The sequence below is a fragment of the Salarias fasciatus genome, chromosome 15 (assembly GCF_902148845.1).
Source record: "Salarias fasciatus chromosome 15, fSalaFa1.1, whole genome shotgun sequence".
Classification (NCBI taxonomy): Eukaryota; Metazoa; Chordata; class Actinopteri; order Blenniiformes; family Blenniidae; genus Salarias; species Salarias fasciatus.
This window is the reverse complement of record NC_043759.1, coordinates 19,068,553-19,139,988: the sequence shown is the minus strand read 5'-3', so window position 1 is coordinate 19,139,988 and position 71,436 is coordinate 19,068,553. Positions and strand designations below refer to the sequence as shown.

General features: G+C 44.0%; 2 protein-coding genes across 13 annotated transcripts in view; one reads left to right on the top strand and one right to left on the bottom strand.

Annotated features, from left to right (window-relative positions):
* Positions 1-20,045: 20,045 nt before the first annotated feature.
* Positions 20,046-61,627, bottom strand: epb41l2 (erythrocyte membrane protein band 4.1 like 2). 10 transcript variants are annotated; one of them, XM_030109691.1, is made up of 24 exons: positions 61,431-61,627; positions 49,002-49,243; positions 48,722-48,907; positions 47,814-48,068; positions 45,232-45,336; positions 45,062-45,104; positions 41,399-41,474; positions 39,369-39,465; positions 39,155-39,279; positions 38,929-39,016; positions 36,744-36,896; positions 36,519-36,616; positions 35,998-36,170; positions 35,110-35,186; positions 31,479-31,529; positions 31,263-31,295; positions 28,814-28,981; positions 27,015-27,083; positions 26,024-26,629; positions 24,744-24,872; positions 24,399-24,494; positions 24,107-24,187; positions 22,853-22,967; positions 20,046-22,663 (listed from the first exon to the last, which is right to left on the bottom strand). In XM_030109691.1, the coding sequence occupies exons 2-23, from the start codon at positions 49,224-49,226 to the stop codon at positions 22,863-22,865; spliced, it is 3,039 nt and encodes a 1,012-aa protein (XP_029965551.1). In that variant the 5' UTR covers positions 49,227-49,243; positions 61,431-61,627; the 3' UTR covers positions 20,046-22,663; positions 22,853-22,862. The 10 variants fall into 10 exon arrangements, with proteins under 10 accessions (XP_029965551.1, XP_029965548.1, XP_029965549.1 ...); XM_030109688.1 differs by lacking the exons at positions 31,263-31,295; positions 31,479-31,529 and adding exons at positions 27,966-28,193; positions 30,597-30,656; XM_030109689.1 differs by lacking the exons at positions 31,263-31,295; positions 31,479-31,529; positions 61,431-61,627 and adding exons at positions 27,966-28,193; positions 30,597-30,656; positions 52,021-52,051 and having other exon boundaries at positions 49,002-49,240.
* Positions 61,628-69,772: 8,145 nt separating this feature from the next.
* LOC115401765 (inositol-trisphosphate 3-kinase B) overlaps positions 69,773-71,436 on the top strand; it is a 22,190-nt gene continuing 20,526 nt past the window's right edge. For 2 of the 3 annotated variants that reach the window (XM_030110080.1, XM_030110079.1), the window contains exon 1: positions 69,775-70,285. The gene's annotated coding sequence lies outside the window, so the exon portion shown is untranslated. Of the gene's footprint in view, positions 70,286-71,436 lie in introns of all 3 variants that reach the window. The other variant, XM_030110081.1, reaches the window with a different exon arrangement.

Here is a 71,436-nt window from a genome sequence, read left to right as displayed (position 1 = left end):
TAAATGTTCCCCAAAAATCCACCCAATGTTGTGAAAGCCATTTAATTTTTAATCATCTGACTCGCCACGGTTTTGGGAATCGCCGGCTCTGATGTCCATTCCCTCAGCTTGTGAGTATATAGAGTCACACTGCAGCATTGTGGGACTGATGTTTTCTTTGCTATATATCAGTGGTATAAAGCACATTACGGCAAAATGCTGCAGGTCCAGCTGTGTCCATCTGTCAATACTGTACCAGACTTTCTTCAGGTGAATTTACTATTTTTATTAACCTTTCATATAACGTGACACTTGGAATAGAACGAGTTCATTTTAAAAACATCCTGACCTTTATTTCAAACATCTCTGATCATAACCTAGTTTCTCTTGTGTGAACACTGCCGCCTGTCGTGTTTTTCAGCTGATGCATTATTAATTTCTGTGCTAAAGCCAGCGTGCCACATTATTGAGAACTGAAGGTTATTGTGTTAGGCTGCAGCCGACGGGGGAGCGTCACAATGAATTCTGTTAAAAACAAAGTTACAATACTAGGCATGATGCATTTTTACATTTTTATATTAATATATGAGACAAATTGCGACAGCTTTTGGCTTTCTATTTTCTGCTTCTGTGAACTTCTACAAGGTTTCTATTACATGTGAAGAAGTTAACGTTTATGTCAACCCAAGCAGCCTCATATGCTGTTTTTCCATTTTTACACCGTCTCTACACCCCGTTCTCTGTTGCACTGGAGACACAACTCCATTTCCACGGGTATAATAATGCATTTTTGATCTGAAGTCACAGAGCTATGAATTATACACACAACAGCCTACACAGGACTTAAAAGCTTGCGTTGTGCGTTTGTGTGTGTGTGTGTGTGTGTGCATGCAGGATGAGTGTGTGTGTGTGTGTGTGTGTTGGGAAACTGACACGCAGACACAGCAGGCTGAAGCCTTTGATTCTGACATCTGAAGGACGGAGTGTAAAGCATCCTGTTGGCCTGGCTGAGCGACATGCAGGCACCAAGTTGAGGTTCGAACCGCAGCGTGACTCCCAGGACGCAATCCTTCACTTTCAGCTGAACAATAACAAAACAATCACCTTTATCCACTTTCCTTGAGAGGAAACAAGGTAATGTATTTACATTTCTATTAAAGAAAAAAAGTCTTTCAGATTAATCGCTTTTTATAATAAATTGAAATACTCATTTAAGAGATTAAGGTAAAAGCCGTCCTCATGAAACGGTGTTGCCGTTTAATCCCCTCAGCAGCCGCTTGTTCTGCTCTGTTTCCCTCACTGCCTCATGAGTGGAAAACTAATAACTGGAAACTGCAGGAACATGCAACACGACGGCGGTGATGAGCAGCTGGAATGGCGGACGCAGCAGCAGCCATGAGCGAAGCGCTCGCAGGAAATTGAAATGCGAGTCTTGTTAAAGCACTTGACCCAAACAGAGGGAGGTTTTCCACATGACACTCGACATGAAACACAAATAGTGGATCAGGGAAGGCAATAAAAAACTGTGATATTGTTTTCTGGGTGGCAGCGAAGAACCAGAGTGAAATAAATAAATACATTTCATAAAGTGAAAACCACATATTACGGTACATAGATTCATCACACATAGAAGGAATATTTCAAGCTTTTATGTCTTAAAATTTGGATGATTGTGACGCACAGATAATGAAAGCCCAAAATTCACTGTTTCGCCTTTCATTATCAGCTATTTAAAGACAGATGCAACTTAAGTCAGCATTTTATTTATTTAGTTTTTTGCCCACTAAACGTTTTGAGCATTTGAAATGAGAGCATTTGTCCGTTCATCCATCACTTCATCCACCTTTCTGGTTACTGATCCCATCTTAACGTATCGGAACATCTCATCCTGGACGGTTCACAAACAGAGAGACGGATTACTGGGCTCCTCTTCACTGCTCAGACCTGCTTGATTGTTTTATCACGTAACCACATACACTCACCGGTTGGACCCCCTTTTGCCTTCAGGACTGCCTTAACGCTTCGTGCAGATTTGTCGGCTGCACATCCACGATGCGAATCTCCCGTTCCACCACATCCCAGAGGTGCTCTATTGGATGGAGATCTGGTGACTGTGGAGGCCATTTGAGTACAGTGAACTCATTGTCATGTTTAAGAAACCAGTCTGAGATGATTCTAGCTTTACGACATGGCACGTTTTCCTGCTGGAAGTAGCCAGAAGATGGATACACTGTGGTCATAAAGGGATGGGCATGGTCAGCAACAATTCTCAGGTGGGTTGTGGCGTTGCAACGATGCTCAATTGGCACTAAGGGGCCCAAAGAGTACCAGGAAAGTATCCCCCACACTTTACACCACCACCAGCAGCCTGAACTGTTGATTCAAGGCAGGATGGACCCATGCGTTCATGTTGTTGACGCCAAATTCTGACCCTACCATCCGAATGTCGCAGCAGAAATCGAGACTCATCAGACCAGGCAACGTTTTTCCAATCTTCTATTGTCCAGTTTCGGTGAGCCTGTGTGAATCGTAGCCTCAGTTTCCTGTTCCAAGCTGACAGGAGTGGCGCCTGGTGTGGTCTTCTGCTGCTGGAGCCCATCTGCCTCAAGGTTCGACGTGTTGTGCGTTCAGAGATGTTCTTCTGCTGACCTTGGTTGTAACAAGTGGTTATTTGATTACTGTTGTCTTTCTATCAGCTCGAACCAGTCTGGCCATTCTCCTCTGACCTCTGGCATCAACGAGGCATTTTTGCCCAAAGAATTTCAGCTCACTGGATATTTTCTCTTTTTCAGTCCATTCTCTGTAAACCCTAGAGATGGTTGGTTGTGAAAATCCCAGTAGATCAGCAGTTTCAGAAATACTCAGACCAGCCTGTCTGACACCATCAACCATGCCACGTTCAAAGTCACTTAAATCATCTTTCTTCCTCATTCTGATGCTCGGTTTGAACTGCAGCAGATCGTCTTGACCATGTCTACATGCCTAAATGCATTGAGTTGCTGCCGTGTGATTGGCTGATTTGAAATTTGCCTGAACGAGCAGTTGGACAGGTGTACCTAATAAAGTGGCCGGTGAGCGTATAATGACTGGTTTGTCGGTCAAATGTAAAAATATTCAAAACCTTGAAAATCCCAATGTCATTTGTAAGACATCACCATGTAAAGATTTAATTCTTATACCTTCTCAGGAACAACTGAGTCACTTCTTAGCTGTGCTGCTGTCTTAATGATGCTCTCAGCTTCCATTCTTTATGCATATTTAAGTCCTCAGGACACATCGTTACCTTTTTGTGTCTTTCTCTCCCACAGTTTTGATTTCTGCTCTTCTTTCCACCTCGCTGTACCTTCCTTCAGGTATCTTCAGCTTGAAACTTCCACTTTGATCTGCGGCGGCTGCCCCAGCCAGTCGGTGGAATGTCGATCGTTTGTTGTTCTCTGTGATTTTCTTCTCTCTTGTTAAAATCCCCTGAACAGAACGAGCCCAGGCAGATGGCTGCCTTGTCTGATTGCGGTCCTGAAGGACGTTTCCTCCTGTTACAAAGCGATCTTCAGCTCTCCCTCCCTGATGCTCGAGCTCCATGAGAAACCTGTTTTCTTCTGCGTTTTGTTTAACATTCGTCCCCACTGTGTTGATTGAAGATTCAAGCATCACTTCACACATTGCAGTGGTTAAAATAAAAGACATATCTCTGAAAAAAAAAAAAAGCATAATAAAGTATAAAAAAACAATGCATGTTAATAAGGTAAATTAAATATGTCACCGTCTCTGAAAGTTCAATGCTTTCCGAGGCTTTTCCCTGCATGGATTTTCTTTACATTAATGTTGTTCTTTATATTTTTTCTCCCTTCTTCATCCACTTTATCTTCCCACTCCACCTGCTCCTGTTTGCATTCATCTCCCCTTCTCGCTCTCTTCCCACCCAAAATCCACTCCTCTGTAAATCCTCTCCAAAATTAGTAAGAAATGCAACAGAGGATTCGCCACACTGTGATCCACGGCTTCATCCTCCATTTTATTCTTAAAGGGACAAAGTCATTAACGGGGGACAAGGTACCTTTTGTTAGTTTGATTTCCTGTTAAATTGACATCATCAGATTCCAATAAACAGGTCGTTTTCTCGTTTTTTCGTTTTTGGGCAAAAACGAAAAAACGAGATTTCAACTCGTTTTCTCGTTTTTCCGTTCTGACTGACAAAACGGATTTTCCACTGTTTTTTTCATTTTTGACAGATAGGCGGGGCTTAACACTTCTCGCTCCTGATTGGCTCATGTTTGCACCGTGCTCTTCAGAGTAAAGGTCTGTCTTAAAACGATGTATGACTGTCTGACTGACGCTCCAGCCTCCTGTCAGTACTGCAAATATCATAGCCGTTGCATTAGTGTTAAACACACAAGCTCACTCTGTGCTGTACTGCTCTTTTGTCCTGATTGTTAGACGCTAAACTGCATTTTTTTTACACCCGACTTCAGGAAAGTTGTTAAAAAAAAATGACCAGCAGGAGTCGCCCTGCGTGGATCTCCTCATCACTCCGTGTTCCGTGATCAATATCTTAATCAATAGAAATGTGGATAGATACACGATAAATAAATAAAAAAAAGATTATTGTTATATTTTTATTTTCATGTTTCACCACATAAATATCATTAAACTAGTACAAAATCTGTCTCCAATATATATTTCAAACAGAACTTCTAGTAGAATACTTCATTTCCACAGATATGAACATGAAACTGGAGCCATCAGAATCACAATATTCGTTTTTGTGGTTGTACAGTGTACAATGAGATTGGAGAATTTCTTCTTACCAGTGCAGGCACAACAAATATTACAGAACTACATTTCCCTTGTTCCGGACTATAATAATAATATCTGGGATGAGTCAGTATTAATCCTCTTAATGTGCTTGGGAATGGTCAGAATCCATTCTGATGGTCGTCTCATGTCAGCAGTGTGAACCCATGCTCTCAGATTGTTGTCATACTGGTGGTGTGTAGGGTGGTGGTATGGATTTATGTAGATGGAGTCTTTCTAAAGTGAAAGACTCAATCACAAACTCTCCCCCTACCAATTTGCATGTGTTTATTTATCTTTTGCATATTTCTAATCACATGAACATTCAATAAATTAATAAATTCTATCTTTTATCTCACTCCTTTGGAGTGTCAGTTGCCTGCAAAAAGAGTTTAAGCTCTAACAGGAGTTATGGAGTTTGTCTAAATGTAGAAATTGCCATGTGCAAAGTCTGAAACTTTGATATATAACTAATAAGGATATTTCCAGTAGTGACAACAAAGACAGGAAGCTGCAGTGGTTGTTTGACATTGAGGAGCACGACCAGTCTAAAGTTTGGACACACTTTCTCGTCCAATTTTTTTTCTTTTCTTAATTTTCATGACTGTCTACATGATAGGAGTTCAGTGTAGGTATCAAAGCTTTGAATGAATACACATGGAGTGTGAAATAAGACAAAGCATGTTTTATATTTTCCTTTTCTCAAAGTTTGCACCATTTGCTTTGTTGACAGCACTGCAAACAACCGACCTTTTCTTAATTTCGACTTGGTTAAAAGAGACAATTTGACCTGGTGAGGATTTGAGGAGCTGCTCATCCAGGCTGGGTTCATGGTTGGTTTTGGTCTTTGGCCACATGGGGTCTCTGATTTATTAATTTCTAAGCAAAAATACTGTTAATCTGGGTTAACATGATTGTATATTCTAAAACCTCTATGGCATATATCAGTAAAACTGGCCTGCTGGCTGTCCCCTCCCCTCCCTCATATCGACTGTACCTGGTGCCTCAGCAGAACTCAGGACCTCATCAAGGACAGATTACATCCAGTTATCAGCTTGTTGACCTGTTGCCCTTTGAGAGGCTTTACAGATGCATTAAAGTGAAGACTCTTTCCAAGAGCCACCGCCATCCTCTCCCATGAAACAACTGCTCAACAATATAATGCAGCTGTGTCTCTGCTGCTGTTCACTAAGTCATATCCACTCAATTCCTGCAATACAGTAACACTAAAGTGTACAATTCACCTTTTTACATTGTTATTCAAAATTCTTTCACATTTAAAAAAAGAATATTAATCCTTTGTGACATTTATGTTGTAGATTTTTTACATTTGTAATATTTGCTGTGCCTGCAAGGAGAAATTCTCCAATCTCATTGTACACTGTGACAACAAAGAGACCATTCTGACTGTAATGGCTCCAGTTTCAGAGTTCATGTCATATGTGGAAATGAATTATGATGCTTCTCTGTCAGAAGTACTGTTTGAAATATGTATGGAAGCGAGCTGTTGTCCTGGTTTTATGATATTTACATGGTAAAAACATGAAATATGACAATAAACTGTGTTACTCCACTGATCACAAATGAAGGCTACAGTCCAGTGAGGCTGGATTAATTAGAAATAACCACAGGAGATCTTTTTATTTTTCAGCATATCAGCATGTCTATTGATTATTAAGATATCAAGTTTATAAATTCGGTGTGATGAGGCGATCAATACAGGGCGACCCCTGCTGGTCATTTTTTTAAACTACTTTCATGAAGTCGTGAATCGAAAAAAATTCAGTTTTTTTTTGTCCGACAATGGGGTATTTTCACAGCTTCACTACTTCCTGAAAATAACTGTGCACATTCATTTCCTGTCTTGCATTATTGGCCAAACTGATTAATCCAGGTGTGTCTGGTTTAGACTGCTGCAACAAGACACACCTGGATTAATCATTTTGGCCAATAATGCAAGACAGGAAATGAATGTGCACAGTTAATTTCAGGAAGTAGTGGAGCTGTGAAAATACCCCAACCAAAGAGCAGTGAAGCACAGAGTAATCATGTGTGTGTAGTAGTAGCATTACTGCTATGAGATATTTACAGTCCTGACAGGAGGCTGGACCCTCCTCCAGCAGACAGACATTTACCGCTGTGTTGAGAAGACTTTTACTTTGACGAGAGCGGCCTAAGCCCCGCCCACCTGTCTAAAAGGGAATAATGGGTGGAAAATTCGTTTTGTCAGTCAGAACGGAAAAACGAGAAAACGAGTTGAATTGTCGTTTTTTCCTTTTTGGGCAAAAACGAAAAAACGAGAAAATGACCCGTTTATTGGTATCTGATGATGTCAATTTGACAGGAAATCAAACTAACAAAAGGTACCTTGTCCAACGGGATACCTGCTCGTCTCTTTGTTTTTATGAGAAACCAAATGAAAAACGACAACTCTGGATTTATCTGTTGTCTGTGTGTGTGTGAGTGTGTGTGTGTGTGTTTTGGCTGGGAGTGAGCTCCTCGAGCTCCTCTTTCAGTTGAATACCTTCATCGTTCTTCACGCACACTGTAGCTGTGTGGTGCAAAGCCACACACTCATGACACACACAATTTTCTAAAGAGCAGCAGACTTGGAAACCCGCCTGGTTTGAACTGATTTACAGATACCAGAGAGATGAGAGGAGGAGGAAAGTGCGCTCTGTAACCCCCAGGAAGGATGATTTAGATGCACAAAAAATACTGTATGTTTTCATAAAAGAGAGCGCGCGTGTGTGTGTGTGTGTGTGTGTGTGTGTGTGCGCGCGTGTGTGTGTGTGTGTGTGTGTGAGTGGGTGTTTCTGTATGTGTGTTAAATGGTTGACATTTCTTTATTTGCTGGCATTCAGCACGTCGCAGGCTTCACTAAAGTATCACTTGGGACGCTGTTTGCTTCAATTTATTCTCAACAAGTATGATTTAATTCCAGTGCTCTCCATCGAAACGGCTCCGGCACCAACGTGAAATCAATAACAACACGGTCACATCTGCCTCTCTTCCAAATACGGTCCAGCGGGTCTCTTCCAACAGGTTCTCATGACTTATGAACTGTTTCACTGCATAAATGTCACTTCAAATGAAGACTGAGCCCAGTTGTTGGTCTGTTTTCTTCTTCTTCACTCCATAATGTCTGGGAATACACCCCCATGTGGTGGAAAACTGAATTTTAGAATTTATACTCTCAATGTGTGAATTTTATTCCCAGTCTTGTCTGAGGTTGATTTAAATCTTGCTCCACTTCATGTGTAAACTCAACACTGGACCCAGCGATCAGCTGTTTACCTCACACCAGTGAAACCCATCGTTACTGAAACGGGAGTAATTTAGTTATTTTCCCGACTCATTCACACTGTCGCTCTGGGCGCGTCGATCGTAGCGGGTCGCCCGGAGCGCCGCTGTGCGTAAATACACCCTCTTCAGAGCTGCTGCTCGGCTGTGTTCCCTCATTGTTGGCATAATCCCTGTTATTGTCGCAGCACCTGACAACGCAACTTTCACAGCGCTGTGCGGTCAACATCAAACGGCGGCCGTGCGCGCGAGGGCGGCGAGATGTGGACGAGAAGGGAAAAGAGGCGGCATCGGCAGGAAATAATCCCATTTTTATCTTCCTCTTCTTCAGCCTTTCTGTCTGTCAGCCTCCTCGGCTCAGCCCACACACACCCGTCCCTTCTGTCCCGTATCTCCTCCTCTGCTCTCACCTCCCCAGCTCCTCCCTTTTGTCTGAGGTTAAATGACCCCACTCAGTAGAAGAGCATCATCGGGGGGATGAGATAACCTTTTAGTCCCTGCTTTTAATCTCTCTCTCTCTCTCTGACACACACCCTCTGTTTGTCTGTTTGCTTCCTTCCTTCCATCCATCTCTCTCTCTCTTTCTCTGTGGCAGACTGGAATTTCAAACAACTGATCTCACAGAATTCAATTACAAGCCAGCTCTCCGATTAATGTTCATGAATATTCCATAAAAATGTGAAGTAAAAGGCTTCGTCTCCTTCACCTCACCTCATAAAGTGGCGTTTGGTCACGACGGTCCTGGTAAACGCTTGCGTCAGATAAACGTGAGTTACTGCGATCACCGCCCGCCGCTCTCTGGGCGGCAGTAGGGCGCCGCGGTCGTGCAGCTGGACGGCTGCTTCAGCTCCTCGGTGTGGGGGAAAAAATGTCGCGTGAGCAAAAACTCCAAGTCGCCCCCGCTCCCCTGTGGACGGATGAACTCATTAATGCCGCGCGCCGTGCTCCTGCGACTTCATATACGAGTGTGCATGATTAAATATTGAACTTAATGAACGTCAAGGCTGGAAGGCTGGAGTCAGACGGTAAGGGTGGGGGGAAGGTGTTTTAAACACAAGGCAACTCAAGAATAAAAGTAAGAGAGAGAAACAACAGGAAAAAAGACAAACTGCTTGTATTCTCGATAGAGTGAGGAAGACTGATTGGTATTCATGTGTTTCTGAATGTCCGAGGAAAACTCTCCTGCAGGTGAGTGACGGCAACAAAACATGACCAGCGAGCAAAGTTTGGACAGAGTTGTTGGGTCAGCATTGACCGTTCTGATTCTCCTGGATTTCTCCTGCAACTCTGGTGTGGTGGAGTCAGAATTTGGGCAAATACAACAAGAAAGTACTGTGGCTGCTGTAATGGTAAAGCAATGCTCTTGGTAAACCTGGAACTCCTTTTAACCAAATGAGAGTATCTTCAAATCAAACGCTATTTTCAGCGTCATGATTTAAAGCTTGATGAATATCAAACCAGTTCCTGAAGCTCAGTGAGTTCAAAAAACACATATAAAGAACATTAAAACCACAGAGACACTGCGAGGGGTTGAAATTCAAAACACCATCAATGAAAACACAAACAAAATAATATAAAATAAACATGAAGCCAACAAGAATCAAGAGGCTACAAGGGCTCTTGACCACACCAGCAATAAAAGAGAAATATGAATATACAGTAAACGCTGCCTTCATGGTCATGATCGTGACCAACATTAAATGGTTTTAAACATTAAATGCTGGATACACAGTTCTAACATTTCACAAATCCTAAATTTAATCACAAAATGCTGCAGCGTTTCTCCAAGGAATCCTTCTCTTTATTATAAAAGCAGCAACTAACCAGAGAAATATGGAAATTTCTCAAATGTTTATCCTATAAAAATGCACATCTCATCCGTAACTCTGCCGTGTTTCCACAGCTGGACGGTCTTCCTGTTCGTCTCCACCGTGGCTGTAATTAATCACCAGGATTACAGTAGCAGATCTGTGTCTGGGAACCGAGGATTAAAGGATGAAACCTGTTATGAAATTTTAAGTTGATCCCTGCTATGAAACATACACATGTGGCACACAAACACACACACAAACACACAAACACACACACAGAGCAGATGAGGATGTTTGCTGTATTCATGTTTGAGTGTGTAAATGGAATAAAGGATGCTACTGTCCAGTCTTATGTAACCATCCTGATGCTAAATCATCACCATGGTCACAGGAATTAGCTGGAACAAAGCAACTCTCTCTCTCTCTCTCTCTCTCTGTCAGCCTCTCTCTACCTTTGTTTTCATTATCCTCACCTTTGTTCTCGCTGCACTTTTTAAATGAGCTACACTGAAACGGAGTGTGCCGGTACGTCTGCCCTCCCCTCCAGACTTCTTTCCTGCCTTCCCACCCCCCCTCCCCCACTCCCCATCCCCTCGGGCGTCTTTCTCCACATCCCTTTCTTCCTCCAGCTCACATCCGCCCGCCCACCCTGTTCTCCGTCCTCTCTCACTGTCCGCTCTCCTCAGCCCTCTCTCTCCATCCCCCCCTCGAACAGCCTAATTAACAGATTAATTATTTCTAAGAGTTTCTGCCTCTTCTCTTTCCCTGGACCATCGCTGTCGGTTTCTCTCCCCGACTGATAATGCGATAAATCAAATTAACGGGACATAAAAATGCCAAATATTTTTCCTGCATGTATTTTTCTCCCGTCACTGTTTCCCTCTCCCTCTGTCTCACACCTCCACCCACCTTCCCCTCTTGTTTTTTTTTTTTTTTTTTTTTTTTTTGCCTCTGCAGCAGCTCTAATCTCTCTGAACTTTATCACTTTCTCCTTCAGCTGTCATTAAATTAAATTAGGATGATATGCAAAAAGTTGTTTTGCTGTTTGTTTTTCTTTTTCCGAAGCTCCTTCCACTGCAGTCTAATAATCACCATTAAATTCATTTCGATTTATGAAGAATAACTGTGTGAGGAGAGTGTTTTTTCCCCCTCTGCACTCTTCATCATCTCCCATCTTTGTCCATTTGCTGCAGACTTTCCTCAATTTTCTTTTCCTTTTCGCTCTTTCAATCCAGAAATTCGGCTCGGCTCTGCCGCTTCGTTGTTTGTGCTGCACAGAAAACAGGCCTCAGAAATGACCAGAGGCAGAAAAGAGAAACAAACTGTTCTGTGTGGCCTGAAATTTTGAGAAAATGCACACTCACCTGACTGGCAACTGAACTGAGAGGATGAAGCAGAACGGGCCAGCGGAATCCAACACAACCAGCTTCGTCACATGTTCTACCTTTGCAGGGATTACAATGTTCTTTTTTATTATTATGATTATTATAAAAACTGTGCTGAGTCAGCAGTGCAATTATGACCGAGGCTGTGGTGGGTGGAAGTGTCGGGCTGGACTGCAAATCATGAAAAGGTGTTTCGACTATTCGGCCCCCCCCCCCCCCCCCCCCCCCCCCCCCCCCCCCCCCCCCCCGTGTGATTGGAAAGGATGTGAACAGCATCAGAAAAATCACACAGCTGAGCGCATCCAGGTCCAAATCAACACTAATCATTACTGACATAATAACAGACTCATAGCTGGAATAATAACTCTCTATAAATGTAGAATTATCCAGTGAGTTACTGGATTGCAATGTAACACTAGAGACCTACAACTGCAACAATCTGAAAAGTGTTGCAACAACTGAAAGATATTCAAAAAGTTCTCCATATTCATACATATCCAATTTGTTCATTTATCGATCTTTTATCTTTGATTGTGTAAATACTATCTCTCACTGATACATTAATGCCATTCTTTTTTTAATGAAAAGTCATAACTTCAGATAAATCAAATAGTGCAAAAGGATGGTTGGTAAAATGACAAGCACATTTTGGTGATAAAAACAAAGTAGAGACAAGATTCAAATCAAAACAGAGTCTTCAAGGGAAAATGCTAAACTAAAACGTTCCCACGAAGGAATCAAAGATTAAACAAAACAAAGAGCTGCTGAAAAAGGTGTCGAGAAACACAACAGATACATTTCTTCAGTTTTACACAGGTGGTGTGGGAGCATTTTCGAAAAGTTCGACTTTTCTGAGCCATTTTCAAACGTTTTCTAAAGATACTCTCAACTCAAAGTGAAGGCCGAGGCTGATTATCTTCCTGTATAACGCTGAAGAAAAAAATGTGATTAAGAAGATATGATCAGTGGGATATTATTGGTCACAACAGAAGTTAAAAGCGCCCGTCTTACAGAGAAAATGAATAACTTCAACTAAGAAAAGACTGATGATACATTAAAGCCGATGTGTGTTTCCTGTAAGTAGCCTCAGTTTTAAAAATAGACGTCAGAGGCAGGATTAATGCCGCGTGCACAGCAATCCACCCCATAAACTGCATCCTCTAATTCCATTAAACAACGGAATCGATGATCCTGATAACATACTGTATATCAGCGTGGCGCCTCCTGCATGGCAGTGTGTGACCTTGACACACCGCTGTGCACGCTCACAGGAAAGCACGGAAAATAGTGCATGTGTGTCGCCGAGCCTCACGAACCAGAAAATCATGTCACAACTGCATCAGATAACACATCGAAAACAATTAAATAATACGAATTCTTCATGATAAACACAGGTACCTTCTGCACAGGGTGTGATTCTTGAATTTTTCATTCAGAATATCGAGGTAAATCCTGTGTTTACCAACAAATCAATACCATGCGGCAGCAGTTTTCCTCTGGGAGTCCACTGCAACACCAGCATGGATCCATCTTAAGCCCCCGAGGCTGAAATACCAGCAGCGACACTGCTGGTATTTCAAACCCGTGGAGTTACAGCCGGCGCCTCCTCCTCCTCCTCCTCTGTGTGCGTCAATTCTCATCAGTATGTTGGTGAACACACGATCCAGCAGCACGTCTCTGATTGTAGGTAAATGCCACAACTCTTACATAACACCAAGAGCTCCGAATCTGGCTGACACGAAGTCCTGGTAACTATGGCGATGAGCATGACGGGCGACCCCCGATGTAACTTATGCTAAAGAGGCCACGAGGTTGCCATGACAACTGTGAGGAAACAAGATAAGAGAAGAAGAAAGTTGATTCCCTCTATTTAACGATTGCTTCCATTTAATGGCAAACACACCATTAAAATATCGCGATCATCATAATGTGTCAAAGGAAGGACTCAACGTGCGGGTTTTCTTCTCCCAGTCCTGTTCCATCAGCGTCACCCCGCGCTCCGGGCCACCCCCCCCCCCAGCATGTGTGCTCCCTCGCTTTCTCACACACACAGCGGGGCTGTAGTGACAGCCTGGCTGGAGCTTGTTGGAGAAAATTCACATGAATGCTGATGAGCGGCGATATCTGAACATTTCATCCTGCCGTGAGAAGAGCCCGCTGCTTCCTGTCCTCCCAGAATCAGAACGACTCATTCCTTTCTTTGCTTAGGAATTCATGGAGCATGTTGTCAACCAGCTGGGAAGTGATCGAGCTCTTTCAGCTCAGCTCGCTTTGTTTCAATTGAAGCTGTCCTCACAGACCTCTCCTCTTTTCTTCTTCCGCGGCCGACATGCTGATTTCTGACACACGTCCGTCGGAGCAAACTACCGACCAGGAGGAGCCTCATCTGAGCGGCCAGATGGTGTCGATGCATGACTCCAGGCTCCATGTAAAATCCAACATGTTTTCCCACAAGTTCTGATGATTGCATGTTGAATAAGGAAAACTGCGTTCCAACTGATTCGTGAATCGATCAGTCATCTGTCGCACTCCCAGAGCCGCAGGGTGTCACAGTTCCAGGCAGAACCCAGATGCAAACTCTCAGGGCAGAGTAGAGTTCAAAGGGTTTATTGGGAGCAGCGAAGCTTGAGCGGAGGCGTCCCGAGGGAGAATCCAAAAGAGAAACCCAAAAACCAGAAAATAGTCCAAACACAAGAATATCCAGGAAACACAAGGGAATACAAAGAGGAGTGGAGGGTCTCTGGATCGGGCAGTGAGACAGGCGGGGAGGGGAGGGGAGACACACTGACACAACCTGGACATACAGAGGGAAGCCAGCAGGAAAGGTGAGAGGTCAGAGACGCAGACAAGACAGGTGAGTCACAATAAAACAGGAAGAGATGCAGACCTGACACATTACACTGGAGCCAATTCCAGCCAACCATGGGCCAAGGCAGGGCGTCTGCAGAGCAGCATCACATCATCCTCATATTTCTATTCTGTTCACAGTTGGATATTTAAATTACTGTTCAAACAATTCGGTATAAACTGCAGAGACTACTATCATCTCTGTTTTTTGGCGTTGACATGCCAGATGAGAGGAAGCGTTGAGACAGTGCTGTGAAACAGGAGGATCCCCACTTATTTTTCTGTTAAGGCAGAGCTCAGATCTCATTTCCTGCCTTCAGTGAAGCCAGGCGCTGCTGATTTCACCCGTTCTCACACAAATAGAAAACCAATCGATGGTTTCCCCAGTTTGTGTTTGATCCTACAAAGTGTTTCATTACAGTTTTCTTCCTCTCGCTGCGGCATTAATGCTGATGTTACCACAACATGTGTTCACACTGCAGCCCGTTTTCGCCTCCGGGTATCGCAGACCGTCCAGCAGCCCGTTCTTCCCCCCCCCCCCCGCGGCAACACCTGACAAACCTCCTGCTGACGGCGCGAGCTAATTAGGAGGCGAGGTATCGGAGAAAAGTGTGTGTCCCGTTATCTTTTAACAACAGCAAGGTAGAGTCTGAAAGAGTCGGATCAGTGAGTCCAGCAGTCTGGCCTCAAAGTAAAGAGTAAAAACAAGCTCAGGCCAAAACCTCTCACCAAATGAAATGCCTTCAAACGAAGAGACGGAAATTAATTACAGCAGATTAAGTGGATTTAGAAAATGGATGGTTGGTATTAAATTAAATGATTCAGTTTCAAATCAAATCAACGGCTGGATGGATAATAGAGACGCACTTTGAACACGAAATATCAGTCAAGCTCCAAACTTCATTAATATTTAATACTGTCCCTGCATTTTCCCCCAATGCTGTATTTAATTAACTGCGAGCAAACATAAATAATTAACGGCCCAGACATAATGCGTGGATGGATTAAAAAATGGAGGGGACTGATTAATCGGTCCAATTACTTTTTCAGAATAGAAAAAAAAAAAAAGTCCTCTCTTTTTGTGCATAAAGATCTCCTATTGACAACAGTCATTTGTTGAAAAAAATGAATTAAAAAAGATCAAATATTGACGTGTTACACTCACAGGTTACATTTCTGTTTATTTAGTATTCATTGGATATTATAGAATAAAGGATCAACGTATTTAAAACAAAAGCATGGGGGTTTTTTTGCAGTTTTTTCCTCCCACATGTCGCTCCTCTCTTATACAAACTCATTCAAGAGGCTTATTAAACAAACAAGGCAATGACGTAAGTTAGAGACGTCCACTTACTTTGTGCCTGTAACACAGATCAGTCCTTAATCTATTTATGATAAAATCCACATGCACAAAAAAACACAACAGAGATGATTCACTTCCCTCCAGACGAGGCTTCGGAATCACAGGAGACGGACGGAGAGCGTTTCATCAAACTGTACAATCAATGAAACACAGGATCTGTTCCCACGGTGCTGACAACACACACACACACACACACACGCACAACCTTCCACCCACACGATCACACGCGGGCCAGTGAAGTTCTGAAAGCGGATGGATGCTGCTTCATGACTTCCCCGGCAGACAGACAGAGAGAGGAGGCAGAGTTTCATGGATTCTGTGAGGATAAACGCAGACAGTAACTCACTGGAAGCAGACACAAAAAGAAAACTTTACAGGAAAATAAAATCAATATATCTATGCCCCGACCGTAACGCTGATGTGAGGCAGAGTCTATTGATACATGTTCTTCACTTTATAAATGATGCATGTTGAGATTTCCTCTGGTCTGAAAACAACTCCTTTATTCAAATTTGTCATTTAAGGAAGTTTGCAAAGTGATCCAAAATTCTTTCTGGGCATCAGGGGAGCAGTTTAGTCTGATCTGGAGGAAGCATTTAGCCCCAGTAATGGAGGCTCGTGAGAGATTTTTCCAAGAGATATGAAAGTACTGCTTCACTTCCTCCATCCACTTTTCATTGTGCAGAATAAAGATCAAGCGTTTCTGGTTCTTTTGGTTGTTTCGGGGTGATTTATTCCTACATTTTACTTTGTCTTTGAAGTAATTCAATAAGATAAGCTGCTTAAGAGCATACATGAATCAGAAATTATCAGGAAAAAAACACAAAACCACCGGAAACAACTGCGGCGCGTTAATCTCAAAGGAGCTCAGAAGTATTTTTTCTCACAGGCCTACAAACACACACGCACACTCACGCACACACACACACATACACTAAGCCAATTAGCTCTTCAACACGATGAGATACAACACTTTGTATGTGTGAGTGTGAGAGTGTGTGTGTGTGTGTGTGTTTTCCACTAGTACAACATGCACTCGGCCACATAAACACACAAAGATCTCAGACTCGCTGCATCTCTAAAAATAAGTCCATTATCTACAGATCAATCAGAGAAGCAACAAAGCCAATCAATGGTATTGATCTGGACGACAGCATCACTCAATTAGCCGGCGTTTCTCACTGGCTGATGCCAAATTACACCTGAGATTCTATCCTGAACGGTATAGCTCTCCTTAGTTTTGGTGAAACCAGCTTAACGGACAACAACAAATATGAAAAATCAAATATTTATTAAGTGAAAAATGTGAAAATGTCCGTGGAATCTAAACCGTCGTTATCCTTCCTCATTCTGCCGTGGGAACGCAGTCCAGCTTGATCCCATCAGATCGGCTTTAAAGCGATCAATACCGCCACTGATCACACAGACGGGGGGGAGACAACAGAGACGGGACTCGTTCCAGAAGCACATTTTCAGCTGGAGACTCGGTCGGCTCAAAGGTCAAAGGTTCAACGATCGAGCGCGACTCAGAACACACAAATACACACATGAGAAACACACAGCGGGTAAATGCAGTTACTTTTCCAGATGTCTTGATGAAAATACACTTGATTGTAACGCACACACACGAACATGCTTGAATGCACACTCTCTCTCTCACACACACACACACACACACACACACACACACACACTTGCAGGCTGGGCCGGTAAAGCTAATCTTCTTAATAATCACAAGGTTCGACTGTTGAAAGAGAACAAAGTTCAGCTGGTGAACTGCGCTGGCAGACAAGAAACCAAAAAACACACACAGCAGACGACACAAAGGAAACCTCGGCGAGTGTGTGTGTGTGTGTGTTTTCTCTCCCTCCGTTGGACGCCGGCATTTACAATCTGAAGCTTTTATCTAAACTAACTCAGTAATTACTCTGATTGAACTTCAAAAGTTCCCCTTCGGCCTCTGATTGAATTCTGGAGACTAAAAGTTGAGGCATGGCGGCTCGGTAGCTGCTCGGAGGCTTTTTCACTCGCCGGCGTTCAAATCTGTGTGGAGCCCAGAACCTGTGAGTAGCCATTCGTTTTGTGTTTTCACTGCTATGTCGTGCACTCTGTGGAAACCCAGAACCTGGACTTTCCCTCACTGTGAGTGCCTCAGGTGTGATCCTGTCACATTCTCCTGACGCCCCCTTCTCTCCTGCAGGACCATGGAGGTGCTGTATTTCCCCTTTAATGACCTGGCTCGGCTTATTCGACACACCTTCTGCGTGTCGGATCGAGTGACAGCCGGCTCTATTTTCCAGTGGTTCTTCCTCCTCTACCTCTTCGTCTTTGTCAGTGTGCTGCTGCTGCTGCTCATTCAGTACTTTTGCTGGAAGTTCCAAGAGGGTGAGCATAAAAACACAGTTACCGTTACGCCGTTGAATCAACCGCAGCCGATGAAGAAAAAATAAAACCTGTTTTCATGTTAACATAAAATGCAGCATTGTTTATGAAAACACTCACAAAAAAACTGTCAAGTGTGTCTTGGAGAACAATCAAAAAAAGTCCTCAGAGGAGAACATGACAGCCGATGTCGCCTGCAGGTAGAGAGGAGAGCGTCTGGGTCTGAACCAAGCTGCACTCCGAATAATGAAAAACAGCCAAAACAAGCTGCGGGCGGAAAGAGAACTTAGATCCTGCCAAAGTGACATTTTGGGGTTGAATCTAAATTCAACCGTGGAGATACTGATCGCTAACTTGAGGATTCGACACACTCCTCTGGTTGTGTGTTTGTGTGTGTGTTTTGGGGGAGATAAGACTGCAGTAGATTTCATTATATGCAAAGCATGAAGACTCTGGAAACATGGCTTTCCTTCAGTCTGTCGGTACATCCTGGTAACAAAAGGTGTACATGTGATCAAAACAATCAAATTATACAACAAGCTTTAGTGAAGTTTAGTGTTTCAACAGTCCATGGATCCCAGCAGCCATCCTCAACTGAGTGCTATCATATAGAAACTGTTAGGAAATCCACTGGGGCTGTGGTTGATGCAGTAAAACATGTGGAAAATGCATGTAAATAAAATCAATGAGTCTTCATGGGTCACTGTGCAGTCACACACACACACACACATCTCCAGCATCTGCTGGAGCTCTCAGTGGATTCGGAGTGCAAATGGCCTTAATGTGGAGCACTGTCCTCCTGATGTGTGTAAAAACACACACACATCTGAAAGCACTGGAGCAACAACAGTAAATCCACATTCGGTAACATTTTGACTAAAATCCTCTGGAGTCATCAGATGGATGTCAGATTACACCTCTTACTGTTGAGGGAAATTCTACTGAAGCAGCTCCTGGAATTTGCTGCCCGTTGCTGTTTGTCGGTGGGGGGGGGGGGGATGTTGAACGTACGTGAGGGCAGCTGATGTGTGAACTGTAGCACCTTTAAGAGAATCAGCCAGCGACGTGGAAAACCCCGCTGCCTTTTTCCAGCTGGTTTCCATCAGAGACAGACGACCTTCTGAAACATCAGACAGTTTCTTTCTTGAAATTTCCCCTTGAATGCAAAAACCACACTGAGAAAAAAAAAAGAAAAAAAAAAAATCTTGGTTCCTAATGTCAGCACGCTTTACCAATAAATGCCGTCTTCTCTTTCCCACAGCTGATGATGAGCTGTCAATATATTTGCGAAACGGACGTGGGATCTACCGAATCGCTCCTCCTCCGGAACACCCCATCAGGAGGAGCGTGGGCTCTCACTGGCACGGCTGAACGCACCCGTCCATCTCCAGCACAGTCACACGGATGTGTTTAAACCATGGGGCGTTCTGCAGCGACCGAGGGGATGAACTGAGCACACAGAAGTTCAGAGTATAACAATCCTTTATTTAAACAGTGTTACACAGAGTGGGGGGAGGTGGCGGGGTGTAAGGAGACACGACACAATGAAGCCGCTAGACAGGAGTAACCTACCAGTGATGACTGCTTCACTAACGGGGAGCCGTGCGGCAGCGGGTGGCTTTTCCAAAATCTCTCTCTTGTATTTTTTGTTTATTTGTTAGATAAAATATAAAAAACTGTGCTGGTTTTCACGTGTCCAGCGTGTGGAGGAAAAGCCTGAGAGGCTCCAATTAGCCTTTTTTTAAAACTGTCACTTCTGGAAAATTACACCAGTCCGCATGTAACGTTCTCATTAAAGAGCAGTAGAAGTGAAACGCCTCCCGATATTTTTGCTTCCTGGAGAAAAAGGCTACAGTCGTGACAGAAAAGCCGGACCCCGCCGCCCCAGAGCTCCTGTGATCCCAGAACCAGTTCAAACCTGGAGCTAAACGTACAAAAAGCAAGCGGTGGCAGAGACCTCGATCTGTGGTGGTGGTGATTCCTCCATGTCAAGAAAACGACAAAAAACACTTAGACAGTTTTACAAAGATGCAAGGAGTGTGTGTCTGTGTGTGTGTGTGTGTGCGTGTGTGGAGGGAGGGGAAGTAGCACGAGAAATCCCATCATCCGACAGCTATTTCAGTTTTACAGAGAAAAATAAAAGACAACATATGAAGAGAGACTTTACAAAGATAGTTGTGTGTGTGTGTTTTTTTTTTCTTTTTGAACAGCGAAAGCGTCCGAAGCTGCCTAGTGTTGCACGGTTCACTCGTTAAAAAATGTTTCACTGCTGCTTTTGTGTCTTTGTCAGAGGGTTAGAGGTTAAAGCGTCCCCCCTCGTGGAATGTCATTTAACTGCATAGCACAAGTTCAAACCCGGCCGGCGTTTCCCCGATGGAGAGGCCGTCCCCGTTTGCCGGACACGTTTTGGTTCACACAGAATTTTTTAAAAAACGGGATCGGGTAGCATATTTCATAAAGTCATGCAGTTTAATTTCTTTATTTTCTTTAATCTATGTCCTTTTTCCTCTCCCCAAAAAAAAAAAAAAAAAAAAAAAAAAAAAAGCAAATACAGTTGTCTTTCATTTAAAATGTACTGATGTCCGCAGACAGAAAAAGGAGGATGTGATTGAATCTACACAGGCTGAATGGAATGTTTCTTTCAGAGAAATGTGTGGCGCTTTCTCGGAATTTGTAGCTGCTCACACTGAAAATGTGTCACCGTGATGCATTAGGGATGCACGATAACATCAGCGTGTGGCGCCGTAAAGGAGATGAAAGTAAACTACTGGCCTGGAGCGAACATTCGCACGAATAAAATCACACTTGTTTAAAAAGCTTGAAGCCGGAGCGTGTTTCTGCAAACCGCTGGAGTGTGCGTGGCTGACCCGTGTCCTTCCTTCACCGCAGTCGGTGCAGACTGATCGAAAGCGGACATCAAACATCGGTATCGTGCATCCCTCGACTACACATCCTGTCGCAAAACACGAAATGCCGCCAGTATTTACACACAGCCAGATTCTGCTGCGTCGTCACTCTTCCACATCTGTTTGCAGCAGACTCGGAGTGTTGTGTATTCCAGTGGTGCGATATCCGAAAATAAGAAATCAAATGTCAAGGAAACGCGCAGAATCACAACAATGCAGTGGACCGTCTGGTAGAACCGTCGCCACACAGCCGGATGGTTACATCTGTATGCAGCTGAGATCACCTGTTATCTACACACTCTCAAACCACTCGACGCCATCCAGGCTCGCGCCGGAAAGATACGAATGTGTCAACACACGTTTGAGTTTGGGACAGAAGCGCTTCCAAGTAGCTAGGACTGCACGTCCTGTTTCTGGTACCTGTGCTCATCACGGTAAGAAGCTCATTTCTCGGTCATTTAAATTGCAGATCTGCAGAACTGAAGCGTGCCATTTCCAAAGGCCAGCCTGCATCAATATTCAAGCTTTTTTTTTTTTCTTTCCTTCTCTAAGTTGTTGGTTGGCACTCTCCCAATTATCCTTCAGGTCAGCAGTCCTCCCACCCAATCGAACGTCAGCGTCGCTCTCCCGGGAATGGTTAGTGTCGTACGGCGGGCGAGTCCAGGGAGAGCGGGGCGAACGCGGAGCTGCTCGCTTTGGTTCATCCTCAGATCAAATTCATTACGATTTTTAGAAAACTTGAAGCTAAAATGCAGTAAAAAAAAAAAAAAAAAAAAAAAAAACAACTCACAAATAAATCCAAATGAATTTGTTCCCAATGTGTCGAGCTTGTTCAACCCAATTAAGTTTCCTTCCATTGTCCCTGTGAGGGCCGCCCAGTGTGCTGAGTGAGAATGAACCCAGTCTGCTGCTCGTCACACTCCAGGAGTGTGGATGAACGTGAAGTACACCGTCAGGGAGAGGGAAGACGAAGTCTTTAAAAATGATTATTCTGTAATGAACATTTGAAGTTACAGCTGCTGCTTTTCTCTAATCATTAGTAAAAAGTGACGTTTGGGACACAGCCGCTTCCAACCGTTCCTCTGACTGTGAATGTGTGAGAGTGAGTTAGTGTGTTGGATTTTCTTACAACAAAAAAAAAAAACACAAAACAAATCACACTGTGTCCCCTGTTTTCCTGTACTGCCGCTTCTTATTCAGATTTTAGGGAAGTTGGTAACATTATTATTCCCGTTTACGCCACTGTAATTGAACATTTTTGAAGAAAAACCGATCGTTTCATTTGGCAAGAGCTTCATTCATGTGTAAAGACCCGCATCGTGAGTGTGACAGTCCTTTGAATTTGACAATAGTGACGGAGATAAAGGTTTTCTTTAACAATGGCAGCCGGATTGTTTTACAGAAGGTCGCTGGTGCTCACAAAATTAAAAAAAAAAAAAAAAAAAATATATGACCACTACAATACGATGATCATTTCGAACTTTGAATCTCATTATGAGCGGCCGTCAGTGTATCCCAATACGTGACAGACGCACTAAGCTTCTCTCTCTTCTGTAAAACAGTTAAACAAAAATCACTAAGAAAAATAAAAATAAAAACAAACTACAAATGTTAAGCTAACAAAGTGGTTCTTTTTGTTCCCTCAGAAGGATTGAAGATGTTATTTTCTTTTTTTCTTAGTTTGTGTGGAGGAAATTTAGATGCGTGAGAGAGACCGCTCGGGAAGAGAGTGGCAGCTTCGGTCCTTTTTGTTTTTGTCTGAATCGAATCCTCCTCCTGGTCGTCGGCTCCTCCATTTCTCCTCGTCTTCTGTCGGTCAGGGTCGCTCGTCGTCGGGTCGTGAAGGTCGTCGGATGTCAACGGGGTGGGGGAACGGTCGAGACGCGCACTTCAACTCTGGGAAATAGAGGTCAAGACAATCAGCCGGAGGGGCGGCGGTGATTAACCGGAGACCCTTAATGTCCGCCTCCCTGAGCTTTTCCTTCATCACCGAGCATCCAATTAATTCCATCTGCATCTCCCTGAAGGTTAATAATAAGAAAAATACTTTAGTGCTAATGTTATTATTGTTGTTGTTGTTATTACCTGGGTTCAGTCAATCCTCTTCCTCAGCCAGCTCAGTTTCTTTATGAACCACCACTCTGGTGACAGACATGTCAGGATGTTGCTCTTTGGCCTCCTTAATGGCCTGGGCCAGTGCCTGCAGCGCCACGGAGCAACCACAGGGTGGCAGCACCGAGCACGGCGGGCAGTGGAGGGAGGGAGGGAGGGAGGGGAGGGGAGGGGAGGAAATGGTGGCGTTAAAATGAAAAAGAAAATAAGAAGCACAAAGAAAAATGACAGGAATGCTGGATTTACATTTTACTCTCCAGGAGGAGGAGCGAGTCCCAAACCAAAGTAAAGATAGACCACCGAGCGTCACACCAATCAGAGGGTTTTTTTCTTTTTCATGTAAATCCAGCAAATCAGACCAGACGAGCAACTTAAAGCAAAACGTGGAACAGGAGTCATGCAGACCTGAACAAAATAGATGCTTCTCTGAACACACATGTGACACATCTATTTGACGCCACAAACACCGTCAGGCTTTACTTGTTGGGAGTTTGTAGTGAGAGTGAAGGGACTCCTCTGGAAATAAATATTTCTCTTTCAAAAAACCCCAAAAAGACTCTCAAACTCAGACGAGATGCTCTGCATGTGGACGGTGGCGCGGTATACTTCTAACAAATGTAGCAATCGCGGCCAATTTTATCCTTGTTCTTTGCTTTGTGAGGCAGTGCGGGGAAGACGACGGCTTCAAAGAGGACAGGCTGGACGGTTCAATTACAGCCGGCGCTCTCATTAGTGTGTAAAGATCCCGACACTGAGACCGAGCGTTGTCTCATTTCAAATCCAATACGGTGTGCGGACGGCGAATACAAAGAAAATCTCATTGTGATGGATCGCAGCGGCTGGGATGTGATTTCCTGTCTGGAAACATCTGAGTCTCCGAGGCGAAGACAGAACATTTAACGGAACGAGACATGGCGTGCTAACAGAATCCAAAAAGACCGGGACGCCGTTTTCAAGATGCAAGGATGCTGATGAGTGTGATCTGGGTGCAACCAAAGGTTTGTGGGTTTGTCTTGAAGAGTTGCGGGCAAGACGGCCAGCAGCATGGTGGACATGTCACCAGAAGCCTGGCTGTTCCCTCACAGCTAAGCGAGCTAAGTCATCACGTAAAACTGCAAGATTTCATCGATTTTGCTTGTACGTTCAAGAGTTAAAATGTGCGAACTGCACACCTGGATCTGAAAATGAGAAAACCCATCCATCCAGAGGGAGGAACCGAAGACTGACCTGGTCGTGGTCGATGTCGCAGTCGCCGGTGATCACGATGCGCTTTTCGATCCTGGTCTCTGACAGGCCCCCCTTTAACGTCTGAAACAGAAAGGGACGGCGACAACAACGCTTACGCTACTGCCGCTCGTGGTTGTTTGTTCCTCAAGAGGCAGAGCGGACACAGCCGGGCATTGTTTGTCTGTTTACAGATGCTTGTTTTGTGACGGTTTCACCCTCAAACAGTCATCTAACAGTATCGTGAAATGGCAAACTGGTGTGTGTGTGTGTGTGTGTGTGTGTGTGTGTGTACCTTGGTAATGTGTGTCGTCGTGGTAGTGCAGAGAGACTCGGAAGTGATTGTTTGGGCGGTCATCAACACTCCGGGCTCGCCATCATTACCATCCAGCTGGTGACAGAGGGAGACAGAGAGAGGCGATCAGCGGCGCGCTATCGCTGCAGCTCCTCTATAAACATGGAGGAAACACGAGCGCGGCATGCACTGCGGCTATAGAGGGAAGCACTTTGGGACAACGAGCTCAAAAATAATGACAACACTAAACGTCTGCACAAACACAATCACGAGCACGGACACATGCATGAAAATGACACAAGAACACAACAAAGAAAAGTTTCCCTGTTTTGGTCAAGTGAGCACCTGAGCGGCCTCGTATGTGATGGTCTTGGTTTCCGTATGTACGATGGGCACTTCTTTTGTGGCTATCTCAGTTTTCTGGGCTGCAAACGTGTCTGAAATAGTCACCATTTCTGTCTTTACCACGGGCGGCTGGGGAGGGAGGAGAGAGAGGAGTGGGGGGAGGAGGAGAGAGGGTTAGTACATTAAACCTGAGGCTGACGCCCTGACGGAAGCACAGCGGTGTCGCTTGCTTCCAAGTTAGTTTATGACCGACGAAAATAAACCAGAAAGCAGTACATACTTAAAAATGATCAAACTAACTCCAGGTTGAATCAGAAAATAAATTTCTATAGCTAATTCATGCACAAAAGTCCAAATTCATCATGCAGGACATGCCAACAACTGCTTAACGCAATAAAAATAGCTAAAGAGCAGCAGCAGCAGCAGCAGCAGCAGCAGCAGCAGCACAGCTACGGTAATATCTTTGGCTTCAACATGCATCTCGGAGAATGACACAGCACGAACATGCATAAAACATGAGCCGACGAAACAAGGAGCGCTCGGATGACTGGCACACAAAACGTCTATTGAAATGTAAACAAGATGAGGAGCTGGCATTCAGATGAGCAGGTAGCTTTTTCCAAAACAACGATTGGCAATGATGATTTCCACAATGCTGTTACCATGGCGACTGTGATACGCCAATTAAGCAGTAACAGAGAGAGGAGCACCACTGCCAAACACATGGGAGGACACACAGACACACAGACACACACACACAACCCAAAAGGTGAAATACAGCATGCAGAGCAAAAAAAAATAAATAAATAAATAAATAAAAATGAAAGAGCATCATGCATTTCCCACTTAGGCCCCATTTACTTCACAACACCGACAACAGCGAGACGGCACACTGTGAGAAGGCTATCCATGCTGATGTCTCAGTGATGGGATGGAGCATGACGACAGAAGATGAAGGAGTTCGAATATATAAAAATGTTGAAATAAAAGTAGACGATGTGTGGTGGATCGAGATCAGACGCCACTACCGACACACCCGAGTCGTGGCGAGGGAAAATCGGTCTCTTTACATGGGAGTTTTTAGCCGTAAACTTTTCACTAAGGGGGTCTTCATGGCATGAGGATGAGTGTGAGTGTACATGGGGCTTAAATATTCACACAAGCAGTAGGGAAACTGGCACTGTGGAAAGCAAGGAAAGAGAGAAGTGGGTGTTTCTACGGCTGGCAGGAGGGATCAAAGCCTGGGAGAAGGTCCGAGGGCGGCCCGGTGGAGACTTTACCTCTGAGCAACAAATAACCTGTGGCCGGGGCTCTGCTTCGGCCAGTGAGGCTTCGCCGTTCATTTTAGGCTCCTCCCCTCCGTCGGCGGTCACGCCCGCGTCGGGCAGGGTGTGGCCGTTAGGGGCTTCGTCGGGGGTCACCATGGGGTCGTCGGTGCTTTCCTCCGCCTCACGCTTCGTCTCCTCTACGCTCTTCTTCTCCTGCTCTTCTGTTTTAATCTCCTCTGCAGGCTGCCTGACCTCGGCCGAGGCAGAGGTCACGACCTGCGCCTCCCTCTCCTCCTCTACCTTCTCCTGCTCCTCCTCTTCCTCCTTCTCCTCTGGTATTTGTGTGTGGGAGATGGACACGGACACATTGGGGTGGTACTCCGCCTCTTCTTCGCTCTCGCTGTCTGATGAAATGCTCTCCTGCTGCTTTGGCTTTGCCTCCTCCACTACCACTACTTTCTCTTCGGCCTTCACTTCCTGCTCCCCGGCGTGGTTTTCTGCCGGGGCGCCGGCGGGGGCGCCGGCGGGGGCGCCGGCTGTCACTGTGACAGGCTCAGGTTTGGGCGCTCGGGAAACCTCCTGGACCACAACAGTTTCCTCGATTTCAACCTCGGGTGTCTATACACACACACACACGCACATACACAAGCACGCATGTACACGAGGTGCACGGACACACACATACACACACACAGTGAGGTGCACACACATACACAACAAACGCATAGGAACAAAAAAAAAACAAAAAAACAAAAACATGATCATTGAACATAAATGAAAAAAGTTAACTGAAAATAAATCAATGATAAAGAGGTTTTCAGGGTATAAAAAAGGAGGATGAAGAAGTTCAACTGTGGATAAAAGACATGAAAGTTGGAGGAACAAGCTGGGAGACGGGAGATTCAAGCGGCCAGTGGGAAATGAGTGAAAGCGTGAAGGGGATGATGGATGAGAAGCATCACGATTAGGAGGCTGGATGGATGGGTAATAAAGTTAGGAGCACCTTCGCAGGTTCTTTGGTATCAGAGATTGTGTTATCGGCTGGAGCTGCTTCGGTTTGGGGCTCGCTGACCTGCGTGGAAAGAAAGTTACGGCGGCGTTAGCGATCGCACTCCAGCACAAACGCGGTCGCTGTTAGCGCTGAGCCGCATGACGACGCTCGCAATCCAAACACAAGCAAACCTCTGCTTCATACAGGTGGTTTTAACTTCTCCATGCAGAGTGGAATTATCATCCAGACAGTGTTAAATTCATGGAAGCAGGCAAAACAGATGGGACAAGAGATTAGGAAGGACATGAAAGCAAAAGAATTAAAAGAATATCCAGAGCCCCGCATCTTTGCTTAAAAGAAAGATGGTATTGAAGCCAGCAAAGCTTTTGAAAAATCCAGAAAAAAAATCCAAGAAACCGCAATAAATACGTGCCAAAGTGGACATTTGAAAATAGATTTTGTACAAATTTCTAACCTTTTGTACAAAACACCATAAATGAAGATAAATTTTCAGCATAACGCAGACTGCTGCTTCAATACCAGCTGCATTTCATTCTTTTTCTCCCCACCGAAACAGACGACGTTGTAGCAAAAACCACAGGCGGGAACATCTTGTTACTTCTGCATTCATATGGTACTGTATTTAACACCAAACAGCAAGCAGATGATATATAAGATCTGCCAGGTGATTTCAGCAAACACTGACCAGAGTGCGTCAACAGTTCATTCAGAATGAATGGCAGCAGAAACATGTCAGCAACCATTCATTCAACATTCAGAGCAAGCACTACGAACATCCAGGACCTCTTAAAAGTTTAGCAAAACACTTGAACTGAAACATTAAAGTGGGTCAGTTTACTTTCACTGCTGGTTAACCGAGCAGAAGAAACAAACACGGACTACGGTGTTCGGTTTGGAGGGAAAGTAAACTGACTCCGAAATGTTCAGCAGTGGCAGAAGCACCTCAGCGGCAGAGAGAGAAGCAGGTGGGGAAATAAGAAGCCTTTGCGGAGGAGGAGGAGGAGGAGAACTGCAGACGGCGGCGGAGGAGGCGGGAGCGGCTGCCGAACATGTGGTTACGACAGCATCTAGTGTTGGCTGGGGAATACTGCAGGTGGCCTCGGCCGCCGAGTGAAATCCAGTGTCTGAGCGTCTACTGAAAAGTATAGAGGCTATCTCCTCTTCCAGGCTCTACGGCAACACAGAGAAGGCAGACGACACAGAAAGCAGGGCGAGAAATGAGGCACGTCGAAAGACGGTGAGAAGGAACGCGGCTCTTTGCTGTAGGAAATGAGAGAAAGCATTAAAGAGAGAGGAAAGTCTGCAAGGCAGGAAAGAAGAACAGAATCTGACCACACAAACAGAGCAGAGCGAAACCCATGTGCTGTAAATACTAAAATATCCGGCAGACGAGAGCTAAGCATCTCGAGAAGTTCCCAGAAGAAGACAAACCCTGCAAGTGATGAGATGAAATTCCAACGAATGAAAACACCAGCAGGAGAGTAAGAAGAGAAGGCCAAAAAGTGGCAAAAAAAAAAGAGGAAAAAGTACAACAAAAAGATCCAATGTCTGTTAAAAATGAAGAAGATGTGAGATACGAAGTGACTGGAGGAGAGGAGAGAACTCAACCGGGACAAAGCACACAAACACAACAACATATTCTTCTGGATACAAAGACAGCATTGTTTCTTTGCAAGCGAAGGGAAAAAAAAAAAAAAAAAAAAAGGCAGTGGGATACTCTGCATGATGCCATTTCACCAGACGACCAACGCGCCGATAAAATTCCAGCAAAAACATCCAGACAGACGTACCACTTGTTGCTGCTGAACGCGTATCGTGGCGGCGGGAGAAGAGGTGAGACGCTTCTCCCACTGGTTGGGCTGCGGAGGAGAGGGAGGCGGCGCCTCCATAAAGGAGCGTTTGAGCTGGCTAATGCTAGCTTGGTGTTTCAGAACCTCTTCCTGGGTCTTATCATGGTCCTAATGGGAGGGGGGTGGAGGGCGGGGTCAGGGGGTGAGGGTGGGGTGAGGAGCAGGTGAATGAAGTCAAAAAAGAAGTTGGGATGAAGGATATGAAGGGAAGAGAAGGGATGAAAAGAGGGGTGTCATAGTAAGAGGATGGGGTAAAAGGGTTAAAAATAGGAGTAAAAATATGGGATGGTAAGAAATGTAATGGTGAAAAACATAAGAAAGTTAGAGGAGAGAGTGGTGGAGAGAGGGTCAAAGGGAAGGACAGCAGGACAAAGGGACGGGGAAGGAAAAACATTTGGTCACAGGAACATTAGTCTGTCAATCCGTAGGGAAACAGGACGGACGCCACGCCTCACTGAAGCCTCGTTCCAGGTTTCTCTGACACTTGCACACGTGTGCGTGTTCGCAAGCGGGCTGCAGTGAAACTTCGCCGTCCGTCTTGCTGCTGAGGTTTTCTTTTAAATCAGGCCAGGAATTTCAAGGAGCATTGCAGAACATGAAGCTGGTAGTGTTGCTATGTCTAATGCAACATGTGTGAATTTCTTCCCATTTTACCTCCATCCGTTCGCCATTTTTTCCACCTTCAAATTTAAAACTGTATTTTGAATAAAGACTAGTAACTTTAGTCACGAGGAATAAAAAGATGATTCTAAACTGTGTCACTATCAGCCTCATAATTCACAAACAAGTTGCTGTTGTTGTTTTAGTACGTTATCAAACCGCAAATCACTCGGCGGACCCAGGCGCAGGGCCGCTGCCGTGGGTTAGGAGGGCGGGGTTAGTCGGGTTAGGCAGAACCGCCTGGCGATAATCACACTTCCACATAAATCCAAGATTGAAAATACAAGATGCAGCTGTCGCAGGACGGCGCTCGACATGCACGGAGCATGCGTGAGAGAGTCACACTGCAAATCCTCTTCACAAAGCAGCCATTGTGAACACTAAGCTCCCTTTGCTCTTGTGTGGACGCAAACGTAAATACATGTTTAGCATTTCGCAAGGTCGACACGGCTGACTGTGGAGCCTGAGGATGCCGTCCTCTCCGTCTTTCAGGGAACACTACGTAACGTGGATAAGCACCACTTGACATCCGCGACTCCGTCTATTCAGGCGCTCGATCGCGGCCGTCTTTCTGAGAGCGGCCGTCGATCTAACGACTGTCGAGTGCGGCAGACAGTAATTGTGTTCATTATTTTCACCATTAAAGGCACACATCCCTGGAACAAGGCTGAAACTGAAATGTGGAATTAACTGATGATTTCCCACTCTGTGAGTCGGTATTTTACAACACGTTCTCGTTTCATGCATTATTCTTAATGTAGATTACTGTATCAGTGAGTGGGTTATGACATAAATCACATCAAACGCTATTCAACTGAGCTGAAGTGTTCCAAATAGCTGCCGTGCGAATGGATTCATACAATTTGTTTCAACAACACAAGAAGGACTGAGAAAATCTGCAGATTTGACGCAGAGTCGATGCACACGCAGGCATGCACGCAGAGTCTGAGAGTGCGAGAGGGCAGCAGTCTGGTACAGAGGAAGTTTGTAGTTCTGATGGCGTCAGAGTCCACAGAAACATGTGAGTCTTATTTTCAAGCCATCAGATGACGCCAGTACCAACCTCCAACATTAAATTACTGTGCCTCACATAAATATTGTCCCCATGCACTCTCATTGGACTCTGGAAGCACAAAATGAAATATTATTTCAATAAAGTAATTAAAAAAAAATAAATGTGACCACAAATATAATAAATCATAATAATTAAAAAAACAAACAAAAAAAACCAAAAAAACAAATGTATCCCAAACTGTGATGACCACTGGAAAGAATGGGTACATTTTGGGGTAATTCATGAACTCAGTGTGGCAGGAACCCATTAAAACACATGCAAAATCCAAGGCATTCACAGTAACACAACAACCAGCAGACATGTACACAACCCGACAAATTCCATGTGTTTCCAGCGAAACTCCACCAGAAGAACCACAAAACGGTGAAGCGGTGAGACTTTGAGCCACATCAGAACATCTGCAAGTGAAAACTGGTTCAAAGTGCCCGTATGGGGTCAGTTTTTACAACCAGTGTCAATTAAAATTTTCACAGAATACATAGTTAAATGCATTGCGCTTTCAGATTAATATCGTTCATTTAAAAACTGACTCCATATCAGGGCAACTTTGTCAACCACATCGAAAAAAAAAAAAACAAAACAAAAAAAAAACCCACACCATGAGAACAAAAGATTGACAGACCAATACAAAATGATCAGTAACAGTTTATAAACCTTGGGCGGGGCGGGCTCGCTGCTTCCAGGTGACTGCTGGGAGGGTTAAATCCAGGAAGAGAGTAAGTAGAGGAGGTTAGATTTACTGCCCGTCTGTGTCGCTACGAAACCAGCTGAACGCTTATATTTACAAGTATTTTTTTAACAGTGTAATTTTGTGTTTTTTATTCATGATTTTTTTTTTTTTTGTGCTGGATAAAGACGGGCCTTACAGACCTGGGAGGGGACGGCTTCTGCATCGCCAGGGCTTAAGTCCGCCTCCTTAACCTTCAGTGTCGTTGCCATGGTGATGGTAGTCACGACAGAATGAAGGGAGGTCGGGGTACGAAGAAAGAAAAGAGTGAAATGGATGATGGGAGGAAAAAAAAAAAAAAAAAAAAAAAAACAACGTTCCTCTCCCCGGCAACCTTGGGAGAGTGGTTGGTCATGTGACCTTTGGGACGGAATCCCCTGGAAGTGGAACTGGGGGTGGTCCGTAAAAACAGCAACATGCTGCTAACTGATCCCACGAGCTGCAGTTTGCTGATTTCAGTGTCAGAAATTGGAGGACTTCTGGTTTCAAAGTAGTCTTTTGTTGTTGTTGTTTTTTTTTTTAATAGGAAAAAACTAAGTGAAAGAAACATATCTTGGTAGGATTCTCTCAATGCAAACTTTCCAACGTCGAGACAAACTTTAAGCTGCACTGGAGTAAATGTATGTTCTCCTAAATCCGCTCATTTGCATTTGCTGCTGTTTTTGTAAAGCATCACAAACACCAGACTGCAGGGAATCGGGGGAGTATAACACCGTCTACTCTTAACATCTATTAACAATAAAATACAATATGCTTTAAGAGCGGTACGTCTGAGGGGGTTAAGCTACGCTGCGTCTCCTCTGTATACACAATCACAACATGGAAGCAGTAGCTGGTCCCTCGTCTGCTCTTGACTCTACGAAGGCAAAATGGAAACATCTTTAAACTATATTGCACGTTGATACGTTGTCATTTCACTTGGTGAGTGTGAGATTGATCTCCTGAGCAAACACACACACAATATGTCTTTTTGGCAACTAATAAGGTCTGAAACTCACATCTGAGCTTGTGTCTTTACATCACTTAAATTATTATATCTTTGATTTTTGATTTGAATTTCTTCCCTCTCCTTAAAGACTCTGTACAATATTTATAACTCTTCTTATAATTTGTTTTATCCCTCTGTCTACAACATATCTGCATTTCTTTTCTTTTCTTATTAACAGTATTTCTCCTTTTTTAACTCCATCCTTCTTACATAATTTACTTTTATCTTTATAAGCAGCACAGTGAGGTTGGCAGGGTGCGGGGAGGGTAAGAAAATATCAGGTGAAAAAAGTGCTAATGGCAGGGACGAATCGAAGCTGGAGACAGTCAGAAGTATAAATTATCTCCATTCACACTTTGGGAAAAAAGGAATTAGTACACAAGGTAAGACAGGAAATCTAGATATATGAATATGTGCTTGTGTGTGTGCATGTGTGTGTGTGTGGTGTGTGTGTTTTATGCAGCCGGATCGCACATCTCCTGCATCCACGCGGTGCCTGTGAGGTGCCTGACTCGCGGAGGTGTGTGTGCCGGTGTGAGCGGTGAAGTGCCGGAAGCGGAAACCAGCCGGCCGTCGTGCTCGCCGCTCGGCGTGTCGCCGACGGTCGGCGGCAAAACCGCCTTCCTCTGACTGGAGACGGCGTTCTCTAGGTAGTACAGGGTCAGGCCGAGGGGCGTGGCTAAAACCAGGGCCAGGGCCAACGACTGGCTCGCTGTCACCATCACAACCAGGAGGAAGGTCACCAGCAGGCCGGGCAGGAACAGCGGGGAGGGGTTGAGCAGGTAGCGGTGCACAGAGGCGCTCAGCTCGGAGCGAGAGAAGCCGGCGAGACGGGGGCAGGAGGAGAGAGACGGCACAGAGAAGGGAAGCGAAGAGAAGGAGGGAAAGGAGGAGACGAGAGTGGAGCAGGTGAGGGAGGACGCCGAGGGCAGGCGGAGCTGTGCCGGGTGGGAGGCGGCCATCAAGTGAGTGAATTTTGGAGGCAGGTATCGAGTGAGGAGCGTCACAGCGTGGGACCATTTACACGCCAGAGTGTGAGCTATTTCCTCTATCTTGGAACCAATGTATTTTGGTGTGGGTATTTTGGACGTTTGCACTTTCAGCAGAGACTTGGATGCCAGTTTAGAAACGGCAGAAGTGAAAATGTTCGCTTTCTTAGTTATTTCTGAAAATATCTTTGTGGGCAGACGCGTGTTTCCGCTCTCGGACACGGAGAGAAAAGACAAAACGAAAGAGACGCATTTAATCACGCCGGCCAGAGAGAAGCAGCGACGCCAGCGCGGAGGTCCAGCTGTTCTGGTTTCAGCCCGGCAGCCCTCCTCACAGCCCAAAAGCTCGGAAGTGTGTGCCGGGGCTGAAACGACGGGAGGAGGGGGGGCCGAATTCTGAGCGAGGTCGGCCAGCTGCTGATCGGTGAAGAGGGAGAGTGTGTGCGAGGGCAGGCGCCACAGTGTGTGTGTGGCGTCTGCGTCCTCGACATGGCCTTCGTCTTCGGAGATGTCCGACAGGACTCGGTCGAGCTCGGAAATGGAGTCGAGTGAAGGGGGGATGGATGAGAGCGAGGATGAGGAGGAGAAGGAGAGAGGAAACATGAAGATCGACTATCGGTGGTAAAATCAGAGAGGAGGGGAATATACACGAGGAGAGAGCGAGAACGGAGAGGAAAAAATATGCACACATCGCCACAAAGTGAAGGAGCAAACCATGTGAAACCAAAATAACCAATGCAATGTGCATAAATAATAGTTTCATGTCATTTTCATTAAATAATAATTCAAAAAGAATTGTGGGCATGCCAAAAAATAAAAGATGTGATGTATGCACACAAAGTGGGATTGAGTGAAGGGAAAAAGAGAAAGGAAAAGAGACATAACATTAGTCAGTGAACACGAAACAGCAATAGTCTCAAAGTGAACACGGCAGGGTAGAGAACAGTGCAGTATACAACAGGAGCAACAGTGTCAACAACCACCGACAGGCAGAGGTCAGGCCCAAGGTGCCGGGATGTGGGTGAGAACGGAGAGAGAGGAGAGGAGAGGTGGAACGAGGGGGGGCATGCACCACAGCAAAAACTATAAACCACTGACTCGTCTCAGTAGAGGGGGGAGGAAAAGGTGTGTGAATGAAAGGCTACTTATAAAAGTTGGTCTGGTGCGCAGCAGCTGTCGTCACCGGAATAAACCAACAGAGTGAGGACCGGGAGAAATCTGTGTCACAGTGTCCAACGGCTTCAGACACTCTTCTCTGACTCTGTTGCTTCATCCTGGTCATTAAAAGTCTCAGTTCTACTGGGATTAAAAGGATATTTGCTTTTGGAAGGCAGAGAATGTTTCCATTGACAAGCTCTAACCTGATGGGTCAATTAATCCCCTTTCAACCGTTCACAGTGTTGCTCCGGTCAAGATGAAATTATGTCACAATTTCCCTGATTTCACCTTAATGTAGGTGTAAATATACGACACTCTGAGTGTGGGTGAGTCTACCTTCGACTGACTGTATGTGGCACCTGTAAAGCAGCGTATCACACCAGGGAAAGTGAATTCAAAAGTTGATTAAAAAAACACACACACATTCAAATCTTTGCACAAAATCAGCTATCCAATGCTAATCCAGGATTTAGAGAACCATTTCCAACGTTTCGTACATATATTCTCTTCTCTTGACACAAATATGCGTGAAAATATGAAAGACTGCCAGAAAAGGTGTGTTCTCCATCTTGCTGGATTTTCAGTTCGTCCCCGTTCCTGTGGACAGAGGTGCGACACATGACTTGTGCTCATACACACCTTGGAGTCGGAGTGGAGATCTAAGCGCGGCTCGTGCCCGTTCTCAGCGCCGGCCTCAGTTATGCTGATCACAGGCGCTGTGAGGACAGAAACACACAGTTAAAAAAAACAACTGACTGATTAGGTTTAGATATTAAATATGGCTCAATGTTCAACAGTATGAACAGAAAATAATAGCGAAAGTGGAGGTAAACATGTAGATTTTTGTTTTTAAGTAACTTCAGGCAGGATAGGAGGATACACTTATTTCATGTGCTAGCTTCACTTCTGCAGTTTTATTTTAACCTCAGCAGAATACATATAGAAAAACATCAATGCCCTATTGGAAAAACTGAGTAAAATGTGTCAATGAAGTTAGGTTGCAGTGTGACAATGTGTCCAGCAGGGGGCATTATCGGACAGTGGAGGAACCTGACAGACGGGGAAACAAGCAGTCTGCCAACTTAAAGGCATGGAAACCAAATATTCAAAACCATTAAAAAGGTGACTGTGCACACGTTTTTGTGAAAAACTGAGGAAATGAGGAAGAAACTGTCTCTGTTGTGATTTCTGAGCTCAGACCTGGACTGTTCTTGTGACACACTTGGGAGGATTTGGTGACCTGGCCATCGATTTCCCATGTTGTTCATTAAAATCACATGACGTGACACACGTGACAATCGGTGCACGCAAACGTGCTCCGACAGGCTGCGTTATTTCTCCATCTGAGGAGACGCTCGCATTCTTCCATTCCTTTCTTTATTCTTTTTTTTTGTTTTTTTTTTCCCTTCTGTCTCTCACTATGTGACAGGAAACATATGCTGCAGCTATTTCCTGTATCTGGTCCGACACGGAACAATTTACATCCACGGCAGTGCAAACACACACACACACACACTGCTGCACTACCTCCGTCCAAGCTGCGGCTGATGCGTTTGGACGAGGTGCGTTCGAAGCTGGGGGCGGGCCGGTCTATGAGGGAGCTGGCCAGGCGGGTCTGAGCCTGAGTTCGCCCGCTGTAGCGGAACTTGGAGCCCAGAGTCAGGAAGCGCGCCTTGGTGGGTTGTTCAGGTGCGTTTAACCTAGAAATTAAGAAAGTCATGGCAAAGTCACATTTTGGTGAAGCAGGAGCAAAGAGGAATGTCAATTTTAAAAGCCAATGTAAGTGATTTCCTCTGCAATAAACTTTCAAAGTCACATTCACGTGCACACGAGTGAAGAGGAAAATGTTTTCAGGCTTTTCTTGCATGAACAGGATATTAAAGATTATCTCCCTCGCATACACACATCTAGACAAATGTGAACACACACTCAATAAAGGGCACCTGTCTTATATTTGTGTGTGTGTTATCGCTGACCAGGCCGAACAAAGCACGAATGTATCCTGATAAAATATGTCTGTTTATCTCCTTGTGAGTTTTTATCTCTACCTGAAAAAACTGTGGTTCTCCACACAGACTTTCCAAAGCTTTTTGGCAGATCGGTGATTTTGGAGCTTGAATCCCACTGTGCTCTCAAACTGCTCCGTCTGTTCAAACCACAAAGACAGAAAATTGTTTCTTCAGAGTCTGGAATTCAATCAATCAGTGGTAAACTATGAAAGCGTCGCACGAGAAGGCTTAAAGTCAGCAGATCGTGTGCGTCGATACACATACCTCTCCTGGCCTGATCTTAATGTAGAAGTTGTTCCTCTTGTATGAAATCTTGAGGATTTTGGGCCAGGCGAAACGATTTATCCGAAGCCTGTCTTTGTAAACCAAGAGTCCGTTGGCACACACACCTAGCATGATGTCCACACCCTCTGAATCCTGTCAAAGAAGACGTCCATGAAGCACATCATGTAATGGAATTGCTTAAAACAGCTGTAGGTGCCGTCTTTTTTAAACAAATGGGATCACTCTGTACATCAATTGATTTTTAAAGTAGTCTGTTTAGGGTCAGCAGAAACTCAATTACCACACATACAAACACTGCCAGTGAGCAGGAGCGTAACACGGTTAGCTGGCAGGCCGACCGACTAACAAAGCTTTTAAATCCAAGGCCATCTGGTAAGGGTACGGAGAGGGGAGGGGGGGGGGGGGGGGGGGGGGTGTATTGATTACAGTAGTGAATTAACAGAGGAAAAATCTGTTGTACTAATGGAGAATGCAATATGTTGATAATGGACAGTTTTACTGGGACGCCGCGCGTCACGTGGCTTCGCCGCGCCGCTAGCCGTCCATCGATCAGCTGCCGCTCGGTTGCAGATACGAGTCGGCTGGTGAGAATGAATGAAGCCACGCTGCGCCCAGCGAATTTTGAAAGCTTATTTTCTCAGCGACTGAATGTCTGCTAAGTAATCCTGAAGGGCTTACATTTAGAAAGCAATAAAAGAACGATTATCAGTTATTAGGGTTTTCCACTTTTGCGTTTCCGTCTCATTCGTTTGTGATTCATTTCTGTAGAAAATCAATTCATCTCCTGACAATATTTTCCCAGATAAACTTGAATGCTTTCAGGCAGAACTGCTGAAGATACTTTCCAGCTAATTCTTTTAAGCTATTTGAATCATTTCTACCAAGTGGACGTAATTTAAAATGATAATATATCTGTTTACAGTTAGAATATCTGCAGTTTCTGAAGCCCTGGAAGAAACAAACATCTCTTGATAAGACCAGAGTACAAAACACTGAACCCTCTTCAATCTGATTTTCTACTGTAACATGAACAGAATGACGCAAAGTAACACAAAGTTCTGCTGTCAAATACTGCTGTGTTTCTGATTTACTGAACAAATCTAGAAAATAGCAAAGCAACTTTACAAATCTGTAATCTTAACTGTTGCATTTCCACCATTTGCTTCACAAAAAAAAAAAAAAAAAAAAAGAGTAAAAGACTCTTTAAAATACTTTCCTCTCCATGATGCATTAAAGGAACATTTCACCCAAACAACGATTTGGCCTCATTTTCTACTCACCCTTATGCTGAGCAACACTCTGGAGCACTTTTTTGATGTCTCAAATGCAGCCGGAGATCCGGGGGGATTTTCGTTGTCAACAAACGTCCATATAACAGGGACCGATAGAGCCCGAAGGAAAAAGGTCCATAAAGTCCACAAAACGTGCCTATTTTCCTTCATACTGCTCGTCCGCTGTAATTCAAGTGTCCTGAGCGGTAACGTCCATAATTAATTCGACACGGACGAGCAGCAGACGAGCAGTGTGAAGGAACAATAGGCACGTTTTGTGGACTTTATGGACCTTTTTCTTTCGGGCTCTATCGGTCCCTGTTATATGGAAGTTTGTTGAAAACAAAAATCCCCCCGGATCTCCGGCTGCATTTGAGATATCAAAAAAGTGCTCCAGAGAGTTGCTCAGCATAAGGGTGAGTAGAAAATGAGGCCAAATCGTTGTTTGGGTGAAATATTCCTTTAAGTGGAGCGTGCTATTAAAGGAGCCACATCTAAATCTGCCCTCGTCTCACTCTAACCTTTTTCTGCGGCGCCCATTTCTTTTTCATCCTCTTGTTCTATTTTAAAACTCTCCATTCTGATTTTCACATGCCGCATCTCTATTTTCCCCTTTCTTTCTTTTCTTTTTTTTTTCCCTGGCTTGCGCAAACATAGATACAAATGGAAACACGCCGTCTCATGATGACCTGCTATCTGTCCCTGTGGGAGGGACTGGCTGTTCCCATGGCAATGGACTCCCTCAGTGTTTGTGCAGCTGACACACACAGATACACACACACACACACACACACACACACACACACACACACACACACGCACAGACAGTGAAACACAAGCAAGCAGATACATCAGGAGAGGAAAGAGAGGAGAGGAGACTTATTTATTCATACCTTAGCGTGGTGCAGGTCCACTCCATACATGGACAGCTTCTTGGCATTTTCTAGAAACTGGGTGTCGGCCTGTGCAGGTGTCATTCCCCTAAAAGAAAAAAAAAAAAAAATTGGATTCAGAAAACATGATGGCATGTGTGACAGCATACTGTAATTATTCTTGGTTTAAATTTCAAAACTCTTCTCTTGTTTTTTGGAAACACGTCAGCATTCAGTTCTCCTTCACCTGTGGGATTTGTGGAGTTCCAGGATCTTTTCCTCCATCTCTTTGTTCTGATTGGGCGCAAAGTTGAGCTGACTGATGTAGTCGAGCGGGCGAGGCTGCTCAGGTTCATAGTCGCCCAGTTCTGCCTGAAAAGCCACAAAAGAATTGACAAGATCACAATGTACTCATTGATACGCACTAATATAGCGTGGGTCAATAAATTGATATGTTGTACCTGCAACGTGTATGAGCCGAGGAGAGCGTGAGTGACGAAGGAGCAAGGCAGACGTCCCGACGCCACGTCTTCACGGAGCTGCAGACACAACAGGTACCTGCAGAGGAGGAACAGAGGCTGTAAACAAGAGTCGAAACCAAAACCTCACTCGGAGCTTTTTCTCCCCTCCTCTTTGAAGTGGAAACAGCTCTATTGTTGGTGCTGATAAAAAGCAACCTGTCTCTCCTGTGAAGCCGCGGCACAGGGTTAGCTGCCGCGGATTAAATGTCTTTGTAAGGGCCTTGTTTGCTGTGCAGTTTTCTCAGTGCGCTGCTACGCCGGCTTGTCGGGATAACCCCTGACGTCTAATCCCGGCCATGACAGGCCCAAACTCAGTTGCATAACATCGCTGTTTGCAGCTGGTGAATTGTCCAGAAGTTGTGTGGATTTACTACCGCGAGCCGCTGAACTTGGCGGTGGATTCATTATCTGGACGGAGCGTCTGCGTGAGAGACTAATGCAAACACGGCAGGACGCTGGTCAACGGGGTCATTCGGCCTCCTGACAATGTCTTTTCAATTAACCGGAGCAAGAAGGCCTCAGAGTGACACAGAGCCTGGAAAACAAAGACATCCCATGACAAGGCTCTTCGTTAACAGGGTTATTTGCTCATGCAGGGGGGCTGAGCCTCAGCTAGTCATCTTAAAATCCTGAGGTTGGCGGCTGATTCCCTATCTTGCCCTGCCTGGGCGCTCAGGAGTTCTTGAACAAGACACTGAACCTTCATTCCCTCCAAATGAAGGTCAGGCACTTTGCTCATTCATCTGTGAATGTGTGTGAATGGGTTACTGTGACAAATACATTTCAAATCCACTATGAAATGCGCTTTTTACCTGGAGTGGATTTATCATGACCGAGCATCTAAACACAACCTGGAAAATCAGCTATTGGGAGTCAGTTGTTGGTGGGTATTGTGTCCTTGTAGCCTTTAGCTGTGATCAGCTGCTCTCATTCGATGCTGTGTGCTTGAAGCATGCCACGGTGTGTGTATGTGTGTGTGTAAATCCCACTGAATAAACAATGTCCACTTGTGGTTTTTTTTTCTTTTGTTTTTTTTTTTTTTTTTTTTTTTACATTTTCTATATATTGTAGCCACATTAAGTGCAAATCTATGTAAGAAATTTAAAAAGAATTGTGTTGAGCTTGGTTTTTTAAATAATTTTCTTAACATCTTTTACAAATTAAAGGTGTAATACAACATTTTGATTTCCGGGTGGATCACCTAAATAATTGGTGGGTCTGTTTGTCAATCATTCTGACGAGCTGCTTTCATAAGGCGGTTCTCCGTGCTTGCGCCCAATCAGCTTCTCCCTTTTGCGAATGCGCATTCAGAGTGTTTATGTAGCCGGTGAGCTTCTGAGCTCGTACTTACCGATGGCGAATCTGACATAATGAAACTGTAGCTGTTTCGGAAAAAAAAAGCTTTATTTATGAGCGAGGCGGATCGCAGAAACTGTACAGAGCCGTGCACGCCGGAGAAGAGGAGATCGCGCTCGTACACTTCCGCGTTTTCTGGGAGAAGCAGGAGAGCCGGGCGGATGGTCTGGCGCATGCGCGTTGTTCATAAAGTGAGTAACAGACGTGGGGCTTCGTCTTTTCGAGAAAATGTTGTATTATACCTTTAACGATCAGTAGTTATGGTTAAAATATTTCCTGCAATTATTTGCATTGTTTACCCAAGTTTACACTCAACACCTGTATTAATATTCATTTATAGGGGGGAAAAAACACTGATGTCTTCGCATCACTCTCATTTGTGCCAGTCCAACATTAAAAGGTAAAAAGACCAACGAATTTCCATCTAATGGGAACTGAAAAGTAGGTTTTAGGATATTTGTTGAATGTCTCCAAATAAAAGCTGGCACTTCACCAAGTCCGCTGAGTGACCTTTGGTGCTAATACTGTATGTTTAGTTTGTTCCAATACTCTGCGGAGCCATAAAAGAAGGATCCATGAGGGTATGAGTGATCACTTATAGCACGTGTCGATACCTCGTTATGTCTTCGGTGAGCAGCGACGGGTCGGGGGGGTAGAACTTCACGTTGAATGCAAACTGCCAGTTGTTGCCTTGAGAAGGAGAGACGATCGTTCAGAATTATGTACAGAAGAAGAACGATCACACATGTGGAATCAGTTCCTGTATCTTCTCCTAATGCATCTATGTGTTTCTCCAAATGTGACGATTTCCTACCGCAGTCCAAAAACACGAATGTGAGTATTTCTGACTTTCTATCTCCAGTACATTATAGCGTAAGGGAAATGGATGGAGTGATGTAACGATCAGGGTGGATCTCTGGCTCTCTGACATCCATCTGTATGTGGATGAGAGAGAAGCAGATGAGCATGAATTCAACTAATGCAGAGCAGCTTTTTGACAGCATTAAGCCCAGGGCATCGCGCACGCATATGCGCATACAAATAAGCTGCAGATCCGCTATTACATAACCTTATTCTAGCTTTAGCAAATATAATCTTTATTATGAGCAGAAAGAAAGGAAGAAGGAACATCAGCACTAATTACTCCATCACTTTGTCATAACGTGGTTTCCTTTTTCCACCGCACTAATAGGATTACGACCTTCATTTGGCTCCAATTTTCTATTCTCAGTCTCTCAAGAGGCCATGTTGCCTCGCCATTTACCGCATCTGTCTTCCTCAGTTCGACCCGACAAAACAGACGCACGCGCACACACACACACACGAGCGCGCACACGCGAACACACCGAGTAAAGAGGGGCGTTCATTCACGTCAACCGGAAAATTCAATCTGAGAAAACCTGACATCACGGCGAAACCTTTCCACCCCGCTTCAAGGTCAGTCACGTGTACACACACGAGCGTTGCGCACGCACACACACAGTAACAGCAACAGAGCCACATCCAGACACATTTGAGCACATACACAGACCTCAGAGGAGCCAGAGAAACTTTAATTGCTTGAAATTGAAATCCAGCAAGATCGTGGACTGTAGAAGTTCTGAAATGCAATCCAGGAAGTGAAGACAGCGAGGGATGGATGGTATCTCTTTTACCAATAAAAAAAAAGGTTGGACACATCGAGAACAAGAAGAAGTGCTGAGGGCAGATACTCCTGTTTCCTCATCTGTTGATTTGTGGATATCAGTGTGTGTCCAAGGACGAATATTACTGAGAGTCAGATTTAAGTGCTTCTTGAGTCTCTTGAGACCTTTTCACCTTTCTCTGCGACCACGTCTCAGCCATCATATGATCTATAAGATGCATACATCCTTGAACATTATATACATCAGAGCGCTTCCAGGTCTGCAACATGTTTCCAGCCTTCACTTCTCACCAGACACCTGACACTCTAAATGGGTTCCAGAGATCTTTTTCAAAAAAATATCACGACAGGGATAACATAAGGCTTCTTATTCATCGTGTAATACCAGCAGGACGTTATCTGGCTGGTTCCAGATTTAGTCTGCAGCAGAAAGAAGAAGCCCAAACAGACAGCCGGTGTTAATTTAGAACTACCTTCAATATAAAGAGGAACAAAGGTTCATGGAACGCACGATGCAGCTCCCAAACGGCCCTGATATGAACATAATCAACTCCGACTGGTTTTATACGGAGACATGAGAATCTGAACCAGACCACAGCAGCAGAACGTCTGCGCTCGGTTCTACAGCATGTTTTAAAATGAGCTCCGTGGACAAGTGTGTAGAGAAGAGGTGGTTCTGCTTTAAAGGCACTCCAATTGCTGTTTTCATTCTGGCTAATTCACCCTTTAACTTCCATTAAATGATCCAAATAAACTATTATCACATCAATTTGCCTTTTGGTTGTCGATATTGCAAAAGAATTGAACATGCTCCAAATGTATCATGACACGGCACAGCAGCGCGAGGCAGCATACCGCGGCTGTAAAGTAAAGCTTTGATTATGGAGAGAGGCACGCCAGTTAAACATTAACAACAGCCACGTGCACAGGAGAGTCGAACTGACGACACTAAATCCAATCTTCTGCCTTCAGTCTGACATCGAAAGTGAAACAGAATCTTCCTGCCCGTATCTGTGATTTACATTTAAAAGGAATTTACACGCTTGGCTCTAAGCTTTGCTTTCAGCAGTGTTTCTCATCGTCTTAAATGCTGGCAGTGTCGTTGCTGAACTTTCATTTCTCCCAGTTTCCACACTGGAATTGTGTAAACCTTTGACTTTGAACAGCTTTACTTTTGAGGAGATGTTTTTATTGGCTCTGAGTTAAATTGTGTAACTGTACACCTCAGCCACTTGAATTCTCTCTTTCTGTGTCTGACCCGTCGGATTTTTCTCCTTCTTTTAGTCCACCAGCATCGCCTATGATAGAAACTGTATCCGGCTTTAGCCTCATTCTAATATACACCAGGGACCCACTCAATTTTCTCAATTTTCTTACTTAAATATTACACCATGAAGCCACAAAAACCCAAAAACACCCACTTTTAGTGATAGGAACTTGCTCTCTAGGCAGCAACCTCTTTAGATTTGTATGAAACAAGGCGCTTCGGTCTCACAACACACCGACCTCTAATAAAACCTGCCCAGAAAACTTGTGCATAGTTATTAAAATGCCACATTTGAACTCTTCAAACATTTTACTGCAGGCTGAAATCTTTAAATATTTAGTCAGGTTTATTCTTTCATGTAATTGAAGACTCCTTCCAGGTAATAATAATAATAACTACAGCTGTATCTCTGCGTCAGCTTTAAAAGCAGCTCTTTGAATCACAGCGGGCCGAGCAGCTTTCATCTTTTCAGAATGATTCATGGAGCCATAAACAGGTTTCATTTACAAATGCTCCGGCCGGCATGCTCAGTGTGTTGTGGACTGGAGCTGTGTGAACCGACAGCTGTTTGGAGCAGAACGGTATAAACCCTGTCATTTGTGCGCTGCTGTGCGCCCACGTACTCTCTCTCCCTCACACACACACACACACACACACACACAAGCAGAGTGGGACTCAAACTCCAGCCTGCGTCAGCCCACCTCTATCCGGTTATAAAAATTCTCACTCACTCTCTCACACACACACACATACCATTAAAATGTACACACATGCACACCGGCAGCCAGATGCATAGCGCAGCACACATCCATAACACACAGACGCACACTGTGACAAAGCCACAGAAAGCATGCATGCCTGCATAGCTCACACACACACATGCAACCACACATATTTCTGCAAACACCTAGACATAACACCCTCATGCATTCTAACTTGAAGAAGAAGAAAAAAAAAACAAACATTATATAAGCCAAAATGATATGTTTTTGCTCTTAAAAGGGTAACTTGTAAGACTTTTAAGACCCAGCGAGTTTCACACTGGCTCATAAAGCCTGTTTTGACTTTAACTGAGGTCTGTCTTGTCCACAAGTTCAGCTTTGATGGCACAGGATGGGTCAGCAGTCAGACAGACATCGCCTCATTACACTCACACCAGTGGGCAGTTTAGAGTTTTTGGACTGAGGGGGGAATTTGAGCAGGCTGATCACACAATGATATCCTCTGCCTTGCAGCCTTTGTGCTTTCAAATGTCTGGAGTCACAAATAAAGATAGAATTCATTTTTTTTTTTTTTTTGGCTGTGCAGATATGAAAACGAGTGATTCAGAAAAAAACAGAAGTTTGATTTAGAGGTGAGACTTACTGCGTATCTGCCTCTTAATTTCCTTTGTGGGGTCCAACCAGCACTGGAGTGACACAAAAGATTTCAGACAAAAATGTGAGACACGATGCAGACTTCAGAGCCTGGACGTTCTGTGTACGAACAGTAGTGATATATTTGACATGCGTCTCATCCATAAAATGAATGGATACCTTCTGTTCGTGAGCGTCCTTGTACATCAGGCCAAAGTAGTCTTTCTCCAGGAGATTAAGATGCTCACACACCTTGAAGAATAAGTACTGACCTTTGGCACGTTTCTGCAGAGAGAGAGAGAGAGATAGAGAGAGAGAGAGACAAAGGAAAAGAGGCTTAATCACAATAGCTTAAATTTCACTGCTAGAAAAAGACTGGAGTCCAGTTCCCAGTGTTGTGTTGAGTTCTGCATCATAGTGACTTAAACACAGGAGGAACGTGTGTTTGATCTGGGAACGCCTAAATTTTATAAAATTATTCTGTTGACCGGACGAACACTTCCAAAGCTTCAGCGAGTTGCTGTTTATCAGTCCATCGGTCCCTCGTCCTTCACTTCCAAAAGCATCTGTTTTAATATTCCTTCGCGCTCACGCTCAGTCTTTCCGTCTGAGTCTGTCTGTTCGACTCGTTGTTCCGTGAACCCAACAGGAATCCGAGACATAAAATCCTCCAGACTCAACTATGACAATGACATTTAGCACACATCCACGTGCGCGCGCGCACACACGCACGCCCGCCCGCCCGGCAGCCTTTAGGGAGACAGAAGGTCAGACGGGGAGGGCCGGGAGAGAGGGAAATTTGATGGGAAAGAATGAAATAATCAAATAATGCTCATTTGTTTTTTGTTAGTCAGCGTGGCCCGAGTGTGACGCTGGTCTGCAGACAGAGACGGACTTACAGAAGGGGCAGGGAGCGTGGTGGAAGTGGAAGGAAGGACGATGAAAGAGTGCATTTTTCTTCTTGTCCCGGGATGCCTGAAAACATCTATGGCATTTTCCTATACTTGGTCAAACAAATGCGTGACATACACTCGCTCACTCACAGTGAGGCTGGACGGCCGAAGAATGTGAGAATGTGACCTTTTACAGTTTTTTTGCGACTGCGCCAGCGTGCCTCCGAAAAAAGGGACTACCTACTGTCAATTGTCCAACATCCCTGAGCAGCTAGTCTTCTGGAGAATCGTGTCGACGCTCTCTTTATTATGTAAGCAAAACCTATAGTGTCACACTTCAGGCTGCTGTGACTGAAACCTCACCAAATTCTATGAAACGCTACTTAAACCGTGTGACACCCAAATCCCGCTGAAAGCAATACTAATGAAATTCTTAGAAGCAGCATTAAGACCATGTGACACTAAGACTCTCCTTTGAAACCCGCAAGAGTCAAAACACTCGGGTTTTCGCTCAGACGTCTGCAACTCGTAAAACACTCATGAAATGTATATTAAGTTATTACGCTGGAATATATGTGATGCCAGGGGTTCGCGGAGCAGAGCGATGAGTGTGTGTGTGTCTGTGCGTGCGGGTATATGTGCGTGAGTGTGGAGGCCTACTGGGCAAAACAGAAAATTTAATCTCTGGAATGCATTGTGCATCTCTTCCTCTCCCGATCCTAACTATGCCAGCATGGATGGATGGATGGATGGATATGCACTGTGTGTGTGTGTCTCTGTGTGTGTACTACAGGACAATAGCAGTTAGCTGCAGTATCAGCGTTATCTGTCGCTTGACAAAGCAGCCACTGTTCGGACGACTCTCACAGGCCGGCTGCTGGGCTTTGCCATGTCGTCGATTAGAAATGGATTGACCACAGTAAAAAGAATGTAATAAATTAATAAATAAGGACGATTCTGTTCAGGGATCTTTGATCCAGATACCTAAGTGTCACCATCTCCCGTGCACCTGCACTGTGGCTATTCTGGGCTGATTCCCACTGAATGGGAACGAGTGTGGGAATCTGCGGTCGGGCATTTCTAAAACTGCGCGAGCCACTTGGGAATGCATTTTTATGCTAGTGTATATATAAAGTAACTGAGAGTACAACACGAGCAAGGGCTTATGGGGAAAACAGACACCATTTAGAGACCATTTAAAAAAATAAAATGCAACGTTTAAAACCTCCTTGCTGCTTCTTTACAGGGAGATAAGATTTAGCAAAAAAGATAACTGGCAAACATCTAAGACTTTGTTACAAAAGACCAAAGTGAAGGACATTTTTATTTTCTGTGTGTGTGTGTGTGTGTGTGTGTGTGTGTGCACGTGCATAAGCGTGCGTGGGAGGGTTGGGGGGTGGGGGTTCTAAGGCACGCGCTTGTTAGGGAGCAACAGATGCAGGAAACTAATCTGGTGAGACCCCCATAATCTGCAGTGTGTGTGTGTGTGTGTGTGTGTGTGTGTGTGTGTGTGTGTGTGTGTGGTCACCAGACAAGCCCCTGTAGTGTGCTCTGCTCTGCATTTATCCCTTAAACTACGCCCCAAATAAAATGAGCGAGAGCTTCTGCCGTTCCTGTGCGTTGAGTCAGGGATTTAAATGCCCCCTGTGCTTCTGCCCACACACACACACGCTGCACCTGATCCTGTCCGCCTGGACGTCACCGGCGCACCGGCTCACGTGAGACACGACAAAAGCTATCAGGAGGAAATCTGCAAACTTCACAAACAGCCACAGTGCACTGGATTCAAATAAAACAATAAAAACAAACAGAAAAAAAACAGGAGGAAATATGTTCACTGTGTTTAGAAAGTGTGTTTAGAAACCTTACCTCCACCTCACAGGTGAAGTCGGTCCCATCCAGCAGGGTCACGTGACACACCACCAGCTTCATCTTGTTCTTCCTCACCAGTCGAAGAGGAGACTGGAAAATGGAGGTATGGCCTTCGCCTCCCTGCTCTTCGGCCTCCAACTGTTTGTCCGACTCCTGCTCCTTCTTCTCCTGCTCTTCTGCTTCTTCCGTGGCCTCCTTGGGCTCTTCCAGACTTTTCTCTGCACTCTCTTCCACCTTCTCCTCCTTGGCAGGCTTCATGTGGGTTCGTGGAGGACAAGAAAAAAAAAAAAAAAAAAAAAGGACAAAAACTTCTCAAAACCCCATCACACACAGAGCCGACCACTCAGGCTGGTTTATACAAACTCGAATGCTCTTAAAAATTCTCTTTTTCAACCCCGCTGGCCGTCCAAACTAAATATAAGAGAACAATGTTTTCCCTCCTCTCGCTCGCTGTGTAAATCCCCTTCCAGTCTGAATTTGCAGGCGTTTCTTTTGGCCTGATCAGTGAAAAGTTGATGTCACTGGGTGGGCCTGAGTGGCTTAATGTGCTCACTGGATGGAAGAGTTCATACTGGAAGCATGCGCGCGGCTTGGTGTGCGTGCGTGCGTGTGTGTGTGTGTGAGTGTGTGCCTTTGTTTCTGAGCTGAACAGCCATTTCAAACATTCTCTGAGTCCTGCTGTCTGCCTATCTCTGCTGAACACAACCGACTGCAGAGGGTTTCTTTGTTTAACGAGCATTTTTATTAATAACACATAATAATTATTGATTGATTGAACTTTATTTTGAACATGTGAAAAAAAAAAAAGAAAATGAGAAATATATTAAAAAATCTGTCCGCAATACGTGGTTTGATGAGCTTATTTGCATTGCATTGTGTACGTTGCTGCTGCAGACGGTCAGTACCTCAGTGTCTGCACTGGCGTTGGAATGGGATTCAGCCTCTTTTTCCTTCACTTCCTCGGCTTTCACTTCCTCCTTCTCTTCCACTTCCTCGGCGTGGCCGTTCACCTCCGGGGCAGGGGGTTGCTCCTCCTGCGTCGCCTTGCTGACGGGTTCTTCTGTCGCTGGGACCTCCTTCGTCGGGGAGGTCTTGATGGTGTCAGAGGGATAAAAAAAGATTTTTAGAAATCACGTGCAGTCATGAGGTTTTCTTCGCAGTCACATAAACGTGAACTTCGCTCACCTGGCTTTGAGACTTCTGCTTCTTAAGCCATGTCGGCAGGTATCGGGATATTCCTTTGCCTTCCTTCCCCTCTTTTTCCTTTTCTTTCTCCTTCTCCTTCTCCTCTCCCTCGGCGTTAGCTACTTCCTGGGTTTCTTGCGTGGCCTTCTCTGATTGGTCCGGCTGAGCGGCCGACTCCTCCGCTTTCTCCTTCACCTCTGTCTCAGAGCCTGCTTCCGTTGTCATGGTGACAGGTCGACCTGCAGAGAGAGAAACGCGCGTTAACATCTGACTGACGCTGTCAAGAAAAATACCATTCTAAGAAATATTTGAACAGATTTTATTGGATAGTCGTGCTCAAAGGTACGTAACACAGAAAACCTGTTAAAAGTGCGATGGAGGAAAATTAGACCATGCTGCCACTGATTTTGGGGAAGAATCTAAATTGTTCGCAACTTGTCATCTTTTATGAATGAGACACATGGCTCCGAGGGTAGTGACTGAGAGACCATTGTATGCTTTCTACAATTATGAATAAAGCCACACACACTCACTTTTACACTTAAGAGCAAATCAGAGACAACAGCTGACCTCAATTACAGGTTTCTGGACTGAGGGATCAAACCAGAGAAAAAACCCCACGCGCACACACCAACTGCACAGACACTATAGAATAGAACTGCAATGATTTAAAATACCAGGCTTATATAAGTGAATAATTCCCCTGTTCTCCGAGCTAATTAGATCATAGCGGTCTGAAGCATTAGCTGTAGGATTTCCAACCCTTTGACACAAGAACAATAAAACACAGTGGTTGAGGATGTCATTATGTCACAGAGCGGGCTTCATCTGATGCAACCGCCACACACATTCTTCCAAACGCAGAATGAGGACGAATTACTCAATTCTTAATATGTGAGTCACTGGTTTTACCCTGCAGCTGTGGTCAGTGCGCGCACACACACACACACACACACGCACGTACACACACTCTTCAACCCAAATGTCTTTGGCAGCACTGTCGACACACACCCTCTCGCAGTAACAGATCCTCTTATAGACGGTGACATTAATTTGAAGATAACACTGCACCAGTGTGACATGGGTCCTGAGGGGAAGTGGAAGTCAAGAAAAGGTGAAAATCTACCTGAAGGTGCCGCCTGCGTCTGTGTCACTCTGGAGTGTGTGTGAAGACAACACATGACTCATACACACGACTGAGTAGCTGTCGTCATCCTTTCAATGTTCTTTGTTTTGTTTTTTTTCCCTTCACCACCTGAGCAGTGTCACTCAAGTCGAAAACCTTTTGATCCTGTTCTTCAGCACCTCGTCTGGATTTCTCTCATCTTTTCACCCGTCGTCTGACTTTCACTTTTTCTCCGCTGTCACCTTCAATAAGAGCGGAGACACACATGCAGAGTGCAGCGCAGCAGCGTCGGGAGGAGGGGGGGGGGGGGGGGGGTAAAAATAGAACAGGTCTCCTTACGCATGATCGGCTAATGAGGTGGAGGAAGGGGAGAGGAGAGACGACTGGCGAGAGGTGAATGTAGGTGTGTGCTGCTGTCAAAGAGGCAATGCATTCTTTGCATCTGTTTGGATGCAAGACAAATACAGAACTGAATTTTTTCCTCTCATCTGAAAATCCGAGTCAAGATTGCATGACACACATAAGACACGAAACTGGTACTAATGAATATTTCAACGCGTGTGTGTCGGCGCTTCCTACGTTTTGATTTTGCCTCCCGACGTGTGGCCATGCTAACTGCAGGGCTCCAGGGATGGCGATTACAGTCTGATGCTTTCAGTCTAGACAGAAGTATTTCAACACGCATGGTATACACTGCCATGAAATGTTGTGCAGATGTGATTACTGATGGTCAGAGCTGTTAATCAAACGGCACAGAAAGAAGACTTCTGCAACACTCCAATCCACCGTTAATGGTTACGCTTAACAAGAACAGCCTTCAAATCAATCCAAATTATAAAAATGAGATCAAATGACTTGTTTCATTCATTAAACCCTTAAGTAGTGTCATCCCAACAGGCTTGGTACTGCTTTAACTGCAGTTTTTACTCTTTGGAGCTGCTGCTGTTTTTAGTAGAGTGAGTTGGCATTCAAGTGGAGCTTCGTCACGGCCACTTAGGCCTGCTTTAAACCGGCTCCGCTTCTCTACAACTGCTTAACACCGGGAACCTTGTTCTATCTCTCTCACAGCTTTCTAACTCACCCTCATCTCTTTCGGTCCAGGGTGCCTCTTTCTCTTTTTCACTAAATCTCTGTGCTCATCTCTCGCGGCTCTCCTCCCGGGCCCCTTTTCAATCCCCACCAATCAGCATTATCTTCCTGGAAACCCCTCCTCGCTCGCTCCTCTTCCCACAGGCCGCGTAAACAAAAGCAATGACATTAGCGTGGAGTCTCTTCGTATGCACACAGGAACTCACTGAAATCCTCTCCGTAGGGCTCACTGGTCAGACTTAAGAGGACGGCATTCATCACAAGTCAGGTTTCCCTTGTGTATGAAAGCGCCACAAGTGTCACAGATGTTTCGAAGAAATGAGGTCGAACATGCGGCGAGCACGCCGAGTAACGGATCCATCTGCTGCAGAGCATCAGTTGGTGTGTTTTGTTGCTTCATTGAGAGCAAATGCCTTGATGGAAATCGTGTTCTATGGTGTCCATACAGTCACAAAAACATTCAGCAACTCTTCAGCGATCATACATCCAGAGGAAGTATTCATGTTTTAGTTGCATTCTCTGTCATCAACATTGATTTTGAGCATCTCATTTTGTTTTCTGTTATATATATTTTCACTACATACCCGTTAGCTTTCCTTCATATGAAAGGGTTAAAGATGAAACATGAAGTTTTCACTGGTGCTGTTATGTGACACTAATTAGACCCTTAAGAAATTACTGCTGGAACCTTTCTCTGGCTCTACAAGACATTAAATCCATGCATTCATCTCTAACACTTCTCCCGTGGGTTTTACTCTTCAAATGAATGAGAGATTAAAGAAATTGATAAACTAATGGTCTTACCTACTGTTGTTTCTTTTGTGCTTTTCTCTCCTGAAAATCCCTTTCCTCTATCTTCTTCCCTTTACCTCTTCTCACCTCCTTTTCCCCCCCTACCTCCTCACTTTCTTTATGCTTCCTTTTCCTTCACTTTCGCTCTCAACCTCTCTCAGCAAGAGCCTGCCCTACAAACTGTCATTGCCATTTTCTCTCCTCCATCCCCTGCTCTCTCCCCGGCAGAGCTGCGCTTCCCTCGGGACGATCGCTTCGAGAAACGAGGGCAGAAAACCAGAGAGCGCATGAGAGCGTGGGGGGTGGAGACGGCGGAGGGGAGAGTGTGAGAGAGTGGAGCGGCGCAAAGAGGGATGGAGAGAGGGAAGATGGACGCACAGCAGCGACTGAACATGTCTACAGATGGAAATGATACTTTCTTATGCCTGAATGAAACTCAACACTCTAGGCCATTACTTCTTGGACTCAGCATGTGAAGCTTGGATCCAATGAAAGGAGGGCAAACAGCATTATCAAACAGCAACAGAGCAAGAAGCTCCACCTACCAGATTCTTCTGTTTTGTCCTAAATGCATGTGGTGGGGATGTTAAGCTTTATAGGCACCGTTACTGGCCAGAGTTCCCATTTTTGCATTTCGAGCGTTCCTGGTTTTTTTTTGTTTTTTTTTTTCGTCCTCCAGCACCACAATGCAATCAGGAAAACAGACATGCAGTGGCTCCTCCACTCACGGCTTTATTGCTGTCTGACTGCGCTTTAGGGTTGTTATCATAGCAACGACAACTTCCTGGCCTGGCCTGTGGCCAAGAGATAAAAAACTTACAAAACAAACAGATAATCGCATGAATGAACGACAAAAGCATTGACAGAAGGAGAATGGAATAGTTTCACAAATGTAGCATCTTGGAAACGTGACATATATATCTATACAAGCCCATCTTGTTCTTCTGGGGCAAATGAGGGTAAAGACAGGGGGAGGAACTGGTTTCCCGGGCAACGGCATTCACGGACTACAACAATAAATCCCCATGGAGACAAGAGATTACCACAGCAAAAATACAGATTAGTGGACGAGTGCATGCGTGACAATGGAGATTATTACCGTGTCTAAACCCATTTCAAACTGCATCAGATTTACAGCTGATACTTCGAGCTGGACCCTCCAGGAACTCATCGCTCGTCTCATCGCCGCTGACGCCGCACTGGAGCGAAAATTTGGTTTACAGCAGATCTTTATCGAGTGAATTTGCTGCTTCGCTGATCACGCTTCTAACCGCTACCTCAGCACCGGTCGTCACCGCTGTTTTAGCTCCATTCAAGAAAATGACACACATGAACGCCACTTTTCCTGAGCTGTGTCAAACTACCACTTAGGCTCCGTGCACACACTCCATGCGGCCGCGTCACGGTTACTGGGAGCAACGCTAAAGCCAGCTAAATGAAATGTGGGCAGATGTCTGTAAATAGGCTAACCAGCCCGCTGCGTGTTAAAGCAGAAACAGGTGTTATTATGTCAGAGAAGAATAGATATCTCCCAGAGCGTGCACATATGTTTCTAACAAGTTCAAGAAAGTTCACTTTATAGTCTTACATAACATTTATACTTGCGATCGATCAGTGTTGCTGTACAATAGGAGGCCATATGACAACAGACAATATCACTTATTTCCAAAAAAAGGAATAAATGTTTACAAATTATACTATCTTGGGTCGACCCTAATAAATAAGAGAAGTCTCTCAATTTGCAATGAAATTATTGATTATTAGTAATGTTTTACCATTTTTTGACCAACGAATTATGTCAAACAAGTATCTTTACTTCAATGCAATCTTCTTTACAATGACTAAAGCTCTACAGTCATTGTCACAGAGCAGAATGTTACACAATAGGATGAATATTGTGATTGGAAAAAAACCAATAATGACACAGAATAAAAGTGAGAACACATTTTCTCTGGCTGACTATTAAAAAAAGACCATCTCCAAAGATTAATAATGGCTTAAAATCTGGCATGGTACAATGTCTGGAGTTCTTTTAAATGAAAAATGTATTCCTAGACATAAACAAAAAGGTCTGCCATGCTATAGACCTGCACGAGTTTGTTTGGCACAGATGTAAAATGACCACATCTTGGTTTGGCTGCTCTTACAGTTGGTTGTGCGCTCAATACACTAAGCGCTGGAAATCGACCGGCCTTCATACAGCTGGGTCTAATGAATTAAAAATCCAATCTTGTGGATGGCAGTGGGACATCCCGCACACTGAATACTGAGGCAGCCAGCAGTTTGGACAACGGGCAGCGACGGAGCCTCGCTTTGGTATTGAAATAACCACGCGGGCATAACACAGTAAGGAATCCTAATCTGTGCTGTTCTCTTGTCCGATCTGTCCATCTGTCACGCAGTGACACATGGGTGCAAACACAGCTCCACCAAATAAGTAGATATGTATCTGTAGAGATACACACAGCACGTAAACTGATGACGAAAACATATGTAAACACATCCAATTCCGATCGCTGGTGAGCACACCCATTACAGTTGTGTGATGTGAAACACACACTCACACACATCTTCACAAACACACACACTGCTGGTGTGAACATGCCTGTCCCTTTACGCTGCACTCTGACCCTCAAACTGAGGATTACACAAAGGATAATCCCCGTGTATGTTTGTGTGTCTGTTAGTCAGCCTGCCCGTCTATCTATCATCCATCCCTTCATCTCAAACTCTCCGTCTCAACTTCCAGCGAAACCCCATGTCAGCTTTTCACTGGCGTCCAACAACAACAGCAGCAGCGCGCTCCCCTCGTCACGCTCTGCTTTCTGTTTGGAGCTCAGGCAAATGAAAGTTCATCTCTTAGGTGACTCTAAGCTGACCAACACCATGTCATTACTTTTGTTACTGTACTATTACTGCTAACTCATAACTGCAGCTGTCTGCCCCGTAACTCCGCTCTGCAAAACACCACTTCTCCGTCCACTGCCTCCTGGCATTATAAACCTCTTACCAACCTGCAGTTTCATCCGTTGTTCATAAAAGCAAAACGAGACCTGCTCTTTGCCCAATGCCAGCTGGATGGGCAGTGTCATGTAATTACATTAGGCAGAGAGAGTGTGAGAGTAAAAAAAAAATCCTAAACCCCTAAAATACCTGAATTTTTCATAAAATGTTCAATACTTTCATAACATATGTAACAAAATTAAATTGTACTTTGTGTCTTATAAAATGAGTCTGACCTAACTGATGTTTTATCGATCCGGGAGGAAATTGAAACTGTGAGTCAGGTGACACTTCTGAGGAAGGCTGCAGCTTGGCAGCCGAAACATGTCAAGGTAGGAAAAATAACCACTGGCCTGTGCATATGAATCCAAACCATGTGAGTCACGACTATAACACATACATCAAAAACAGAAATAAGCTCTAATACAGACATGCACCACAAACAGAATATGCACACTCCTGTCTCACACAAATTCATGACTTTCACCAAAAAAATTCAATGAAAATATCAATTAAAACACAAACTGGTCATTTAAAAAAAACATGTCGAATGGATCTAGTTTTCTTGTCTCAACTCTCTCTTTATCCTAGTGTGTGTGTGAGAGAGCGAGCGAGCAAGCAAGCGAGAGAGAGAGAGAGAGAGAGAATAATGGGTCAGCTCATAACTACTATTGTTAACTGCTAAACTCCTCTATTCAGCGATTAAAGCAGTCAGGCATGAGTGTCTGTGTGAACGTGTGAGTGAATGACTGTGTGTGTGTGTGTGTGTGTGTGTGTGTGTGTGTGTGTGTGTGTGCGTGCGCGCGCGCATGGAGACACAAAGAGGGAAAAGTATGGGTGGGTCACCAAAATCCACATGAGGGAAGCGACAGCTTACTGTGAGCCAGAGGGAGAGGATGAGGATGGAGGGGAGGAAGACATGGGGCATTAGCTGTCAGGTGACAAGGAGCAAATGACAGTGAGAGTCATGGTGAAAGTGCACGGCTCAGGGAGCGTTAGCAGGTGTGGGGTTACTATGGCAGTGAACATCCCGTAGGACAGAAAGCCAAACAAATAAGTTCAGAGGAATCAGTGGCACGGCGGGATTCAGACCCGGTGAATGATATCCCACCGCTTCGGCTCAAAACTGAGAGTTTAAACATGTGAGATCATCTTTTCTCACCTGGATAAATGACTTGATCAGACAGATCTATTAGGCATTTAGCATCAGCTCATCCCAGACCAGTGACCTCTGAACTTTAACCAGGAAACAGGAAGCAACCCCGCCATCTGTTATCATCTCCCATACCTCCATTTCTATCCTTCCATTTTTTTGTCTCAGCTCTCTCTCTCTCTCTCTCTCATTCCCCATCAGAATCATGTCAATACAAAAACAGGAAATGCCCGAGAGCAAAATGTCCACGCTGTCATGTTCCACTTCAAGTTGCATCACTGAACATAAAGAAAAATCACAAACAAACTGACCTTTGACAGGTCAACGCGAGTGCAGTGTACCAGGAGACACAGCTTCCCCTTTCAAATGTGACACACGTTCAACTGGCTAATGAAATCTTTCTAATGAGGAGGATGCACGACAGGTTAAAAATCGACCCCTGAGGAAAATTTAAAAACAAAGCCTGAAAAATCTAAATTTTACAGATTTACAGACTTTCAGAAATAGAATAAGCATATAGTTATAACAACTCCTAGTTTATAATTGGAGACAGTAACAAATTAGAATTTAAGTATTTATTCTTTGCTGCCTTTGAGGACATATTTGTCTTGTTTGAGAGGCTTTTGCAGCATCTTGAGAGAGTGTGGGCTTTTGTCTCCCCACTTCCTGCCACGAGCACTTTTGACCTGTGGGAAAAGCGGCTGACCCTACTTTCGAACTATCTCAGTTTCAGCCTCTTTCTCTGACAAACACAGTTCACTAAGTTCTTTACAGTCCTTCCAAGCTGTTTTACAAACTCCAGAGCATCTCAATAGCTGCTAATGAGAACAAGCTAACATGGCTGCACTCCCACTGAACCCCCCTTGCCTCTGACACACCTCCTCTCGCTTCCTCTTCGCCTTCATCCCTCTACGCGTTTGCAAGTTCCCTGGAAACGTATCGAATTACGCACGGAGTGAATGCAGAAGGTTCTAGTATCAAGCGTATCTGGACCTTCAGAGTGACACAAAATCCTTGTTGACTTTAAAAAGAAAAAAAAAAAAACAATAAATAACCTTGACAAAAAAAAGCATGCAGGAATTGATTAAAGCATCTACAGTCATATTGTTATACATTTTATTGACCTGTTTCCGTAGAATGTTTCAAACAAACGATGGTCTCCATGTGTGCTTGAAAACGTTGATGGATCAATTGATCAATCAAAGGATCGAAGCTATTACACAAGACTTAGCTCCCAAACAAAAATGTATTGTATTAAATGGACAGAAAAATCATGTTAAATTGTAGTTTCTTATGCATTTTTAAAAGTATCTGTGTTCAAATTGCCGATTGTAGAAAACACTTGAGCATTTAAACACAATGCTGTTGTTTTGATTACTTTTTCTCCTCTTGACCACTCTTTTCTGATTGAACAATTCATGATTGCGGCAAATCTTGAGGAAACAATCACCGCTGATCAAAACTCTCTGTGGCCGTTTTGCCTTGCTGGATGGTGGTGGGGGCAACGTGCCACCAAATCCGCCATCAGTCCTCAGAGGACAACGCTATCACTGTTTTGGAGTCGATAAAAGCCTCGGTGCCATTTGTTTTTGGTGTTGCTCCCTAAGATGTGGCCTTTGAAATATGAAGGCTTTGGCTGGTTGCGCCTGGGTCTGTTCAGCCTCTCTCTGTGAGAATGTGACCCTATGCTGATTAATCTCTTTTTAACTATGTTTGGCCACACGCCAAAGCCACAGGCCCACGCTGTCTCTCTCTGTTTTTTATTCTATCATTTCTTTCAGCGCTGGACACTTGCTGGGAAAGGCGGTTTGCCCTCTCTTTCTCCCTCTATGATGTAAATTGTTACCATTCAACACAAGGGCTTTCTATTCTTCTCTAATAGACCCTCTCACCTTACTAAATTTGACTCTACTAATTTCAACAATTAGAATTACAATTAGTACTCTGTTTTTAAGTAAATTAAGATCACACCGTCTGCATTGACATTATAGTACCCTATGTTTAAGACTCAAAACTCGCATTTACATTTTCCTGGCAATTAAAGAGCCCTTCATCCCAAACAGTGCGCCTCTCCCACTTTGCCCCCTTCATCAAACACATCTTTATCCCGCCATGCCTCACCCTTTCACCCACCCGGCTCCGCTCACTGTCCATAATAAGCTGAACGTTGCATTACAGTTTCCATTCATGCATGCCTCTCTGATCTTCTGTGCGTGAATCTGAATCTTGTGTTCCTGTCGGCCATGCTGCCCTGAGGGCCAGAGGATAATGCTCGCCTGTCAGGGTTTACTGCTACCCTGTAGAATATGTCCACCTTGGTAATTGTTGTGACTGCTCCTGGTGTCACTGAAATCAAGGAGATGAGAGACTCAAATTGTGCTTTGTGGTTAAAGTAGAAAGCACTTTCACGGGGCAAGACTAGAGAAGAAAAAAAAAACTGCAGTCAAATGGATTTGTGACACAGTGTGGGGCGGGTGGCATTTTTTTCTTTTTTTCTGGACACGCTACTTTTCTAAAAACACACTCGCCACTGTTCATTCAAACTGAAGCGGGACAGTGGGACTATCTACGTGTGTCTGAGCTGATGTGACGTGCTTTGCTCCTGTTGAACCCACAGGGTCAGGATGAAAACACACACACACACGCACACACGCGCGCGCACACCAACAAGCACGGTGGGATGTTCCCATAGCCTTTCCGAATGGTTAAGCAATATATTTCACTCTCTCTGTCGCCCTCGCTCAGTCGTCCTTCTCTTGTGTCCGACTCGTACTCACTTCCTGTCTTCTTGTCTCTGTCTTCCTTCTATTCGCCTTTTGTCACTCGAGCTCTGCTTTTCCTATTTTTATCTCCCTCTGTCTCTCCAAGTCGCACTCCTACGCCTCACCAAGTGTGAGCAAGGGTAATGACCACTGCTTTGGCCATTGCTTCTTCATCAAGTGCTGGAATGGTCATTCATTAGCTTCAAAGTGTATGCCTGCATCTTTAACCATTTCTGTCTTCTAATATTTTTTTTTTAACCCTATCAGTCTTTAGATGCAATGAATGAGACTGAACTCGATTCACTCTCATAATTTTACAAATGTCACACATTCATGATTATCATAAAACTTTCTGCATGATAACTCCACATATGAAGGAGAAAAAAAACCTTCATGGTCTTATTCTAGCAAACCTAGTTAAGATCCAGCTCCATTTAATGAGGAGATTCTCCCACCAGAACAACCAATTAAGGCTTCTCATTAGTGGCCTTGACAGAGCGGCCACTGTTCTGCACATCCTGAGAGTCTGAGAATGAACATGGCACTGATGATTATAGATAAACTTCACCCACAATGAGGGGCCGGACAGGAAAAAGACATGAAAGCTGCTGGCATCCTCTTATAGCTTACAAACTAAAGATTCCCCTGATGTTTACAACATCTTTACGCCTAATGTAGTGTAGAAATAAAATATATAGACAAGTGTAGTATGGAATGAAAATGGTCTTTTGTTAATCTCTAAGCATCTAAACAGGATCTGGACAAATATGGCTTGATTATCCTTTTTGACATGGAAACAAATAGGTTCACTGCCATGTATAGAAAAATCAACAATCAGCTTAAATTGTGTCAGCTAGACCTAATGCCTGGATTTACATCACACTGCTTAGGTTTTACAAAGTATTCTCCAAGTATTCCAATTTCCAACAACAGTCCAAAAATAGCATGTCAGGCTGGTTGCTGATTCTAAATAGCCCCTAGTTAGACATGTGAGTGTGTGATTGTGGTTATTTGTCTCCTTGCTTGTCCTGTGATAGACTGGCAATATGTCCAAGGTGTACCCTGCCTTGGAGATGGACTGATCCATTCATTCTTCTAAGAAGACAAGATGACAGAGGCAAAGTTGGTTTGTGCTGTTTCGGGTGTGTATTTTTCTCTGTTGGCGTGCAAAGGTAGATCAGGTAGAATAGCTAGGAACATAAGTATGAGGTTAGGTGCCTTAAAATGAGTACGTCTGTACTCAAATTTCCACGTCACTCGTCACATGCTGGAACACTGACGAAAAAAAGAAGAACACACATAAGAAGTGTTTTACAGCTGTAACTTGCTGTTTCACAGATCAGCCTGTTGTTAGTTGGGTTGGGCTCACCATCTGTCAAACTATGTCTGTATAACTTCTATGGCTCAATGTTGTAAACACATGGAAGGAGAGTACTTATATGTTGCCATGATGGGGTTCAAAGTTTTAAAACATTAGGAGATAAGTAATTATCGTTTACAAACAATGCTATAAATAGCATATAAAGCATTGACTAAAACATGTTACATATATAATAACTGTAAGCATTTACCTCACGCCACACTTTCATGTTATACATTGTAAATAACTATCAAGTCCTCATGGAGCAGACCAGGCAGTTCCCATTTATATATCCCCACCACATCCTGGGGCAAAACCCATCTTTTGATTTCATTAAACCAAAGATAACCAGCTGCATTTCCCAGATATCAGACGCCAAACAGTGCTTCTTTGAAAAGATCTGATCACGAAATGTTAGTGAATCAGTGCTGCTAAATGAGGCACGTCCCGTGAAACACAAGAGGAGAAACACACAGCAAACCTCCAAATCAAAGCGACTGGAAATGAGGTGTTGGGAGCAGCGTGGAGCTTCTTTTTTTTCCCAAATAGCCGTGTAGTTTCTGTAAAGTGAGCGGCAGGAAGCAGCTCCCAAGCATCGTGTCAGCAAACAAACGCGGCGGATGTTTGAACAGTCTTTGAACGCAACGCGTTACCGCCAACCAGCAACTCGCCGTTAACGTGAACAAATCAGGAAAAAAAAATCACCTCACACACTAAAAACCTCCTCCGCCAGCTCGACCCGTTTAGAAAGCTCTCTTTTAATAACGTGTGCGTCGTGTTGGGGGAGGAAGGAGGGGAATGCCTCCGACCACATGAAAGGAGCAGCAGCGGGACGTGGAGGTAGCGGAGGTGATGATAACAGGGATAACATGGAAGAAGATAGGCGCCATGAATCCAAGCGAAGGTATGAATGCAGCCCCCAAATAACGGGCTTCACACGAAGACACGCCGGTTTCCGGTCCATTTCAGAAGGCTAACTCACTTTGTTAAGGTTACTGCTGGTTTGCTGAGTTATCCACACATTTACCACAGCGATTGCCAACTATGATGCAGACAAACCTGCAAAAAAAAGCAATGAACCAGCCGCGGGTTCCTGATGTATAAATCACGTGACTTCAATGAGGTGGATTTAAATGTTACCTGTTTGAGATTTCCAACGATGCGTGTGGGGAACTTTTTTCTCCAAACGTGGTCTCGCACCGTGTTCTCCTCCCCAAATATAATACCGTGCGTCCCACTACGAACGCCTCCAAAAGAAATCTCCACTACAGTCCTCACAGAACGAGGGTCTGGCCAGGGCTCAAAGCAGACGTGTCAATCATCGCCAAGGCCCGCCCCTTACAGTGAAAAACATCTTTTGGCGCTCTCCCATTGGCTGGTGGGGATTACTGTATTAGATATCGAGCTGTGATTGGCTGTACGCGTTGGAGGGACGTTCGATGCGGATGTGGCGGTGTTGCTGAAGCGAAGCAGCGCTCCCTACAGGGGAACGATGGTAACTGCAAGGTGATTGTGGTGCCCTGCTTTGTTTACTTTTCAAAGTTTTGTATTTTTCTATATTAAAATAGTGAAATGTTGTTCCAAACTTTTTAATATCCTGCTTGGTGGAGTATTTTTCTCTTAAAAGTTTACACTTCACCCTTTACAGTTTTCTTTCACCTAGAATACTGCCATTACCAGTGCTTTCATATACTAAGACACTTTAAATACAGTTCAGTTGAGCTTTGTTTGCATAGCACCAAATATCATAGACATTTCTAGGAACTTTCAGAGAGAGAAAACCTAACAACGTGTCTCTATTATGGACAAATACACAAAAAATGTATCTAAAATTAGAATTTGATTTGCCATGAACTTAAGTCCAGCCTGTTCACTTTAAAATGTTCGGCTAGGGAAGTCAAGATATTTTAGTAAACGTCACATTAAAAATGCACATACTGTATATTTGTATCACTTAAGCTTCCTCTCATAAGGTGGCGTGGCAAAAGGTCAAGCAAGCAGAAAAAGGTAAGATGTCAGTGTTCATAAACTTATAAAACATATCAAGAAATTTCAAACTTCAGAAACAGCTAAATATATATTTTCAAAACCGACAAATTTCCAAATTATTTGAGACAAATAATTGCATAATGAAAGGCGGTGAGTTCTATTGCGTGTGCACACACACAAACACACACACACATACATACCCTTACATGCATACCAACACTCACAGTCAGATTAAGGAAGCTCAAGTAATTGGCTTATAGTGTGAGGCAGCATGCAGATTTGACATCCGCAGAAGAGGAGGAGTAAACAAGGTCAACAATCTGAAGCAAAGTATTACAGGAAAATAATAAAGAAAGCAAAATGACTGACATTATATTAACTGATGTCAAAAGATCAGCTTGTTGAAAGACAGTTACTGTATTGTTCCCCCTTCTATAAGTTACGTAACTAAGTGGACAGTGTGGGTTTTAGTGGACTCACCATAGGTAAAGCCACAGCGATCCAGCAGTGAAGCAGAGCCAAGCAGGCCAGAGGAGCATGGGCAAAAACACAAAGGAATTGCAAGCTTAGGCAGAGAAAATTAGACATTCCTATTTCACATCATCAACGTGTTCAGGTTATGAGCCACAAATACACATCTAAAGAAATTAAAGTTAAATTAATGAGGAAGTCATGGAAAAGGTTTTGAAACTTATATATAATAATTTCAATAGGTTTTTTTTGTGAAGTTGAAAGTCCTCTTGGTGTTTCTCAATGAAAGTGACAGAGCTGATGTTCTCATCCACCATGACTGAGTGTCTGCACCAACCACAAAAAACACAGCGCAGCTCTCTTCGGTAGTGTGACAACAGTTTGGTATCAGTCTCATTTTATTGACATAAGGTAGCAGTGCTACCTGAAACACACCCACTCATAACCATTAGCCCATACAAACATTAAAGCGCTTAATAATTTAAGTTCATCTTCCACTGAAGGGTTCAAGCCCTTTTGTAACCGAGTCTTTTGAATAACTTGCTCAAAGCAAGGCTATTCAGTGACAGTTTTTTCAGATTTCATGTCACTTAATCAACATTTCTGGGACATAGATTAATTAATTACAACATATCGCTTCTTTTTTCAGCTTTCTGTAAGCACACAAAGAAGACAGAAAAGTGTACCTGATTGTTAAAGATCCCATTCTGCAGAAATAGTTCCCACACTGAGATTAAGACAATCACGAGTGTTGAAGCTGCACCTAACAGCCCTGATCTGATCTGTCTTCTCTCCTCTGCTGTTTCTATTCACCTCCTATCTTGCCCCGCCGAAACCTTCCGCTGTGCTCTGTGGAGATGAGCCCAGAGAGCAGTTGGCCCTCCGCCTTGTGCTGACTGGCTGGCTCTGATCATCCACGATCACCGTGTCCTCAGTGCAGACCAGCAGGCTGTGCCAGTACCTGGAAGATTACGTGCTATCAGAGGTTCAGTGTCCTGCAGCCTGTGTGTTACAGTGGGCTAACCGTTCGGTTTCTCCTGAGATCAACCAGTACAGATTCTCCGGAGGATTAGTGGCAGGCCCGTTTAAAGGGGAATTACCCTGACACAGCCATCTGGACAGAAAGCTATTGCCCACTAGAACAGCTATCGTAGGTCCAAGCTGTGATCTGAGGGCTGTCGCAGCATTCACCAAGTCATCCTGTGTCAGATTTGAACTTAGAAATACAAAGAAAAACACAACTTAATTCAGTATGGGGGAAAAAAGACAGTGAAACAAACAAACCATAAACTATGGCTCAACAAACCTGTCCTGTCAAACTATTGGTTTAAAGCAAACTTTGGACAAGTAGCTCCTGACCCGTGGTCTAATGCTCTCTTTAGGAGGGCGTCAGAGATCACAGGGGGTTTGGAGGCTTATGTCAAAGACAACAGAATAACACACTTGAATCTAGAAGTGAGATAAAAGGTTGGGAATATCTGCTCTAGTCTCCAAGAGCTGCATTTTGACATATGACTTAACCTGTGACTCAGTAGTGAGATGTGGTTCTTCAGCTCCTCTGTAGTGACTCCATGAAGTTTATAGAATATGTCATGTGGATTGACAGTTAAAACAGCTAAAACAGACCTCCACAAAAAAGGTTGAACTAGAATGACTAAAATTGAGCCCGACTATATCTAGCTGGTACCTGTCTAATAATGCATGATTATAACATCATACAGTAAGCATCGTTTGCTCAAAGACCCATTTTTGAATTGTATGTTATCTGCCTGTACAGTGAGCAGCGATGCAACATCACTTCTTTAACTTTGAGAGGTTAGAATATGCATAATACATCTCTGAAGTGAAACGCAACCAAACCCAGGTTTGCATCATTCAAAGTGTTTCCTTCAAAACTTCCTCTCATTCAGACTTCATCATCTTTTTACAGTAAAATTCTCTGCAATATATTAAAACATCATCACATAACTGATGAGAATTTGTTTGAAGCACCCTACTTCACAAAATCAATGAAACTCATTATGAAACAACACACACATTAACACACCCAGAATGCAAATGTGCATGATATCTGTGGTAAAACACAACAACACAAAGCATGCAGCACCAAGCGCACATACACAGGAAGTTGGATTTTACCTCACAAACTGTTGACAAGCAGCTGGTGTTCAGTTCGGGAGTGGAGAGTTTCTCTGTATACCTCTGCCTCAGTCTTCACGTCTGTTGTGCTGATACCAAGACACTGAGCAAACACTTCTTTCTCTATTCACACCTGTTTGTTTTGTGTAATACCACCCAGCGGCTCTCTCGCTCCCTCTCTGTCCCTCACACGCTTGTTTATGTGTGTGTTGTAACTGTAGACTTCAGGATCAGGTGTCAGATAATGAACAGAGGGGAAGAAGAGAGAGACGAGGGAAGAGAAACGAGTGTGGTGCATGGATGGATGAAAACACAGAAGAAGAAAAAAGAACTTTGAGCAGAAAGGGTAGGAATAAAAGAGCGCCATCGTTTTCCACGGTGCTCCTAACAGTGGCTTCATTATGTTTATCAGTGGTTATAATGGGGGCAGGACTCCAAAGTGTTAGCTTACACTAAAACTTGTTCTGCAAGTATCACAACACCTGCACTGCGATTTTCTGCAATTTTTTTCTTTCCAGTCACACAGTCAGAGACTCTCCTTCTGTCTCGGGGCCACTTGAACTCTCAAAGTTCAAGTGTGGGGATCAGTGACACTTATTAAAGTAGAGTATTCAGAAAGGTCATACAGCGAGCTTCCAGGCAGGTTTCTCTCTTTTTAAAACTTTAAGAGGGAAAATGTTGTTGGCTTTGTGGATGCATATCATGAAGCACTCCTACTGAAAACCGCTTTAAGTAGTTAAACCTGACCATTTTGCTGACAGAAGCACTTTCCCAGAGGAGATTGTGTGGTGTGCATGTTTTCTTTTGTTTTGTTTTGTTTTGTTTTCCCAGAATGCAAGCAGTTGGGGGTTTCAAGGCTTTGCACAGATACTTAGAGTAGTAGCGTCAACAGCGGGATTTGCACCGGCGAGTTCACAGTTTTAAGCTTTCTTCCCTAACATCTGAACTCATAGAATGGAAGAAGAAAATGTTTGATGTTTTAGTTAAAACAATTCAGAAGTTACCACTTATTTTAAGACATGGATAAATTGTTTGTGTGATTAAAAAAAAAAACGAAATGAAAAGGTAGAAAGAACTATTAGTCCTAATAAACATCCATAACGTCAGGTTTTGGGCCTCACAGCTTATTTCCTGACAGCATTAATTACAGTAAAGAACCACTAGAGGGCAGCAGATGCTTGTGAGACTCATTTGGAGTCTCCTACCTGTCCAACAGAAGCAGAGCCCATCACGTTTGGTCAAATGATTTCAAAGAGTAGTCTGTTCCTGGAAAGCAGTTTTTTTCCCCCCCCTTTTTGGAATAAAATTATTTTTCCTTAACAAGGATATGATTCTTAATGTTTAAAAGGTTGACTTTGTTTCACACAATCAACATTTCAACCATATTAAGGTGTATTTTTTGCATCATGTCACTTCAGAGTGCTTCAGTTGTTCAGCTATACTTCCATTAATTCTTATATCATCAAAATATCATAGTTAGCCTTAAGGGAACGAGATCTAATTGTAAAAATACTTCAAAGTTTAATTCAAGCTTCCAAAAGATATCTCTAAAGTCCATTCTTGACTTGTTTTCATATGATGTCTTCATTGTGCATCTTAGAAGCTGAAGACTGTTCCTGATTGTTCATGCAGCTGCCACCTGTTGATCAGGCTCTGCCCCCACACGCTGTAAACAAACTGGACGCCACTGTTTCCTGTCTGGAGGAGAAACACTGGAAAGAATTTCATCCTCCAGTAGCCATGGCAACCAGTTGAGCCATTGTTGCAACTTCCACAAGCTGGACTGAAGCCTTTTTTCTTTTTTTTTTTTCTTTTTTTCTTTCTGCGGTGGTTTTGGTCCCAATCAGAAATCAACCACTGAAAAAAAAAAAAAAACTTTCATGCCACAAACGAAAAATATTGCAGAGGTGTGATAATGTGTAGGTGTGAACTTCATCAATATAGTACAAGTCATATTCCTAGTAACTCTGTAAAGTAACATTTCCACCATAAAGAAGACAAGACCACAAAAGATTAATACCATGCCATGTCTCATATTTTGGTTAAAATATGTTTGTTTGTTTTTTTTTTTTCGCTGCCATCTGAAATACTAAACACCAGAAATCTATGTTGATTTTAACAGAACCATTTAAAGATAGCACTCCAAATTTTCCACAATACTTAGATCTATTATCGAGTCCAATATATTTCTTATATTAGCTCATGATTTTGTTGTAAATTATACTGAAATTCAATAAAAACAGCATAAGTGTTTCTGTTCATGTTTTGGACTACCGGTAATGTAAGATGTGTTTTGAAAGTCAGGGTCACCGCGTTCAGAGAAATGTCCTCATGCTGCTTTATTGTTTTCTGCGGGTGGAAAATGAATTTTACTACTGCTGCGCCGCTTCCCACATTCAAATTGACAATTTCCAGCACTCGTCTATACACTGCCCTACAAACACACACACACAACCGCACAAACACAAAAGGAAATTCAGTGATAGAAATGTAAAACTATCAACAACTACCCCTAATACTGTCATTCCAATGAAACATTCTTTCCAATTTTTTTACTATTTATTTGTCATACAGATTTTTTTAACCACATATAGCTATATTGTTACAGTACTGTATTATGGTTGCAATGTGAGAAAGTGTCCATCGAAAGCAGAGGTAGAAACCTAAAAAAACCCATGAGGGTCACTGATAAGAGTGTTTTGCCTTTGACTGTGTGTGTTTGTGTTTTGGACATGTGTTTCCATCACATGCTTAGGCGAAACAATTTATTATCCTCTCATTTCTTTCAGCTAATAGATTTTCCAAGAGAATTACATCCAGTTTTTAACCTGATTAGAGGTCGGTTTATCAAGATTTATAGTGTCCTCCCGCGAGTGTGCAGGACATTTGAGCTGTTTTTAGATAAATCACTTTTAAAAGGACCACAAATTGTTTATCACAAGGTTAAACTCAAGGTTTTCAGCCTTGATGACACTGATACGGTTACACTGAACAAACATGTAAACGGAACACTTTTGTTTTTGCTCCAGTTTTTCATGAGATGCTTTCAGATTTCAGAGATCTAATGTCACGTCTCTACTGACGCCACTGGCTCGACTTGGCCTACGTTCTCGTGCATTTCCACTGAGAGAAAGGAGTAGCAGCCCGTCTTCGCTATATTTCTTCTTCTTTTTCAATAGCAGTGAAAAGGTGCATGCCATGGTCCTTTGAGGAAGTGCAAGCCTTCCTCACATTGCTTCAAATATTGTTCACAAATGTGTCTAAATCTATGTTATTGAGCACTTCTTTGCTAAAATAATCCATCCACCTCACAGGTGTGGCATCAAGATGCTGAATAGACAGCAGGATTATTGTACAGGTGCTCTATGAAAGCAGTATCTATCTAAGATGTGCAGGTTTACTGTTTTGCGGGGTACAGGAGGGTCATAAAGTCAGTCATTATCTATTGGGACCACCATTTACGTCCAACCTTTGCAAAGTTGCTGGATACTGGCAGGAACTAGAATATGCTTGTGCGAACGGCACCAACAATGCATCTCTGTGCATTGGAAATGCAGTCAATAAAATGCAGTTGTGTTCGTTGTGCACAACATGCACCTGTCCGTATACCAGAACTCCACCGCCACCACGGATCACTCAGTTCACAACGTTAACATGAGCAAAACGCTCACCCACGCAAGGGCTTGCACGCTGTCTGCCATCTGCCCTGGACGGTGAAAAACCTGGATTCATCCGTGAAGAGAACGCCTCTCCAAAGTACCAGATGCCATCGGATGCGAGCGTTTGCCCACTCAAAGTCGGTTACGACGACAAACTGCAGGCAGGTTGAGACACCCATGAGGATGACGAAGAGGCAGAACAGCTTCCCCGTGACAGTTTCTGATAGACATTCTTTGACTCTGCAAAGCGATCGTTGCAGCAGTGGAGGTCCTTTGCTGGTGAGGTTACGCGTGTCTGCGGTTTTGAGGCCAGTTAGATGTACGACCAAATTCTCTGAAACACCTTTGTAGATGACTTATAGAGAAATGAATGTTGAGTTTATGGGCAATGGATGGATCCATCAGTACACAAGTAATATTGTGGAACATTTAAATGTTATAAAATATACTGGAAATTTTTGACTGAAAGCATCCCATGAACCAGATATCAGTTCAATCATTTGGAGTTTCACAAAGTTACTTGATAACTGTTTTTATTCCAAGGTTCAACACATCAACGATTCCATGCTGACTGAAGTTAAAGACTCACTGTACATTTTTCCAGCTGTTATATAGATTAAAGCTGCCCATCCCTGCTGTACTGGGCGTATCCTGCCTCCACCACCCTGGATAAAGAGACATAGATGATGTCGGATAACATACACCTGGGCTAACTGCAAATTACACCGGAAGGGGCGTGGCCTCCATTCTGATTGGTTCCTCACAAATAGTTTGAGGATGATGAAACTAATTCACCTAACAAAGTGAAGTGAACTTTAGGCCTGTTGTAGCTTGGATGGATACAACATATGTAATAACAATATAAGGATGTAGGTTATAAATGATAACACGTAGACTATTAATATCTTAAAAAGTAGTAACTAAACAAACAGAAGTTGTGAAGCAATAACGATAAGAACTGATGCTCGGTCTTACGCAATGAGGCCAGCAGATTTGCATTAGATGTGAAGTGCGGACAGAAAAAGAGTCTATAGTTTAGCAAACATTTCACTTCTGACTTTTGCTTCTTGTTGCGAGTGTGCGCTTTGCTGAGAGGGTTGCCCCCCGTTGCGCACGAGCTTTTAGTGTTTTTGGAGAGAGAGAGAGAGAGAGAGAGAGAGGGAGCGAGAGAGAGGGAGCGAGAGAGAGAGAGCGAGAGAGAGAGAGAGAGAGAGAGAGAGAGGCGCTTCCGGCTTCAAACCCACGGCGGACTAACAGCGCCTCATTACGCGCAGCGAGGTGTCGAGCAACACATGACAACACAAACCTTCCTCCCCTGAAACAAACCCAACTCTCTTTATCCCGAAGAGCGAGGAGGCGAGCGCCCGCTGGACGCTCCAAAGTTCTCTACTTCCATTAAGGAGGTCCTCCAGTGAGAAAAACACTGAGAGAGAGAGCTTCACGTGTGGAGGAGGATTTTTTGGTGAAAGAAGGTGGAGAGCAGCGGCAGAAAGAAGACACCGGCGGCGGCTGCGTCGAAGGAACACAAAGCGCACCGGAGGACCGGAGGAGAAGTAGTTTTGGTTTTTTTGGGTGCGCGGCGGCCGCAGTCTTCTCCGTGGATGTGCGGTGATCCCGGTGTGAAGGAGGGAAACTCATCCCCGGGTCGTTACTCGTTACTGCTGGTATCTGCCAGTTAAAAAAAGAAACCATCCTGTCCGATAGAGGAGCGTTTTGGAGAGGGCGAGCGCACGTTCTTCAGGTAAAAACCGCACCAGCACCTCCATCTGATCACTTTCCTCTTCTTACTATTGTTGTTGTTGCATGTGATTGATTAATACTTCAACTTTATTCAGTGGTGTATGTTTGGGTACAGGCCTGTGTTGTGCAGCCAAAAATGAGTGCTACACACAACATGGCAAGACTAAAAACAAAGAAAGGTTTCCATTTAAACATGTGCAATCTCAAAGGAATTTACCCTCCACGAGGCTGTCATGATGAATATAGAGTGTGTGTTCTGCCCTGATAACACAACTGTTTTAAGCCCAAGACTCCAAATAGATCCAGTTTGTTTGCTTTGCCTTTCAACTCCTGCGTGGAACAGAAGTTTAATATCCTGGAGATCTACAACTCAAATATTGACATTTAAATGGCTAAAACTCAGCTTTTCTGGCTGGCGTTCATTCAAATGTGTTATGACTGCATTAATCACATGTTGGTTCACGTGTGTGTCTGCTCAAAGTCAACCTACACTTCCCTCAGACTAACTATTAATGAAAGTGTTTACCAGATTGCATCTATAATTAAAATAAGTCTAGGAGCCAGGGCTTGCATGAGAATGTAATTACATAATTATATGCATTAGTTAAAAGATAACTATGACTGCAACTAACAGCTACTTATGGTCATCAAGGTTTGTGCCTCTGATGAAAAGTACAATTTCTGGATTGTGTTGAAAATACTTGAAAAAGTGAATAACATTTATGGATTTTTGTTAAGTTAATTAAATATGGCCTACATGTCTCAGCAGTTCAGGGCTCAGACTTTCCATTAACAGTGAAACAGCAAATGTTTCTATGTGAAAAGACGGTACATTTAAATATTTGCTTTCAATGTGGCTGTTAAAAGTAACTGATCACCAAAACCAAGCGTTGGATGCTTTTTCCTCAGTCATGGCTTCCTGTGACGATATTTTACATTTTTTGCGTCTTTCTCAAGGTCAGCTTGAGTTCTTTACCCCATTTGTTGAACACAAAGCTGTATAAGCGAGGCATCCTCTGGGAATAGATGAACGTCATGGTGAATATAATTTTATTTTTAGGATGTTAGGACCATAAAAACCAAGCTGTGAAGCTGTTTTTGTTTTAGCGGAACGGGAATATCATTACTCGAGTATTATTACAGATAAAAAAA

Bases quoted from the DNA above. Each gene is read 5' to 3' on its own strand.
- epb41l2 (XM_030109688.1), bottom strand. From the start codon at position 49,226: ATGACAACGGAAGCAGGCTCTGAGACAGAGGTGAAGGAGAAAGCGGAG. The intron at 36,171-36,518 runs GTAGAGATAAAA...CTTAATTTCTAG, and splicing joins GAGAACCACAGTTTTTTCAG to GTTAAACGCACCTGAACAAC. The intron at 28,194-28,813 runs GTACGTCTGTCT...GTGTTGCCGTAG, and splicing joins GCGTTCAGCAGCAACAAGTG to AGCCTGGAAGAGGAGATAGC.